Genomic DNA, 72,089 nt, shown 5'->3' with positions numbered 1-72,089 from the left:
TGGTTGCATAGATATTTACAATAGCTATATCCTCTTGTTGGACTGACCCTTTTATCATTATGTAATGTCCTTGTCTCTTGTGACTTTCTTTGTTTTGAAGTCTATTTTGTCTGATACAAGTACTGCAATTCCTGCTTTTTTCTCCCTGTTAGTTGCATGAAATATCTTTCTCCATCCCTTTTCATGCAGTCTGTATATGTCTTTGGGTTTGAAGTGAGTCTCTTGTAGGCAGCATATAGATGGGTCCTGTTTTTTAATCCATTCAGTGACTCTATGTCTTTTGATTGGTGCATTCAGACCATTTACATTTAGGGTGGTTATCGACAGGTATGTACTTATTGCCATTGCAGGCTTTAGATTCTTGGTTACCAAAGGTTCAAGGTAATTCCCTTATGATCTAAGAGTCTAATTTAACTCACTTTATGTGCTATTACAAACACAATCTAAAGGTTCTTCTTTTGTTTTTTTCCCTCCTTTTTCTTCCCCCTCCATTCTTTGTATGTTATTAATCATATTCTGTGCTCTTTGTCTATCCCTTGGGTGACATCTACTTAGCCTTAGGAATACTTCCATCTATAGGAGTTCCTCCAAAATGCACTGTACAGGTGGTTTGTGGGAGATAAATTCTCCCAACTTTTTCTTATCGGAAAATTGTTTAATCCCTCCTTCAAATTTAAATGATAACCTTGCTGGGTATAGTATTCTTGGTTCAAGCCCCTTCTGCTTCATTGTATTAAATATATCATGCCACTCCCTTCTGGCCTGTAAGGTTTCTGTTAAGAAGTCTGATGATAGCCTAATGGGTTTTCCTTTTATGTGATCTTTTTTCTCTCTCTAGCTGCTTTTAAAAGTCTGTCTTTTTCCTTGATCTTTGCCATTTTAATTATTATATGTCATGATGTTGTCTTCCTTGAGTCCCTTGTGTAGGGAGATCTGTGCATCTCCATGGCCTGAGAGACTATCTCCTTCCCCAGATTGGGGGAGTTTTCATCAATTACCTCCTCAATGACACTTTCTATCCCTTTTTCTCTCTCTTCTTCTTCTGGTACTCCTATAATACAAATATTGTTCCATTTGGATTGGTCACACAGTTCTGTCAATATTTTTTCACTCTTAGAAATTCTTTTTTCTCTTTGTGCCTCAGCTTCTTTATATTCCTCTTCTCTAATTTCTATTCCATTTACTGTCTCTTCTACTACATCTAATCTGTATTTAAATCGCTCCATTTTATGTTTCATATCAGATGTGGAATTTCTTAATGATTGAATCTCCAACTTAAATTCATTCCTGAGTTCTTGAACATTTTTCTATACCTCCATAAGCATGTTTATGATTTTATTTTGAACTCTCTTTCAGGCAGATTGGTGAGTTCAGTATCATTAGGCCCTTTTTCTGGGGTCTGTGAGATTTTGGTGTGAACCATGTTCTTTTGATGTTTCATATTTCTGTGTAGTGCCCATTAGTGCCCAGAAGCTCCAGTCTTGGGAGCTGCTCAGCCCCTAGAGTGTTGCTGGGCATCGTAGGGTTGTGGAGCTGGTGCCTGTGGGGAGGAGAGATCTGTTTCCTGATTCCCGTCTGCAATGCCTGTCTCCAGTATCAGAGCCAGTGGGCCAAGCACACAGCTGTAAGCCTCTGTGCTTTGTGTCTATAGCTGTTGTAGGCTGAACCTCCTTCTGACTGGCCTGATGCCAGTGCAGTGATTGCCGGTATGCAAACTGGTGCCAGCAGGCTAGGAGGAAGGTGCAGCAGGCTGTGTGTCACAATGGGGGGCCTTGGAGCTGAGTAGGCAGCCAGGGGATTGGGGCCCCTGAAGCTCCTCCAAGTCCTTACCAGCCGGGCAGAGCACGCCCAAACAATCTTGTCCAGTTCTCCCTTCCCCCGTGCAGCAAGCTCCATGCAAACCCCACTCCTTCAGCAGCCCTCTCGCTGCTAGGAAGCCTCTCAAATGGCCTGCCTTTCCCTTGTCCCAGAGCAGCTGGTGTGGATCCCCTCCTCCACAAATGGCCGGAATCTTAGTCTCTCAAGCACTCCACCTGTCTGAGCCACCCAACGTCCAGAGCACCACACAGTGTAGTTTCTGCTCCCAAAGCCGACCTCCAGGGCTCATTGTTCAGCAGTTCTAGGCTTCCACCCCCTCCCCTGCTCCATTTCTCTTCCTCCCATCTGTGAGCTGGGGTTGGGGAAGGGCCTGGGTCGCGCTGGATTAAGGCTTTCGTACGTTACCCTGTGTTCGTGAGGTCTGCTCTGTTCATGAGGTCTGCATGCAGTCTGGTTCAGCCTTCTTTCTTGTTGCTGTTTTAGGTTTAGTTGTAGCAATTAACTATATTTTCATACTATTTGTGGTCTTGGGAGAAATTCTCCATCTCACCTCTCACACCACCATCTTGAATCTCATCTATAATGTATTCTTGAAATAAAACTATCACCATCTTTATTTTTAGCAATAACAGATGAAAATTCTCCCAAAGATTTAGAATTAGAATGTTCCACCAAGCTTACATTTATGTAAAAAGAAAAAATAAATTAAAATCTAAATAACATATTTTCAGTTCTTTAAAAAGCTGATGGAGAAGACTTCCTATGATAATTAGCCAGATGTAATTATAACACTTTATGTGAAACTCAACAAAAAACAAAAATAAAAACAGCATTTTCAGTTAAATAAGAAAAGCAGCTACAAATTTAAAACACAAGCTAAAAAAAAATATTTCCCAAACACTGAGCATTTTGGAGCAAATGGGGGGAGGATGTAACTTCCACACACACTGGGGAAGAATAGTCAAATAAATGGTGCAGCTCTTAAAGTCCCAGCATCATTTACTTAGACTGGTAAGACTTGTGGGCATGGGCCAGGGACAGGAGGAATAAACAATGGGGATGCAGTTCCACATTTCAGAATAGCAGAGAGCCATTCAGGAAGTCTGTGCACTTGGAAAGAGAAACAAGAAATAAAAACAGAAAGAAGGAAAAGGCAAAATAGTTATTGTTTGCAGTAGATGCGACTTATGTTTAGAAAACACCAGAGAAATGAAAAAAAAACAAACTACGAGAACAATGAAAAAAAGTGAATCAAGAGACTGACTACAAAATCAAAATATAAGAGTAACAGCTTTTATCATATATAAACCAAGTAAGTTTGAAAATTTGATGGGTAAATAGTTCTTATTTTCAGTAGGAATAGCAAAAGAAGATAAAACATTGAGGAAGAAACTTAGCAAGAATTACATAGGGCTTATACAAAGAAAACTTTAAAACCCTACAGAGTCACATTAAAAAGCCTGGAGTAAATGGATATACATAATGTGTCTGGGAAAACCAAAATTGCACACCATTATGATGCCAATTCTCTCTAATCTACTGAATCAATGTGACCTGAAAGAAGTTGAAAGTAAAATTTTAACTTTGATCTGTTAAAATAAACAGGCAGAACTAGTGAAGAAAATTGAGAAAATTGGAGTGTTACAAAATATTAAAATACAATAGAGTTGCATAAATTAGAGTAGCTTGTTATGAGTGAAGTAATACACCCACGGCTCTCAAATCATGCAGAAGAATCACTTAGGATGCATATTAATTCTGAAATTTCCCAATGGGTAAAACACTGAAAATTCTGATTTTCTACGTCAGGACTAGAGCATGGAGAGAGCGTTTTTTATAATAAGATTCCCAGATGATTGTAACACAAGTACAAATATCCTTCCCCTAACTAATCTCCCAGTTTAGGGAATTCACTTTTCACTCTGAAATGTACCTGATGCCCTCTAAATACTGAAAACACAGCCAATGGGCAACACTCTATTACATTCACGAAATCTGTTTCCACGGTTGAGTCAATTATTCTTTCTCAGAACTAAAACTAAAAACTCAGAACTGTTTATGCCTATTTACAGCAAATAATTACCTAATTTAATATTATGTAAGCCCATGAAATGTGTTCTTAAAGAAAAAGGTTGTTGCTATGAAAATTAAGTTAAATGTTTTAGAAAACTACAATAAAGAAATCTTTTGAACTAGTGTGGATAAGAAAAGTCTTAACAGATTAGGACACAAATCGTAAAAAGGATTCTCACTCAGATTGCTTATGTCTTTCAAGATCTTGCCCAAACTGCCCCAATATTGATGATACAAAAATTAACAGAACCATAGTCATAGAAAATGCCTGAGATCTAATTCAAGAGATTGGCAAATTGCATTTGTAAGTTTTATATTAAAACATTTAGACTATTGTGGGGTTTTTTTACGCTTCTCTGGTTTAACCAGTTTTTTTGATTAACAGAAAACACTATTTCCAATCATGTTGGCTAAACAGACATCTTCTCTAAAGAAAAAAAGCACAATTTGAAAAACAGTATAATAGACAAATAGATCAATGAAACAATAGTGTTCACAGATGAACCAGTTAAATAGGAAATTTGGGAAATAATATATTTCTAAATAGATGGGGGAAAGAGAGAAATCAATAAAGGGTGCTGAGAAAATCAACCAGTCACTCTGAAAACTATTATATAGCTGGATCAATTTTTTTGTATTCTTACCAAAAAATACATTTGAAAAGAAAAACAATTAAGGTCAGAACTGTAGGGGAAAAAATCACTAAATATTTTAGTATAATTGTAAGGAGGAAGATGGTTTCAGCATGACATTAAATGTAAGCCATAACGGTTTTAAAAACAAGACAACAGGCCCAAAACGGAGTTGTTTGTTCTAAACCCCGTATCACCTAACGGAAACTTTATTACAGTTTCTCCCAGAAGTGCAATTTTAAACCAGTTAGGAATCACCTGAGCCGTGCTAGTTAAGTGATCTGCCTGCCAGACCCCTGCCGTTCCCTAAAGGAAAGTAACCTTACAATAACCAGCTCCCCCTCACCCCGTTTTCTGCTTATTCTAACTCCTTGTTTCCCTGCCTTCAGCCTCTGAACGTCTCAGGTTGTACAGCTCGTCTAGGCGCCTTGCAGTTGGATTAGACGCGGCCCGACTCAAAACCACTGTCGCTCAAATAAACTCTCAAAAATTTTAACATGCCTCAGTTTATGTTTTCATAGTAACCGTGGGGCAGGGAGACTTCAGAGGTGCCCCGACGACCCGCGGGAGCGACGAGCCTGCGCACGGGGTACCTGGTGGGCGCGGGACTCGCGGTTTCCGCGCTCGCGGACGGCTTCCTCCCTCGCCGCCGGCAGGGCGAGCCCAGGGCCCTCCGGGCTCCTCCGCAGCTTCTGCCGTCGGGATTTCGGTAGGCAGGTCAGGGTTCATTCGGGCATGTCTGTTTCCAGACTGGATGGGAAACGGGCAGAGCCGGCCTGGGTCCGACTTACAGACCCGACCGCGTCCCGGCTGGGCTGGGTTAGAAACCAGACCTGGTCTGGGCTCATTCTGGGTCCGACTTCAGCTGAACCGGGTGCAGTGAGAGGCCTCAGGTGGTTAAAATTCTGTTGCAAGGCGGCAGTAGCAGGTTAACCTTATCAGCGATAATCTTGAATTCGAGTGGCCGTGTTAGGAGGCGGCTAGGCAGACAGAGGCAGGAGAAGGGGGCCAGGCTGTCACCGAGGAAGACGACCCCCTGGCCAGCCGCTAAGCCCTCCACAGGTCCCAGTTCCACGTCAAGGCCACCTGACTTGGCTCGGGGGCTCCCGTGACTACAGGGCACACCCAGGGTCCGAAGACCTAGCATCCCCACCTCATTAAACTAACATTAGCCCTGCGGCTCTGGCCCACCTGTGGGCTTCGCTTGGGTACTTCCAGCTGAGGTGCCTGCGCGCTGAGAAAAAGTTGATACAACCCAGAGCTGTCAATCAACTTGTCGGTCAAAGGACGTTAAGAAGCAGGGCAGGACTTCCTGCCTCTTAAGAAAAAATAAAAACCAATCTAACCCTAATAGCCGGGTTTGTTCAGATTTCCCCACAATCGTCTCTATGGTCTGGAGAGAGTATTTTTCGCCTCACTGCATTTTCTTGCTTTCTGGGCTCTTGACTGAATTACTTCCTTCAAGAAGACAAGAAGTCGAGAAACAACGCATTCCACCGGTAAGAGATACAGTGGAGAACTTTCAACCTGGATAAGCGTATCTATATCCAAGGTGTCCTAGAGAAAAAGGGATCTCAGCCAAGTATCTGCATCTTTTTCTGTCCAAAAAAATCACATTTCACAGAGATTTTGGAAATTATTTAAATGACTTTGGGAAAGGACGTAAGACGCAGGGACTCACTGGGACACTGCACCTGCTCCGGAGCCTACAGCCAGCATCCTGGGAAAACTGGCAGAAGTCGGCACAGGGTAAGAATTCTTACCAAAGTCAGCTCTCCTAGATTTCTATCTGTCGTACCTGGTCCAGAGAGGAAGGTACAATTTCACGTTGCTCTTCCTGTCCAAATTCAGATTGGCAGGCAGAAAACATTTCTTAACAATTAGATGTTTGAATTGTGACTCTTGAATTTGTTTTCTAGTAATCTGCTGTGAATCTTTTATCTCCTGGGGACAGCTATTGCCTGGTATTTGTCTCCTTTTGTGTCCTGAGAACTTTGCTTGGCAACCGTCAGATTGGTGGCCCCAAAAACAGGCTGAACAGAAATGTGTGTTGTACTGCATTTGCAGCCGGGACCCTACAAACATTCCCTCTCCAGGATTCTGTTAATGTGCATACAAGTAGAGGATTCTCTAATGCCTACTTATTCATGAACTCAGAATTGAAGCAAGGCTGCTGCTTCCTTTTTTTGACTTTCCTGTATTCAGTTGTTCGTTGGAGTTAAGTTTTCCATTGGTGTTCTATTTATTAGAATTAGACAACATGTGTTAATATATTTATTGATGTTTATAAAACAGCACTAACACTGACAGACAGGATTGACCTCAAAAAGCTGAGTTTTAGGTTGACCTGCAGAAAATTTAAGGATTATTAGAGGGGTCAAAAGTCAGGAGTCCTTTGGAAAAGATGAGAAGTCAGAAGGATGTCTAAAGATTCTGGGTTGGCCACTGAAAAATCTAATGGCCTAAATGAAAGTATTGCATCCTTGTTAAGTATCAATTCACTAATCAAGACTTCACTGATTGAAAGCTATTCTAAAGAATGTTTTGGAAAAAGCGTAGTATTACATTTTTTATTTTTTATTTTCTTATATTTTCTACTGTTATTTAACTTTTGCAGCAACATGAGAAATAAACTGAAACACTTTTTGGTGATATCTAACTCAGAAATATTAATATTTGACAACTTAGAAGAAATTTAACATATATTAGTATAAAACTATTGAATTTGTAAATGGGAATTATATCTTTTACTTAATATTATCAAGATTAACATGAAAATCTTCATATACACTCCCAGAATGACTTTTAGGAAATTCCAAAATATGGTATATAGTAAGTTGACCAATCAGCTGTTAAGGGAAGCTTGCTTGAATTTTTTTTTTAAACAATTGGCAACTAGCTTTGACATAATATTGGGAATCCCTGGTTGGCGAGGCTCTAGGAATGAAGATAGGCATACTTCATTTGTACTGCCCAAAAAGGCTGAAAGTTCTAGAACTTTCCAACACTCACTGGGCAGGGACTACAGATAATTATCTGGTGGAACCTGACAGGACTATTTAATAAGTTAGGATCCAGGGGTATATCCCAAAGTCATTTAAATAATTTCCAAGATCTCTGTGAAATGTGACTTACTGGACAGAAAAAAAGATGCAAGTACATTGAAAAGTACCAGAAATTTCATTGAGTCTGGGAGTTCTCCTAAGAACAGTTTTTCTGTCTTTCAGGAAATAAATTAGCCCTTTTCTAATGTCTCAATAAACTTCCCTTCTCCTAAAGTCTCAGAGGATGCATGAGGCAACATCACTGAAAGCCTCTTTGGGATTTTCCTAATGATGATTCACTCTGAGCAGAAACTCTGCATTCTTATTACGTAGCATTTCTTATCATGGCATAGGTTTGCATTTGTCCAGTAACCAATGGGAACTGGTTTCTCTCTATGGTATGCCTTAGTGGCAACATATATAAGAATTACCTAGGGAAAAATGTAGTGCTACATCCAGCATGAGGGAATACTTCTTCATACTAAAACAAAATATATATTTCTCTCTGCATTTTTGACAATTTAATAAACATTTACTTGGGGAAAAATACCCAACTATCATCACCAATAATATACACATATATATATATACAAATGCTATTCCTCCCTTACACGCATGCACACACACTTACACACAAACAAGCAAAATACATTTTCAAGGCTTATCATGTGTCCAACATGACACTAGTCTCTGGAGGTACAGAACTGACAGGCGTAGACTACTCCACCGGGAGTCATTCTGAAGTCTGGGCAGGCCACAAAGTTCTAGTGCTGTGAGAAGAGAGGCCATTCTCAATACACGATGATGATTGTCGGTTATATGGAGCTCCTGCCCTCCCCTTCATTTCATGGAGGGAAGAAGTTGAAGCCAAAAGTAGACCCCTAAAAAGGTTTTTTTTTTTTCTAAAAAAAAACAAATCTGTTTAATATTGGAGCCAAACCCTACTAAACTTTACTAAACTGTTGGCTCTAGTACACCAGGGGAAACATAACTTTAGGGGCTTAGAGAAATCTCCTCTCACCTGCCCAGAGTACAGAAGGATGTTCATGCATTATGATCATGTTCCAGAGAAATCCGCTCTGCTAGGGGGAGGGAGTAGGGTTCGTTGTGAGAATACAGTGTGGTGCGCAGTAACAACATCTAAGAGAAGTAATAGTCACGGATAACATGAAAGGGCTGCTGAGCTCAGGAAAGGAAGCAAGCTGTGGATACCAGTAGTAGACTAGGACGTGTCCTTGAGTAAACATGAGAATCCTCCCAGCATGCAGTGAGGGTTAAAAATGGTGATATATAGCTTGGAATCTATAAAATGTGGTCCTATGCTGCAAAGTAAAGCTATATGTATCTATAAGGCATCATAAATAGAGATGTGCATATACATAGATGTACATAAATAGAGATGGTATATCTTAAGAGTGGTTAACACTGGATGGTTAGGTATGTGCAATTTTAATATTCTTTCTATAATTTTGTTTTCCAGCTTCCCTATGATTGAGACATATGCTTTATAATATGCAGTGCTTTATAATATAAAAAGTTAATGTTAAGATGATCTTTATCTTTACTCTCATTTGTTAGAAAAATTGTGAAAAACAATAGGTGCATTATCAAAATTCCCTGGATAGAATCCAGAAATAACTTCAGAAATTCCAAAGTTACTAAATTTTCTTATTTGAATTATCACTTTATTGTGTAAGGTGCATTGTTATGTCCAGCATTGCCTTAAGGGCATAGAATACAAGTCCATAAAAGCTTGTATCTTATTGTTGCTAGAGCACATAATTACCTACAATTCAACTTACTATTTTTGAAAAAAAAACTGGTAATTCTTTCAAGAATAAAATTATTAAAGTTTCATTTTAAATCAGACTATTGTATAAGATTATATATATAACTTCTTCTCTAGTGATTTTTATGTTTTATTTACCATCCAGATGCAACAGAGAAAAAAACTTTTTTAATAAAAATTCTAGGCTACATAAAAATATTGCTAACATAACATTTATTCTCCATTTAAATAGCAATGCAGGCACACTGCAGAGGAAATATTTCTATATGGCACACATAAACACCGTGGTTATTGATCCCTTAAGGGTTTCTGTGCTGTATAATGTTTGAAGACTAGGACAATATTTCTATAGCATTTTCTACATTATTACTTTGTTTCCTATTATGATTTTTTTTTCATTTTCACTTTAAATGATGGGTCTCCACTACTACTTTTTGTTTCATATACTACTCTTAACCACTATCAGAGTTGCTGAATACCTTTGGTTAGTGTGTTCGATCTACCCTTTGAACCTAGAAAACTGATTTTTAATGAGAACCAAAGATAGATATATATGATGTATATGTGTATACACACATATATGTATATGTGTATATATGCTCATGTATATACATGTATACACACACATATATCTATATACACAAACATACATACATACATATAGGCCATTATGGGATTTATGCTTGAAAAATAAAACAAATGATAGCAGACTGAATCCTGGGTATGAAAAGAGGTGACTGAGACAGAAAGGGGTTTGCCCAGAGAGAATCAGTGTCAAATTCAGAAAAAACAAGGTTGTTTTTTGTTCCCTATCTCCCCTCCATTTATATATATATCTCTGTTAATATAATATTTCCTACTGTGGCCCTCAGAAGCTTAATCCCTAGAAATACTAGCAAGGAAAAAAAAAACATTATGGTCAAGAAATGTGGGGGAGCGTGACCTAGTGTACTGCTTTCTACAAGAATCACAGAGTACATTAGAATACTACAGGTTCTGAAGTCCTGTGATGAATGATCCTGTCCAATTTTTCCCAAAACTATATTGCAATAAAAATGTGTTTAAGGTGATATTCAGCAGCACCCATAAAAACACATTCTGCAGGTCCTGTCTTTCATCATCAGACTTACCTTTTAAACATTAAATACAAGAGTATTCTCATTTTCAGGATTGTGTGTTTCTGAGTTTTCTTCCCACTCAGTTTTCAATTCTTTTCATCTTTCCCATATTTCTTATTCCTCCATTTGCTCACACCTTAACCTTTCTTTCATTTAGTCATGTTTGTTTAAAACACCTACACTATTTATTAAGTCTCTTTAACTTTCTCATTCCCCTTCATTCTTCTCTGTTATTAATGGCCTTTTATAGAACTGAGCATTTTCATATATTCTTCCTTCTGTTTCAGTTATTTTTCCTCAACTTCTGGACTTTGCAAATTCCTACTTATCCCCCTCCCAACAAGTACACAGATAAACACAGGATGTGGTATATTCACTGTGTGCTACCTGGTCTGGCCTTGCATTTATCTCATACTCCACGCTCTGAGAGGTAGAAACCATGTCTGTCCTTCTCAATGGAACACCTTCACAATGTACCATAGGCACGGAGTATCTACACATTGTTTAACTGTTGAGTGAATAAATGAATGAATGGCTTATGCCACTAACAGGACTGTATTCTTCAAAGATTCTTGAACATGTTTATACAAAGAGTATATAGGAAATATTTCATTGTTTGAATGCAGTTGCTGTTGTAAAGGCTTTCATAGTTGAGCTGATCAGTATTTTCCATGAAGGAACAGTAATTTGAGACCTCTAATTCCACGGAGACAGGTAACAATACTCTGTAGTTTGGATTTGACAAAACTCTTTATATATATTAATCTGAACCAATTAATTTTTGAGAATTGACTTTGTACTGCTTGGCATACCTACTCAGAACAGTGAAAACATCCAAACCTGTTTCTGTGTAAAAAAGAAATGTTTTACTTGTTTATACAGAATACCAGGCTCCCAAAAATCCAAAACAGAGATAAATTTAAAACCATTTACATATGAATGATAAATGTATGGTTATTAACTGTATTATATGCTTGATTTATTTAAAATAACAAACATGATATAAGGATCAAAATAAGCCTATTTACTAAAAGCAGATTGCATTTCATTGCAATGCAGCATAAAAGAAATTTAAACACACAGAAGAATGATAAAACAAAAAAACCTTCATAAAATGCATTACTTCATTCCAAGAAAATATTAAATATTTATTGTGGCCTGATAGGTTGATTCATTTGGGTAATCAATAATTAATCACTCTGAAAGCTTCAGATCCTTTATAAATATCAAAGACTCTTAATAATTGCTTTACAAACCCTAAGTGGCATAGAATGTACAGACTTCATATATCAAGGGGAATGAATGCAAGTTAGATGAGTACTTTAAAATGAATAAACTAAATCCCAAATGCTCATATTTTGAAATGTTTGCTCTTACAAAAGAGATCAGTATGATGACAGGGAGGTAAAAATAATACCATCTCTAGCCACAGATAAAACATATGTATGAACAAAAATGCCAACAGAGCAAACTCACTGCCAGTTCTTTTGAAATTAAATATGCATCCAACTCACAATTAGTCTGCATAGAGGAAGAAATAACTTACACAAGTGAGATTTACAGGTTAGCACTTCAGCCGTTTGTATTAGCTCTATTCTTCAACTACAAACCATGAGAAATGTTAGAATTAGTCATATTGAATTTCAACTCCTTTATATGCTCGTCCTTCAGTTATAATAACCATAACTTTGAGGATTATGATGATGATTGATAATCAGCTTCACAATTATTGGGTGTGCACAGTAACCTACACCAAGACTGTACCCATGCAATCTCATAATTCTCTTAATGATTTACGGGTGGATGTTATAGCAAAACCTCACCATAGTGAAACGTGATGTATAAAAATTTCAGCTACAATACAAGAAGTAAGGTTATTGCAAGTACAATTAAATGACTAGGTTGACCCTGTACAAGACATGGGTGAGGGGTGAGAGGAAGAGGTGAGATGCAAGTTGCAGCCATCCGAACCCCAACTGTGCTTATATCACCTTGTGACATTTGTCAATGGCTTAGACTCCTAGGTCATAGGCAGTTCCAGGAATCTTTCCATGCCCATTTGGCCAAAGAGATATGGAGCGATAGGGCTGAGAAAATTCTAGGGTCTTGGAGACTCACTCGCCTTCTCCCCTATTCCTGGAATAGGCTAGCCTGTCACCTAGACTTTTGTTCCCATCCACATCTCATCATGGCTACCCTCTATACTATTTACATGTATTACATGGGTTATATATACCCATTATACTATTTACATGATAGTATAATGAATAGAAGCTAGTCAGGGAAGAACCCAATGCTAATTGCATTATCTGAATGTGTATAATCATCAGGTATTACAATTTTATCAAGCCTGCTATAAGGAAATATGAAACTGAAACGTAAAGATGTTAAGGAACTTGACTTAACAATCAATCCTAGGCTTTTCTTTGAAAGTAACAGTAATCAACACCAGTTGACAACACACAAAAAGTTGGAAACTAGCTTATTATAAATATTCAGGTATTGTCTCTTGACACTCAAAGTCAGAATATAATCAGGAATGAGCTGCACACGGTGACGGAGTACCATAGGGGGCACAGCAATGCCTCAGTCCCTGTTTCTTCTACATTCTCTCTGCATTACATCGTTGTTACAAACCAGCTAGCTTTGCTTCCATCCTTGTGGCAGGTAGACATCATCAGCTTCCAAATATTATTTTGTCCATTTAAGATATCAGACCGAATAAAATTAAAATCTTCAAGAAGGAATTTATTAAGTATCTCTTGGATTCCAGTTATTTTTCTGGTGCTAGTGACACAAAAATAAACAAGATATGATTCTTGCTATTGAGGAAGCTATACTTTAGAAGAAAATGAATATGTATAAGCAAATAATATTTACATGATATGAGAAATACTAAAACTAAAGTGCTTTGTGTTTCCTTTCTTCTTTCTTCCCCCTACAATCAATCTACTGCATAGCAGCCTCACAGCTTACCAACCTGATCATGGAATTCCCCAGCTTAAACCATCCATAAATTTCTCAAGCATTTCTAATAAAATTCAAACTCATGACCATAGACTAAACTTCCCACAAGAAATATCCCTGCTTATGTTTCCAATTTAATCTCCTACGAGTCTATCCCTTGCTCCTGCCACAAGCCAAGCCCATCCCTACAACAGAAGGCATATGCCCTTATTAATACCTCTGCAAGGAAGATACCAACCCTAGTCCTTGGTTCATTTCTTCCTATAATTCATTTCCTGTAAAATGTCCCCTCCTCTGATAGGCCTTTCAAAACTAGGATATAAGAAAGCACCCCCTCTTTAGTTACTTTTTATTACCTTGACCTATTTTATTTTCTCCTGGGCATTTATCACTTAAGTTTATATTTGTTTAATGTCCATGACTCCCACAGAGTCAGTTCAGTAAGAGCAGGGATCTTATCTGTTCTTTTCACTACTTCGTGCCCCAGAGTGCAGAACAGCTCCTGGCATATCACAAGCAATCCATGCAATTCTTAGTGAAAAGAGTGAGTGAATGTACAGGGTATGGGGCAGGCACAGAGGAAGGGGCCTTGGACAAACAGATTCGTGAGACTACTTAGGAGGGCAATTGCCTTAAGTCTTCCATAGTCAAATTTTCAGACGTATCCAATACTGTCTCTTGTGATACAGTTTCTAGACCTTACCAGCCTCAAAAGCCAAATGGTTGTCTATTTGACAGATTGCAGTTGCAAGCCTCTCTCTTAAATATGACTCAAAACTTACTGCAAAAATCCTAAAAGAGTCTGTGCAGCACAGAGAATAGTCAGATATGTACCTCTTATGATATGTTCCTTGCATTTCTATTGGTCTAAACTAAGAAGAGGCTAATTCTTTTTTTTTTCAATATTGAAAAATTAACTTTATTTCAATGCACTAGTAATGAAAAATTCAAAAATTCAAATAAAACAATTCCATTTGTGAAAGCATCAAAATGAACAAAATGTTTAGGAATAAATTTAACAAAAGAGGTATAAGACTTGATCACTAAAAAATACAAGACATTATTGAAAGAAATTAAACAAGACCTAAATAAATGGAAAAACCTTCTGTTTTCATGGATTAGAAGGTTTAATAATGTTAATTGGAAATAATCTCAAATTGATCTATATGTTCAATAAAATAGAAGAGGCTAATTCTTAAGTAGCATATGCCAACACAAAATATTATTGTTTCAAATTCAGGTTATAGTAGATTAAAACATGCAGTCCCCTTGCTGAAGCTAAGGCTCATTCTATATGACAGATCATATCTATACCAAAATACCAGTATTTACTTCCCCCTTAAATTGCATTTTTGTTGTCTCAGCTTTGTATTCTAGGACTTTTGTATTCTAAACTATTGAGATCATTTTTCCCTTTTTATTGAGATATAATTGATATATAACTGAATCGGTTTTAGGAACACAACCTAATGATTTACTATATGTATATACTGCAAAATGATTTCCACAATAAGGTTAGTTAACATCCATCACTTCACACAGTTACAAATGTTTTTGTTTTTTTCTTCTGATGGGCACTTTTAAGATCTACTCTCAGCAACTTTCAAATACACAATGCAACTACAATCTTGGTGCTATACATTACATCCCCAGGACGCAGAAGAACTGGAAGTTGCCCTATTTGACCACCTTTACCTATTTCAATTGAGATCATTTTGAATGTTCATTTTAATACCTATCATATCAGTTACCTCAGCTAGCTTTTTGTCAGCAATAAACTCTAATAGCATAGTTTTCTTTCACCATCTAAGTTAATTGAGTAAAATGTGGATGGCTAATCAATATTTCTCTACTCCTAAACCTGCTAAACACGATGCAAATTGATTATTTGATTAGACTACTATGTCTGTTTTCTACAATGATAATGAAAGAGATATTATCATATTCCTCACATATCAGTAGTTTCAATTTTTGAATCAAGTTTTTTTCTCTGCTTTTTTTTAAGGTGAAGGTTTCATAATTGTTAGAAAATACAGAAACCAAGCAAAATTGAGGCAACTGTCTTAACATAAACAATAATAGATTTTAGTTCTTGAAAGTGTCTTTCCTATAATATACATTAAAAAAATAACTCATTTTTACCCAAGCATTTATTTTTAAATGTTAACACTTCAAATTTAGATGCTAATTTTAAATCCTTTACATATTATGCTATGCAAGTGAAAATAAAGATTTTTAAAATTTTAAACAAAATGCAGAAGAAATTATTTAAATCACAAGTGACTATACTACTTGTTATTAGTAAATATGAAAATCTGAAATAAGTTGATAACTTTCTGGCAAAATATCACTTACTGAAACTGACAATAAACGTAGACAGCAGTATAAGGTAATATCCTACTTAAGCTATTGGCCAATGCATAGAGATAAAGGAAGAAAATTAAAGATATTAGAAAATTAAAAATAGGAAAAGATGAAAATATAACTACTTGCAGCTGAAATTATTGTGTACTTGGAAACCAAAAAGAATTCATTATAAAAGTTCAACAGAAATAAGAGAATGTAGTTTAGTACCTGGGTATTCAGAAAGCAATTGCTTCTGTTATATATCAAATAACCATTAGGAAGCAAAGCTTTAAAGGAGGCAAAGATCGCCAGTAGAATAATAGTAAGATGATAAAATACCTAGGAATAAACTTAACAAAACTTACACAAGCCCTATGTGAGAAAAAGTCCACAAAAGTAGATTTAAACAAAAGTAAGTTTTCCCATATTTGTAAATAGAAACACCTGACTTCATAATGACAATTTTTCCTTAAGTTTATAAATGTAATATGATCCCAGTAACAGCAGCAGTACTATGACACTCTACAACTTAAAGTTTATATAGAAAAAAATAGAAGCGAGAATAGAAAGTTTGAAAAGAGGAGAGTAAAAGGTGAGAACAGTCCTACTGGGTATTAAAATATAAAGCCTCAAAACTTAAAATAGCATGGCGATAGAAAGTTCAGAAATAACCCCAAATGTATATAGGGATCATAGGGATTTAAGATACTAATGAATTTTGTCAGGCAACTGAGTAGTCATCCTAAAAGAGATAAACTGGATCTGTATCTCACACTACAGTACAGAATAAACCCTAAATAGATCAAAGATTAAAGAATATAAATAAAACCATGAAATATCTAGAGAAACCTGGGCAAAAGAAAAGACTAAAACTTAACAAAATCTCCCTGTATGGTTTCTGTATGGAGAAATAGTGACTTTCCACTTTGGCCTTAGAATTGTAACAGTTGGGGTACCATTAAGGAAAGAGAACCTAGATAGCTAGACTTAATGCAAAGACTTGGTTCACAACTGTGGGGACCAGGGGCTGCCTAGGCATGACCAGATGGGGGGGGACAGTCCATCAGGAAAGGCAGGCTGGAAGCCCTCAGGCAATGGCTTCACCTAATTAATAGTTTGCAGGTGGAATTTCTTCTTCTGCGGGACTTCATTTCTGCTCTTAAGGTCTTTCAACTGTTTTTTCAAGACCACCCAGATTATTGAGGATAATCTCCTTTAGTTAAAGTCCACTGGTTATAGACTCTTATCACATCTACAAAAATGCCTTCACAGCAACACCTAGATCAATATATAATTGAATAACTGGGACTACAGTCTAACCAAACTTACACAAAAACCTGTACATTATGTAGGAAGAAACAATGTTCTACTAGGAAGGCTGCTATCAGGATATTCATGAGGTATCAGATTTAGGTTATTCTTAAAAATTAAGAAATTCTCTTTTCATACCTTTTAATTTAATGTGTCCTGACTTTTTGGGGGGGAAGTATATAGGATAGAAACCCAAACAACTGAGCAAAACAGATGATAATGAAATGTAAATGGTTTCCAACTCAAGACAACAGACTGAGTACACACATATGCTTCCTTTCCTCCAGACTGAATTAAAATCACAATAAAGGAATATTTAAATAACTCCAAGAATCCATTAGGAACATAAGCATAACTCCAGGTGTTTCAAGCATAAAAGGAATTAATACAGAAAAATAGAAGTTAGGAAGGAATAATAATCAGAAGGGCTCTAACAACAGGAATAAATAGCTCCTAGTTCTCTAGAACACACAGCAGCAAACTGCAATCAGTCAAGAAAGTTCACAAGAGATGCCATTGCGCCCATCCCCCAGGCCAGTGACTAGCAGTGGCACATAAGTCCAGCCGCTGCTGCAGGAGCACACACCTGCTAGAGCGTAATATAACTGCAAGGAGAAGAATGGCTCCTGCTTCTCTTTTTTTGTCCAAATCTTCCATGAGTGCATCTTATCAGAAGAACATCCTTAACTGGCAAGAACAATCTTGAACCAAAGTATTCTAGCAGTGCAGTTCCCAGTTTTAAGCCTTTTGAGATAGAGTAGAAAACAGCAAAGAGTGGAAATGAATAACTTAACCAGCAAAGAAACTGGGAGAAAGGTCACCATCAAGAAATTTCAACACATTTCTAGAAGATGTACATCAGATGGAAGTGTTCTGATAAATGAAAGGGGACAAGGCAGCATTATAAAATATTCAAATAACTGGGCTGCAGTCAATGAGCCCAATAGACTATTCTTGTGGTGTAATTATGGGCAGGCATTAGCCCACAGTGGACAGGTACAGAAGATAAAGAAAAGGTAAAGGTACAGAAAGAGACATTAACTGGAGATCTTCTTATTTAACTACTGGACAAATTCCCTTCCTATCTATACCCTCATGCATAGAATCAATCAGAAATAGTTTAAATTGTACAAAAATTAATTTATTATTTTGAAATCTACAGAACTACATGTGTGAAGGTAAAGTGGGGGAACTCTCGTGAGTGTTAACATCCAGCACAGATCATTCATTAGGTTATTATTTGGGAAGCAACCGATTTTTAGTACATTGAAAAAAATGACTATAATATTTTACAACTCCTCTCATTGAGAAGTAGAGTCTCTTTTCCCATCCCTTGAACCTGGACTGTTCCTTATGCCTTATTTTGGCCAATAGGATGTGGCAAAAGTCACTGTGCAAGTTCTTGGAACTCCCGTCTCCATCCCCTCAGACTGTTTCTGCCGTGAGGTAAAGAAGCCTAGCATGGACGACCCCAGGAAGCAAAGGGTTAGGCTTCCTGACTCCCCAGCCCTGCCAGCTGAGCCTCAAAACCTCAGACCGTCCATCCCAGCTAAACTGCCGACTGAACGAATCCACTTGAATGAGCCCAGGCCATACTTGTAAGAGTTTGAGAAGCACTATGGGGTGGTGATGGTTGTTAGTCAATGAGTCTGGGGTGTTTTGTACACAACAAAGGCCACTTAAAACTCACAGAAGTCTCAGTTTCCTGCACACTCAGAAAAGAAGTTTGTCCATAGGCATGTCCTGTCCACAAACTCACCACTCCTTCCCTTACCCAAATACCCCTTATTCAATGAGGTCATTTTTAACTACCCTGTTTTAAGTAATAAACATAATCAACACCATCTGCTTATACTTCCTCTCCATTCACAGAGACAAGAGATTTGTATTTGTTACATTCACTACTGTGTCTTCAACTGTACCTACCACACAGTAGGACTTCAATTCTTATGTGCTAAGTAAGTGAATAAATGAATTGATGGAGTATAAGTAATGAAATATCAATTCTAAGCACATTCACCTTTGAGTGAAACAGGGATCATTACTTTGGACCAAAGAAGATGGAATCGCAGTCTTAGCATCCCCTGCAGTGTTTTGTATACAACACTGTATTGTAAAAGACAATTATAAAATGTGATGCTATTAACCTCAACAACGTAAAAGAAGCTTTACTAAATACTAGAAAAAGAAGTGGGGAAGAAATAGGGCTGTAATAACCTTATTATGCAAATGGAAAAAGAAAAAAGCAATGTCGAAAGCCAGTGGAATAAGAATTGGGGTATTCAGTATAGCATTCAATTGCAAAAGTGACTTCTCAGAAAAGTGAAAATAATGACTATCAAAACCTGAGAAGATAGCAGAGACCAGGTTGGAATAAAGGAGATAGATATCTGATTAAAGTTCCATTTTTTTCCAGAAAGAAATTAGTAAGCTGCTAGTAAAATAGTATATACATTGATTTGATTTTCATATGTAGCCACCAAAAAAAAAAAAAAAGTAGGTTACACCAAAATAAAAGAGTTACCTCAGATATAGGCCTGGAAAGAGGTGGGGTACCTTTTGTTTTTCTTATAAACTCCATCATAAAATTTAATTTTTTTTTACCATGCGCAATAATTTCCTTATTTTTTAAAAAGTCATCATAAATGAAGAAAAGTTAAGTGTAAAACAAAACAATATAAAATGTTAATCCTGAGAAAGCGAAATTCATTATTTCCTAGACATTCTTTATAGATCATGAATAAATCTTCATAGTTAAAGTAAAATCAAAGAGAAACTTATCTATGAGCTATTAAAATTATGTGATGCACAAGGAGATTCGGGAAAATAAGACAGACAGTGCCACTCAACATTTTGCACATCTTTATTGTGATCACAGATGTCAAAAGACTAAAGAAACGCCATAGTCCTGTATAATAGTTACTGGTGCTGTTGGTGAACTTTTTTACTATGACCTCCCTCTAAACTGTGATCTTATATAGTTATTAAGTTACTTCAGTTTGACTTTCTCCAAACAAGAACTCAATCTCTCTGAAGACTATGAAGTTGTACATTAAGCAGCAATCAGATCAATTTACTTTTAACTTTGAAGTATAAAACAGCTTTCTGGAATTTTACAGGAAAACTAATTTCTTCTACTGGGTCTGATGATGTTCAATTGTTTTGTGAACTTTAGAAGAGTTGATTGTATTCTCCCTTCCTAAGGTTTTCTTTCTAACTTTGCATTTAAACCTTCCTCTTGAGACTCAGGAGAACTGTAAATGTATTGAGTAGGCAGAAGTAAAGAATCTTTTAAAAATAACAGTAATTTTAATGAACTGAATTGGAAACAGGAAATTAATAGAAGGAAGGACAAATAGCAAAGTCATGTTTTCTCTAGTCAAACCATACCATTTAAAATTAAGATAATCACAAAATTGATGTACCATTCTATGTAATATAGTGTCCTGGCTTGAATCCTGGAACAGGAAAAGGACATGAGTGGAAAAAATGGTGAAATCCTAAAAAAATCAGAAGTTTACTTAATAGTGATGTACCAATTGTCACCAACTTAATTTTGACAAATGAAACATGTTCATATAAAATGGTAACATCAGGGGAAACAGGGTGAAGGGTATACAGAATTTGTCTGTACTATAACTGTCAGTACCTGGGTCTGGCAAAATGGGGCAGGAATTAAGTAGTAGTGGGACTATGTAAAAGAAATATTTGACACAAGGGAAAAATGATTAACCTGTCAGATCCAATAGAGGCAAGGAATCCAAACTACCTTGACGTGTCAGGTATTTACAGATGTCCAGGGATATGTCCGTTCTAAGATAGTGTCCAGTTGAATTGCTACAACAGAATACGATAGACTGGGTGACTGACAGACCACAGATACTTACTTCTCACAGACCTTGGGGCTGAGAGGTCCAGAGCAAGGCACCTACAGATTCAGAGTCTGGTGCGAACCCACCTGGTTTACAGGTGGCCGTGTCCTCACACGGCAAAGGGGTGAGGGAGCTCTGTGGGTCTCTTCCACAAGAGCACTGACCCCATTAATGAGGACTCCACCCTCATGACCTAATCACCTCCCAAAGGCCCTGACTCCAAATACCATGACACTGGGGGTTAGGTTTCAATATGTGAATTTGGGGGTGGGGCGGACATTCACTCTATAGCACCCATTTAACATACACAATAAAAACTCGGAAAAACAAGTTTCTGCATAGAGATGTTCATTTATTTTCTCATAGATGATAAGCTTCTGAAAGCTCTAGGTCTTGTTTGCAGCTGTACCCCTGATATTGGGAACGTAACAGACACCAGTTAATATTTGATAAGTAAAAAAATACTTTCTCATTAAATATTGTGGCATATTAAAGCTCTAACATGTCACAATTACTCAGACTGAACTGACTAAATGGAACTAGACTAGTTCTGATTCATACCATGGAGACAGAGCTAGTTGTTGTAAATTATTAGTGAATTCACATCTAGATAGGGTGATATTATTAGGGTTGTTGCTGACCTCAACAGGACTGTTTGCAGAGAAGTATTTTTCTACAGTTCTTCAGTTGCTGTTTCTTCCATGAAAAGAGATTATATAGCTTTAAAAAAAGTTCTCCCCAACATAGTTAAGAAATATGAATACTTTTAAATATGAAAAGATTTAGCTGTGTACTATACTAATGATTTATAACTTTAGTCTGAATATTAACATATCTCTGAAAAGTAACTTTATTATTACCAAAGATAATATATCTATAATTTGATAACCTTTATTAACAAAGCTGACTCTGGATTCAGGAAAATCCTTTCTCTATCAGGGTTAGAAATTCATACATTTAAAACTACAATATTTAATAATCTCCATCTGGGAAAATAGTAGAAAATATCTAACTTTGTAACCATTAAAAGACTTTAATTATTCAGAAGATTTTTAACAGTGGAATTTATTTCACTGACAAGGAGATTATTAAATGTTCTAATGGAATCATTCCTTTGAAACAGACTTTCATCTTACAATTAATTTTCCAGTTATCAAAGTGTTAATTTAAATGGAATGTTCATATATTTTTCATGTAATTAATAATGTAACTGAAATTCACAAAGTTCAATATCTAGTGTATGTGTCATTGTATGGCTTACTTTGTGATTGGACCAAGAATATACAGTTTTATATATATCTCAAGGAATACACTCCTCGAAGGAAAACCTTCTCAACAGAAACCTTACAGGCCAGAAGGGAGTGGCATGATATATTTAATACAATGAAGCAGAAGGGCCTTGAACCAAGAATACTATACCCAGCAAGGTTATCATTTAAATTTGAAGGAGGGATTAAACAATTTTCAGATATGAAAAAGTTAAGAGAATTTACCTCCCACAAACCACCTCTACAGTGTATTTTGGAGGGACTTCTATAGATGGAAGTATTCCTAAGGCTAAATAGATGTCACAAAGAGCACAGAATATGATTCATAACATACAAAGAAAAGAGGAGGAAGAAAAAGGAGGGGAAAAAAAAGAGAGAACCTTTAGGTTGTGTTTGTAATAGCACACGAAGTGAGTTAAATTAGACTGTTAGTAAGGGAATTACCCCTGAACCTTCAGTAACCACGAATCTAAAGCCTGCAATGGCAATAAGTACATACCTGTCGATAACCACCCTAAATGTAAATGGACTGAATGCACCAATCAAAAGACATAGAATCACTAAATGGATTAAAACACAAGACCCATCTATATGCTGCATACAAGAGACTCAGTTCAAACCCAAAGACATACATAAACTGAAAGTAAAGGGATGGAAAAAGATATTTCATGCAACTAACAGGGAGAAAAAAGCAGGAGTTGCTGTACTTGTATCAGACAAAATGGACTTCAAAACAAAGAAAGTCACAAGAGACAAAGAAGGACATTACACAATGATAAAGGCGGCAGTACAACAAGAAGATATAACCATTATAAATACCTATGCACCCAACACAGGAGCACCTATGTATGTGAAACAAATATTAACAGAATTAAAGGGGGAAATAGAATGCAATGCATTCATTTTAGGAGACTTCAACACACCACTCACTCCAAAGGACAGATCAACCAGACAGAAAACAAGTAAATAGACAGAGGCACTGAACAACACATTAGAACAGATGGACCTAATGGACATCTACAGAACTCTACACCCAAAAGCAACAGGATACACATTCTTCTCAAGTGTACATGGAACATTTTCAAGAATATATCATGTACTAGGCCACAAAAAGAGCCTCAGTAAATTCAAAAAGATTGAAATTCTCAGATCACAAAGGTATGAAACTAGAAATAATTTATACAAAGAAAACAAAAAAGCCCACAAACATATGGAAGCGTAATAAAATGCTCCTAAATAATCAATGGATCAATGACCAAATAAAAACAGAGATCAAGCAATATATGGAGACAAATAACAAGAATAATTCAACAACACAAAATCTGTGGGATACAGCAAAGTCTGTGCTAAGAGGGAAGTATATTGCAACAGAGGCATACCTCAGGAAAGAAGAACAATCCTAAATGAACAGTCTAAACTCACAATTAATGAAACTAGAAGAGGAAGAACAAATGAGGCCCAAAGTCAGTAGAAGGAAGGACATAAAGATTAAAGCAGAAATAAATAAAATTCAGAGGAATAAAACAATAGAATCAATGAAAGCAGGAGCCGGTTCTTTGAGAAAATAAGCAAAATAGATAAACCCCAAGCCAGACTAATCAAGAAAAAAAAGTCTGCACACATAAACAGAATCAGAAATGAGAAAGGAAAAATCACCAAGGACACCACAGAAATACAAAGAATTATGAGAGAATACTATGAACAATTATATGGTAAAAAACTGGATAACATAGAAGAAATGGACAACTTTCTAGAAAAATACAACCTTTCAAAGCTGACCCAGTAAGAAACAGAAAATCCAAATAGACCAAATACCAGGAAAGAAATTGAATTACTAATCAAAAAACTAACCAAGAACAAAACCCCCAGGCCAGATGGTTTCAATGCTAAATTTTATCAAACATTTACTGAAGACATAATACCCATCTTCCTTAAAGTTTTCCAAAGAGGAGGGAATACTCCCAAACTCATTCTACGAGGCCAACATCATTCTAGTACCAAAACAAGGCAAAGACACCACAAAAAAAAGAAAATTACAGACCAATATCCCTGATGAACATAGATGCAAAAATACTCAAGAAAATATTAGTTAACTGAATTCAAAAATACTTCAAAAAGATCATCCATCATGATCAAGTGGGATTCATCCCAGGGATGCAAAGATGGTACAACACTCGAAAATCTATCAACATCATCCACTATATCAACAAAAAGAAGGACAAAAACATGATTGTCTCCATAGATGCTGAAAAAGCATTCGACAAAATTAAACATCCATTCATGATAAAAACTCTCAGCAAAATGAGTATAGAGGGCAAGTAGCTCAACATAATAAAGGCCATATATGACAAAACCACAGGCAACATTATACTTAACACCTAGAAGCTGACAGCTTTTCCTTTAAAGATCAGAAAAAAGACAAAGATGCCCACTCTCCCCACTTTTATTCAACAAAGTACTGGAGGTCCTAGCCACGGCAATCAGACAACACAAAGAAATAAAAGGCATCCAGATTGGCAAGGAAGAAGTCAAACTCTCCATGCTTGCAGATGACATGATATTGTACATAAAAAACCATAAAGAATCCACTCCAAAACTACTAGATCTAATATCTGAATTCAGCAAAGTTGCAGGATACAAAATTAATACACAGAAATCTGTTGCATTCCTATACACTAATAATAAACTAGCAGAAAGAGAAATCAGGAAAACAATTCCACTCACAGTTACATCAAAAAATAAATAAAATACCTAGGAATAAACCTAACCAAGGGAGTGAAAGACCTGTACCTTGAAAACAATGGGACACTCTTAAAAGAAATTAAAGAGGACACTAATAAGTGGAAATTCATCCCATGCTCTTGGCTATGAAGAATTAATATTGTCAAAATGGCCATCCTGCCCAAAGCAATCTACAGATTCAATGCAATCCCTATCAAAATACCTACAGCATTCTTCAATGAACTACAGCAAATACTTCTAAAACTCATATGAAACCACCAAAGACCTTGAATAGCCAAAGCAATCCTGAGAGGGAAGAATAAAGCAGGGGATATCTCGCTTCCCAACTTCAAGCTCTACCACAAAGCCACAGTAATCAAGACAATTTGGTACTGGCACAAGAACAGACCCAAAGACAGTGGAACAGACTAGAGAGTCCAGATATAAACTGAAGCATATATGGTCAATTAATATATGATAAAGGAGCCATGGATATACAATGGGGAAATGACAGCCTCAACAGCTGGTGTCAGCAAAACTGGACAGCTACCTGTAAGAGAATGAAACTGGATTATTGTCTCACCCCCTGCACAAAAGTAAACTCAAAATGGATCAAAGACCTGAATGTAAGTCATGAAACCATAGAACTCTTAGAAAAAAATGTAGGCAAAAATCTCTTGGACATAAACATGAGCAACTTCTTCATGAACATATCTCCCTGGGCAAGGGAAATATAAGCAAAAATGAACAAGTGGGACTATATCAAACTAAAAAGCTTCTGTAGAGCAAAGGATACCATCGGTAGAACAAAAGACATCCTACAGTATGGGAGAATATGTTCATAAATGACAGATCCGATAAAGGGTTGACATCCAAAATATATAAAGAGTTTACACACCTCAACAAACAAAAAGCAAATAATCCAATAAAAAAAATGGGCACAGTATCTGAACAGACACTTCTCCAAAGAAGAAATTCAGATGGCCAACAGACACATGAAAAGATGCTCCACATTACTAATCATCAGGGAAATGCAAATTAAAGCCACAGTGAGATATCACCTCACACCAGTTAGAATGGCCAACATCCAAAAGACAAGCAACAACAAATGTTGGAGAGAATATGGAGAAAAGGGAACCATCCTACACTGCTGGTGGGAATGTAAACTAGTTCAACCACTGCCTTGTTCCCCATCTTAGATAAAAAGCTTTCAGTTTCTCACTGTTAAGTGTGATACTGGCTGTGTGTTTGTCATATATGGCCTTATTATGTTGAGGTACTTGCCCTCTATACTCATTTTGTTCAAACTTTTTATCATGAATGGATGTTGAATTTTATCAAATGCTTTTTCAGCATCTATGGAGATGATCATGTGGTTTTTGTCCTCCTTTTTGTTGATGTGGTGCATGTCATTGATGGATTTTCAAATGTTGTACTTTCATTGCATCCCTCAGATTAATCCCACTTGATCATGGGGTATGATCCTCTTGATGTATTTCTGAATTTGGTTTGCTAATATTTTGTTGAGTATTTTTGCATCTATCTTCATCAGGGATATTGGTCTGTAATTTTCTTTTTTTGTGGATCTTTGCCCAGTTTTCATATTAGAGTGATGCTGGCTTCATAGAATGAGTTTGAAAGTATTCCCTCCTCTTCTATTCTTTTCGAAAACTTTAAGGAGAATGGGTAGTATGTCTTCTCTAAATGTCTGATAAAATTCAGTGGTGAATCCATCTGGTCTGGGAATTTTGTTCTTGGGTAATTTTTTGATTACTGATTAAATTTCATTGCTGGTAATTGGTCTGTTTAGATTTTCTGTTTCTTCCTTGGTCTGTCTTGGAAGGTTTTATTTTTCTAGAAAGTAATCCATTTCTTCTAGGTTATCCAGTTTGTTAGCATATAGATTTTTATAGTATTCTCTTATAATTCTTTGTATTTTTATGGTGTCCCTCATGATTTTTCCTTTTGTCATTTCTGATTGTTTATGTGTGTAGATTCTCTTTTTCTCTTAATAAGTCTGGCTAGACATTTATCTATTTTATTTTCTCAGAGAACCAGCTCTTGATTTCATTGATTTTTTTTCTATTGTTTTATTCTTTTCAATTCTATTTATTTCTTCTCTCATCTTTATTATGTCCCTCCTTCTGCTGACTTTGGACCTCATTTGTTCTTCTTCCAGTTTCAGTAATTGTGACTTTAGACTATTCATTTCAGATTGTTCTTCTTTTTTTTAAATAGGTCTGGATTGCTATATACTTTCCTTGTAGAACAGCCTTCACTGCATCCCACAGAAGTTGGGGCATTGGGCTGTTGTTTTCATTTGTCTCCATATATTGCTTGACCTCTGTTTTAATTTGTTCATTGATCCATTGATTATTTAGGAGCATGTTGTTAAGCCTCCATGTGTTTGTGAGCCTTTTTTTTCTTTTTACAATCTGTTTCTAGTTTTATACTTTTGTGATCAGAGAAGTTGTTTGGTACAATTCCAATCTTTTTTAATTTACTGAGGCTCTTTTTATGGCCTAGTATGTGGTCTATTCTGGAAAATGTTCCTTATGCAATTGAGAAGAATGTGTATCCTGCTGCTTTTCATGTAGAGTCCTGTAGATGTCTGTTAGGTCCATCTGTTTTAGTGTGTTGTTCAGTGCCTCTGTGTCCTTACTTATTTTCTGTCTGGTGAATCTGTCCTTTGGAGTGAGTGGTGTATTGAAGTATCCTAAAATGAATGTATTGCATTCTATTTCCTCCTTTTATTCTGTTAGCATTTGTTTCACATATGTAGGTGCTCCTGTGTTGGGTGCATATATATTTATAATGGTTATATCCTCTTGTTGGAATGACCCCTTTATCATTATGTAATGTCCTTCTTTGTCTCTTGTTACTTTCTGTGTTTTGAAGTCTATTTTGTCTGATACAAGTACTGCAACACCTGCTTTTTTCTCCCTATGGTTTGCATGAAATATCTTTTTCCATCCCTTCACTTTTAGTCTGTGTATGTCTTTGGGTTTGAGATGAGTGTCTTGTAAGCAGCGTATAGATGGATCTTGCTTTTTCATCCATTCTCTTACTCTGTGTCTTTTGATTTGTGCATTCAGAAAACTTACATTTATGGTGATTATCGATAAATATGTACTTATTGCCACTGCAGGTTTTGGATTCATGGTCACCAGTTTCAAGGGTATCTTCTTTACCATCTGTCTAATTTTAACTCACTTATTATGCTATTATAAACACAGCCTGATGATGCTTTATTTCTCTCCCTTCTTATTCCTCCTCCTCCACTCTTTATATGTTAGGTGTTTTATTCTGTACTCTTTTGTGTTTCCCTTGACTGTTTTTGTGGATAGCTGATTTTATTTTTTGCCTTTAGTTAGTATTTGGTAGGTCTGCTTTCTTTGCTGTGATTTTATTTTCTCTGGTTACATCTATTTTTCCTTAGGAGTACTTCCATTTGAGCAGTCCCTTTAAAATATACCCTGTAAAGGTGATTTATCAGGAGTAAATTCCCTCAGCTTTTGCTTATCTGGAAATAATTTTCAAATTTAAATGATAATCTTGCTAGATACAGTATTCTTTGTTCAACGTCCTTCTGTTTCATTACATTAAATATATCATGCCATGCCCTTCTGGCCTATAAGGTTTCTCTTGAGAAGTCTGATGATGGCCTGATGGGTTTTCCTTTGTAGGTGGTCTTTTTTCTCTCTCTGGCTGCCTTTAATACTCTGTCCTTTTCTTTGATCTTTGCCATTTTAATTATTATGTCTTGGTGTTGTCCTCCTTGGGTCCCTTGTGTTGGGAGATCTGTGGGCTTCCATAGTCTGAGAGAGTATTTCCTTCCCCAGCTTAGGGAAGTTTTCAGCAATTATTTCTTCAAACCCACTTTCTATACCTTTTTCTCTCTTTTTCTTCTTCTGGTATTCTTATTTTGTGAATATTGTTCCATTTGGATTGGTCATACAGTTCTCTTAATATTCTTTCATTCCTAGAGATCCTTTTATCTCTCTGCCTCAGCTTCTCCTTATTCTTGTTCTCTGATTTCTAACCATTAACAGTCCCTTGCACCTCACCCAGTCTGCTCTTAACTCCTTCCATTGCTTGTTTCATTTCTTTTTTTTCCCTCCAGACTTCATCCTGTAGCTCTTCCATATTTCTCTGCAGCTCCATCAGCATGGTTATGACTTCTATTTTGAATTCTTTTTCAGCAAAATTGGTTATATCTGTCTCAGCAGGCCCTCTCTCTGGCATTTGAGTGATGTTGGACTGGACCAGGTTATTCTGCCTTTTCATAGTGATAGAAGTGATTGCTGGTGAGTGGCGGGTATGTCAGATGGGAGAACAAAGTCCCTTCCTGCTTGCTGGTCGCCTTGCCCTTTTCTGCTGTCTGTGCTGGTTAACCACACACAGGGAGCAGTCCCTGGGTTAATCCCTTGATCTGCCATGGGCGGGGCAGCCCTCGGGATAGCCTAGGGCACTGGCAGGGGTCGCAGACGAGAGGCGTGTGTTCTCCTGCAAGAATGGCGCCCCTTCATGCCTTCCAGACTTTGCGCCAGCTTCCTCTGACTGTACTGGGCAGCTGCACATAGATGGCAGTCTCTGGGTCTGACCCAGTTAGCTGCACACTGAGAGATGACTCTTTGTGGTTGCTGTGGGCGGGGCTGCTCCCCGGCTGGTCCGCAGCAATGGCAGGTCAGCCAGTTTGCTTGCAGTGCTGGCAGAGGGTAATGAACAGCAGGCAGCTTATCACCATGGGGGGCTTCAGACCTGCGTTGCCACCCAGGGGTTAGAGCACCTGAAGTTTCTTAAAATTCCCAGTCTGCTGGGCTCAGTGTTCCAGGATGATTTTGTCCACCTGTTAAGCCCTTGGCCCTTTAAGACTTTTAAAGTGCCTGCTTTTATTTTGTCCCAGGGGAGCCGGCTATGGGTACCCACTCACAGTCTCAGTCTTGGATTTTGCTTTTCTGTCTCTCTAATATCCAGTACACCATGCGATGTGTCTTCTGTGCTCCCAGGGCAGATTACTAGGGCTGGTTACTTAGCAGTCCTGTGCTTCCACTCCCTCCCCACTCTGATTCTTTTCCTCCCACCGGTGAGCTGGGGTTGGGGAAGTGTTCAGGTCCCACCGGGTCACGGCTTTGTATCTTACCCTTTCCATGAGATGCTGAGTTCTTGCAGATATAGATGTAACCTGGATGTTGTATTATATTTTCTGGTCTCTCTTTTAGGAATAGTTGTATTTGCTGTATTTTCAAAATGTATATGGTTTTGGGAGGAGATTTCCACCACCCTACTCATGCTGTCATCTTGAGAATCCCCCTCTAAAATTCTTATATAAGAGCCATGGACTGTGCCTTCAAATATAATTCTGTTATTAAAAATGACTTAGAAATGAAACTGTTTATTGAGGACATTTTTATGTCATATTTGAATGAGAGGGTTTTTTAGTAGTGTTTCTAAATGTGAACTCCTTTTATATGGCCTAGTTTCCCTCATTCAAATCCCTAACCCATTTACTGAAGATGTAATTTGTGCAAAGCATTATGCCAGGTGTTAAATGACACTGCTTCCCTAATGTGTATCATTAACTTGGTGAAAGCTAAGTGCATCAGAATAATCTTGGAAGCTTTTATAAACACAAATTCCTAGGTCCCTATGCAGATATCCTGACTCAGAGGTAGATGGGGAACATCTGAATTTTTTTAATCTCCCAAAGTGATTTTACTGCAGAAACAGTTTTAAGAATGATGCTGTAAATAAGTCAAAAATGTAGATGATATTGGCTCTCTCTTTTAAGGGGCCCACACTCTAGTTATGAAACTGTACCACATACTGCTATCATTATATCATGGGAAAATTGTGGTACATGCTGTTAAGAGAATTACAATTGAACCTCCGTGATAGGACTTTTTCTTGATAACCTAAAAGAATGCTCTACGACAGGGGTTCTCACTTTTAGGTCCATGAAGTACCAAGAGGTCCATGGATAGTAGGAGGTTGTTAGTCTTTATTTCCACTAAATTCTAACTGAAATTTGTAATTTTCTGCAATTATTAATGTAGGCAAAAATTAGCAATGTCTCAGATCACAATAGAGATCTTAAACTATTGTTTACTCTTACCACTACTTCAAAGGTTTCAGTAGTTACTGTTACATAATGTGCTACCAAAAAGCACAAATATATGTTATGCATGTACAACTATACACAACTCTTTGGTTTCTTACTAATTACATGTGGCCTTTTTCTTAATTATTCTGAGGTGTCGTAACTGGTTAAGAATGTCTGATCTGATAGAATAGTGGACACAGAGAGGATTTTACCAATCATTTAATCCATCTTCTTCATTTTAAAATTGAAAAATGAAGTGTAGTGAACACTGTGGTTGACTTACCTCTCCCCTAATTAGTTTTTATAATTGACTTCAAATCAAGGGCAGAATTGGATTGTTTAAAGAAAATACCATCCCTCCTATCAGTGATTCTCCTGGAATGGGCTGCTGCAGGGGTGGAATGCCAAACTTTTCTGAGAAAATTCTATTTTTTTCCTTAAATAAGAGAGATAGGATACCATTCTTTGTCCTCCACTTAAGTGAGTATGAAGAAAAGTCCTCTTTTTTTGCTGATAGCCATCTTTCAACTGTGGTTGGAGCCATCCTTGTAACAAAAGGGATAAATCTAAGAGAAAAAAGGAAATAAAGGAAGGTGATTTCTGATCGAACTGACTGATGCTGACCCAACTCCACCTTTGCATTCCCAGTTACAAGTTAATGATATGCTCTCAATTGTTATTCTGTATTTTGAAGCCATTGTGAGCTGATTTAAAATTGTTCACAAAGTTGATTTAACATCAGTCCACCTATATTTTTAATTCAATATTAACACTACTGTGTGCCAGATACTTCCCTAAGCAATTTATTTATATTGAAACCTACATTCTTCACAAAACCCTATTATTGTCCCCATTTCTACAGATGAGGGAATCAAAGTGCAGAGCAGTTAAGTCACTTGCCCACAGCAGTCCAGTCAGTAGTGAATGGAACTGGGATCTGGAACCACCGGAAGACTGGAGATCCATGTTGGGTGTGTAGCTCCCTGCCGCCCACCCATTTTCTATCTCCCCAAAATCTTACTGCTAGGTTCTATAAAACCATGGGAACTATTTAGCTGTCTCTTGATTTTACTTATGCATGTAAGCCCCCTGAGAAAAGATGATAATTGAAAGTAAAAAAGAAAAACTCTTGCATTTGCTTAAAATGTGATAAGTGTTTTTACATAGTTACAATATCAACATTCTTACAGGAATTGCTCTTTTGTGACCGAGGCACACCTGAGTATGAAGTAAATTAGAAAACTGCATTCTGGGAAGTAAGGGGCTTCATTGGGTTAAGGTTTAATTTTGGGGTAATTTAGTAGCAAATAAGAGGGGAGGAAAAAATGTGTCAATATCAAGCAATGGCCACCTCCAAAATGGTGATGTGGTGGGTCCTAGAGGGAGTCAACATGGGTGAGTATACAAAAGGGTTCTGGGAACTGAGCTGTGGGAAAACAGAAAAGCAACTGGTGAGCCAGAGACAAGTCATTGGGGCTCAGTTCTGGACAATTCTAGTCACGGTAGGCAATTCATGTGGCTTGATTTCAGTGGCTTTACATGCAAACTAAAAACCACAGGTAGGACTCAGGTGTGCAATAGTCAATACTATGTAATCATTTAAAACCTGTGTTCTAAACTTGTTAAATCAAAACAGTTGCAAAGAGTATTGGCTAAAATAATAGATTTGTAGTTCTTCCCCTATACAGCTTCACACAATGGGTATCAAAGAGGAAGAAACATTTGCATTTTAAAGAAATATCCATGATGGGTCTTCAAATCTGGCAAATTTCAAAATTACTGATTTTAGATTAATCAAATAAAAAAAAGAGAGAGACAATGGTTATGACTATAAAATGGGGGATGCAATACAAATCAGTTCAGTGGAGATTCGAACAACATTCTTTTTAGGTTGGAAACATGTACAACCTTCATTCGTGAGATATTTACTGACTACACACTATATGCTAGCCATTAGTGCTGTATGTAAGTGGCAATTTGTGATAAACATATTGTGATTTTTCTCCCCAGAAGTGTTTAGTCAACAGGAGAGATACATCAGTCAATAGGCAATTTTAATACACTTTGATAAATTCAATATCAGAGTTAGGTAGTTTTTTTATAATTTTACAGTAGCACACAGAAGCTTATGACCTAATGTTAGGAAGCCATGCCTAAAGTGAGAATTGAAAGGCAAAGGAGGAATATGTGCAGGATATGCGAAGACTGAAGTTTTCCATGGAGTAAAACCTTATGTGAGGTGGTGGCAAAGCAGGCACAAGGCGGGAGAGTGACAGAGAAAACAGACGATGAAGGGTCTTCAGAAAATACAGAGACACTGGAGAGATTCAAGCAAGGCATAATCAGGTCTGTGTTTCAGAGAGTGACTTCAGAGTAGCGAATGAATTCCAGTAAGACCAACTTTATAGTCAAAGAGGTTAATTAAGAAACTGGAGAAGTAAATCAGGCTTTGATTATCGTCACCTTGTATTAAATTTTTTTGGTAGGTAATATGATCACAAACTTAGTGGCTTAAAACAACACATACCTGTTTCTGTGGATTAAACGTGGCTTCCCTGCCTTACAGTTTTTTATGGTTGCAAAGTATCAGCCAGGGCTGTGTTCCCACGTGGAGACTATGGAAGGGTCGGCCTTCAGTTCCTTATGGTTGAACTAAGAGCTTCGGTGTTTGCTGACGCTCGGCCAGATGCTAACCCTCAGCTTCTAAAAGTTACCAGCAGTTCCTTGCCATGTGACATTGCTCAACATGGCTGGGCTGGTAGAGGCATCCTAAGATCTGTCCGTCATACCTGAATTTAAAAAAGGCCATTAAGGATGAAAAGAAATGTGTAAGTTCAAGCTGTTGTCAGAGCGTCTTGAGTGAGCTTACATTTTTACATCAGTTACCATTACAATTGAGCAGTTCATGAACCTGCAGAATATTTCTTAAACATAAAAACAAAAACATCTGACCCTTCACTTTTTGAGTGATTATTTTCTGTATTAGGTGCAAGTGCTGGGACTATAGAATAATTGTCTTCTATACCGTGTAATGATTATAAACTAGATGTTTTTTCCGAGTAGAAGGCCTTGGAAGGACTTAAAAAGACTTGAAAAAGACTTGGAAGGAAAATTCCCCTCCATGGACAGTGAGTTTAAAGACATTCTTTAATTACTAAGAAAAGATGCCCCAAGAGTGCCACCCTTTCCCAGAAACACTAACAGCAGGCATTAGTCACAGTCTTGGCCCAGGAGCAGATGCTGGAGTCCTGGAACTTCACTTCCACGTGGTTAAAACCAAGCATTTCATTTCAACATGTCACAGCTATTTGATATTTCAGGAAAGAGATTACCAATTAGTTTAAGTAATTTAGCCAAAACCTTAGGAAATTTTTCTAAATTACTTCCACCTTGTAGCACTGCCATATGTGTCTCCAAATTCTACTTGTCCTATATATGTCCCGAGTGTGTTATTATTCAGAGAAATCAAAAGCCTGTTCAAATCATTTGCAGAAATCCCATAAGCTCTAGCAGTATCCTGGGCAGTTAATAGGACTAAACTAGGAATCTTTCACTTAACTGCAGTGTTGAATGTTCGCACTCTTGAATATTGATCTAATGAAAGATTACAAAGTGTTCCTCAGTAGGCTTACAGATCAAGTATTATTTTTAACTGATTCCCCATGTAATTGTTGGTATATAGGAAGGCAAGTGGTTGTTTCATTGGTATTGGTGCTGCTAGGTGATGCCAGTTGGATCTGAAATGCCTTCCTGATCACCAAAGTGTTACATCAGACATGCAAACTCAATCTGCCCCTAGTGAGCCACCACCCCAGTGGGTAAGTCCGAACTGGATACAGAATGTTGCCCACTGACGTGTCGGCGTCATACGGAACAGCTGTCGAATAGCCTTGTGCTCACTTCCCTTAATGGAGTTTTATTTTCTCCAACTTGCTGCTCCTTCAGGCAAGACACATGGGCAAGGATACCAAGTGACGCTTTGGAGTCTACAAGTGTAAGTTAGACTTTAGAAAAACAATACATGTAGTTAACAAAATAACTATGACAATGCTTATATGGCTAATTGTAATACTAATAATGATAAACATAATTATGTAATAATGCTGCTAGTAGTAACAATAGCTAATATTTTGGTAGTTCATAGGGGCAAGTCAGAGTGTTGAAGTAGTTAATCACCCTAAGCTAATTTTAATTCCAGTTTAGAAAAGAAACTAAACTTTGGGTCTATTTATATGTTTTATCCAAAATACCTCACTCAAAAGTGCCAGAGGAAGATTCACACTTAGCTGTATCTTCCTCAAAGTTCTTTGAAGTTCTTAAAGATATATAATATGGCCAATTTCATTGCAAGGATGTGAAAAATAAAACAATCTGAACAAACTGCTGGTTGAAATAAAAGGGAAAATTTTTAACTAAAGTATATTTAGGAATCAGTTTTTACCATCCATATTTCAAAGCATATAATGCTGTCAAAAAATATGGCATTATTTTTTCTGGAAATCATAATTAAAGGAGTTTAATTAAACGTAATTAAAACAACCCATTCCTAATGCTGATAAACAGATCTGGTGTTCTATAACTATAACTTGGTTATTTATTCCTTCTATTTTTCGGAAGTGCATTATTTTCCTTTAAATATTTGAAATGATGTATTTCACAGGGTTTAAAAGTAAGTCTGGTCCATTGGGTTGGTTCCACCTTCTCTTCCTCAGGTTCACCCCTCAGACAGCACACAAGCACTCTTTGTTATTACCTGTAGCAAAAAATGCTTGCCTGTGAAATCATTACCTTCGGTTCTCAATAAAGTCTAAGGCTGTAGCACTCAGCTCATGATTTTTTCCCCCCCTATCTTCTTAGCTTGAATGCTGGACACACAGTCTTGCCATTATAAATACTGCCTGTGGGAAATAAGTAGAGCCGCTTGTGTGCTTCACCAACTGACGTGCCAGATGACAGCCAACTGCATAGCATGCAGCCTGTAAAGCAAACAGAAACCACACTGAGGCTTCCATGCATGGAGAATTGTAAGCATAGGCTCACCGTTGCTTTTATTTCAAAGTGCCCAGTTTATTCTATGTATTTTATGTATCATGTTCTACCCAGGGCACTCCAGAGGATGTGAGGAACAGGATAAACAGTATAGAGAAACTGTATGATGTGTGGGAGGTGGGGACAGGCTCGCTGTGAAATGATTGCCTCTTTTTCTACTCACTTTTTTTTCATTGTCTCCCATTCCCACATACTGAGAACATGTTTCCCAACCAATGATAGTGTCTCAAGTTGGAAGTGAAGTCATGCCTAGCGCATTATCTACAGCCGTGTCCTCAAAACCTTTCTTTTTCTTTCCCTTTCTCTTCTTCATTCCTGGATAGTCTAATGGTCCAAGCACAGTTGAGAAACCTGTGCACTTCTCAACACCCATCATCATTTCAATACAGTCAGGGAAAGCAGAACAGAGCCTTGTGGGGAAAATAATTACAGTGTTTGTTAAGTAACTGTCTCTCAGCTCCAAACCTACTTTCTCCTCCTCTTTGCGATGGGGCTCCACGAACCACTTTTGTTGTATACAAACGGTTGCCCATCAAGCTTCGACAACGAGGGGAGCCAGAGGAGCCTGCTAAGTTGGAGGAGGAGGAAGAGGCTTGCTCTTTCCTGTTCTCTGCTGGTTTCTGTTGGGCTTCCAACTGCTGTGGTTCCTGCAGGCATCACGTCAGCAGGGCTTCACACTGGAGTGGCAATTCCTCCCCACAGGGTGGCAGACGAAGACTGGGAAGTGGAGACAGAAAAGGGGACATGCTCCTTTCCGTGTGTTCCCTGTATGCTTCCCCTGGGATTCCTCCCTGCCTTAGTGTCCTGGGAGCATCAGCTCAGCAACACATCCTCCCCCTGCAGAGGCAGTTCCTTCCCATAGCAGCAAGTGAACCCCACTTTCGGTTCTGCCAGCACTCACAGCGCCAGCCACACTGATGTCGGCAGCGTAGACTGGCATCGGAAGTCTGGCTCCCAGCCCTACAGGACCCCTCTTCCGAGCTCAGAGGTGCAGCACCCGCGCCGGAGAGCTGTGGCATGCCAGATCCAGTCTTGCCAAAGGCCAGGAGAAATATAGCTGAATGACAAATTATCAGGCTCTCTCTGTGAACTCTATAAAGAACTTCAAGCTTTTGTAGAGTGTTTTCAGAGAGCAAGTGGAAGATTAAGGTCATGGCTTTAAAGCTGAAGATTTAATTTTTCAGATGATGCTCTTGGTTGGGCATTTTTGGACTCTCTTTTAGAGGCTGTTAATATCACTCTGTTCACTAATTTTAACTACTCTATTTTCCCTAAGAGCTTACACATCTTCGATATTGTAAGCTTGTAGAGGGTAGGAACCTTCTGTTATGTATTCTCAGTACATGGGCAGTGCTCAGTATGTCCGAATGCTTACAACAAAGGAATTGTTTGGCTTCGGCTGTAGTTCCTGATTTGCGGACAGCAGGTTGCCAGAAAGGCTCTCCCTGCAGTGTTTGGAGACAGGGTTGTCCCAGAGAAATAGAATGGTAGCTTAATAGCGGCCTTAATTCAAAGTATCAGCAGGGAAGAAAATGTGAGTAGCAGCAAGAAATGGCAAATTGCAGCTTCTACAGGGCAAAGGTAAAAGAGAGCCAAACAAAACAAAAAGCCCAAGAGACTCAAAAGAGTTATATTAAGATTATATCAGTAAAGATTTCTTAAAACAGCAGTCTCTGGGCCTGACTATCGGCATCATTAATATCGCAGACTAAGAATAGAAGCTGTGAAACCCTAGGAAGCTACCAAAAAGTGGAGAAACACTGAAGGGGTGAATCAAACAACTAAAGCAAAGAAAAGCTGGCCCTTGAGGCTTTTTATTCTGCAGCAGTTTCACCCAGAGCAAGCTGCTCGCTTTTCAAATGCCTTAAATCAAGCAGCAGGTGTCCACAGCCTCAAGGTGAGAAATATTAAGCAGACTTGAGGCATTGCAGAGGTGGAGCTGGAAGATTTGTCAGGGTGGTTTCCTGCCAATTTTGTTTCTTTTTACCTTCATATCCTAAAAACGGGCAGAAATAAAATTCTGGTTCCATATCCCTGTGTTGTGGATTTCACTGTCATCCTCCGCATACAAAGAGGGACGCCCGTTGCTCCTATGAGGCACGGACCAAGTTCCAGTCCAAATTCATTTAACTGTTTTAGAAATGTTTATATTCAAACATTTACATATCTTTTCCTGTTTCTTTTTTAAAAAATAGAAGTATAAAGTGGAGATTCACGATCAAGACAAAAAGGCTACAGTCCACTTACTTTCGATTTACGTGTAATAAATCTTGAGATTAGCATTAGTTCTAGACATGCTTCCAGAAGAAAATGTCCTGGACTCGAGAATCATATGGTCAAAATCTCAGTATTGGGAGGGAACCTAAATGTTATCTAGGCAAAGAAACAGCGACTTTTTCCTGTGAAAGACCAGATACTGAATATCTCAGGCTTTGTGGACCATACAGTTTCTGTCATATTGCTCAACTCTGCCATTATACCATGAAAGCAGTATCTGAAATATATAAATGAATGAGCATGGTTGTTTTCAATAAAATTTTATTTATACATACAGGCAGTAGGCTGGATTTAGCCCTTGGATCAAAGTTTGTGTCCCTTGATATAGGCTATCAAGCCGTTTGGTGGAAGAAACTCCTCTAAGATGGAAGCAAAGTGGTCCTGAATATTTGGCCTCCATTTGATTATTCATCTTTTTATATGTTGGGTATAATACTCCAACAGTTAAGGGAATAAACCTTAACTGTACAGCTTGATATATTTTTGCATATGCATATACCCCTGTGGACACCACCCAGATCATGATACATTTTCAACAGCCTGCCAAGAAGGCTCTCCTGTCTCCCTGCTGAATCAGTCACCCACAGAAGTGACCCCATTCTTACTTCATCAATATAAACTAACGCTGCCTATTCCTGAGTGCCACACAGATTGAATCGAGCAGGTTATGGTATGTTATGGGAGCTTTCTGGTTGTTCAACATTATGAGGAATTATTTATCATTTAAAAAATTCTTGTTCCTCTGTTGGCAGATGACATGATATTGTACATAAAAAAAACCCTAAAGAATCCACTCCAAAACTACTAGATCTAATATCTGAATTCAGCAAAGTTGTGGGATACAAAATTAATACACAGAAATCTACACACTAACGATGAACTAGCAGAAAAAGAAATAAGGAAAATAATTGCATCCATTTACAATTGCATCAAAAACAATAAAATACCTAGGAATAAACCTAACCAAGGAAGTGAAAGACCTATACTCTGAAAACTACAAGACACTCATGAGAGAAATTAAAGAAGATACCAATAAATGAAAACACATCCCATGCTCATGGATAGGAAGAATTAATACTGTCAAAATAGCCATTCTGCCTAAAGCAATTTACAGATTCAATGCAATCCCTATCAAAATACTAACAGCGTTCTTCTATGAACTAGAGCAAATAGTTCCAAAATTCATATGGAACCACAAAAGACCCCGAATAGCCAAAGCAATCCTGAAAAGGAAGAATAAAGCTGGGGGGATTATGCTCCCCAACTTCAAGCTCTACTACAAAGCCACAGTAATCAAGACAATTTGGTACTGGCACAAGAGCAGAACAATAGACCAATGGAACAGTCTAGAGAGCCCAGATATTAACCCAACCATATGTGATCAATTAATATATGATAAAGGAGCCATGGACATACAATGGGGAAATGACAGCCTCTTCAACAGCCGGTGTTGGCAAAACTGGACAGCTACATGTAAGACAATGAAACTGGATTATTGTCTAACCCCCTACACAAAAGTAAACTCAAATGGATCAAAGACCTGAATGTAAGTCATGAAACCATAAAACTCTTAGAAGAAATCATAGGCAAAAATCTCTTGAATATAAACATGAGCAACTTTTTCCTGAATGCATCTCCTCGGGCAAGGGAAACAAAATAAAAAATGAACAAATGAGACTATAGCATGCTAAAAAGCTCTGTACAGCAAAGGATACCATCAGCAAAACAAAAAGGCATCCTACAGTATGGGAGAATATATTTGTAAATGACATATCCAACAAGGGGTCAGCATCCAAAATATATAAAGAACTCACACACCCCAACACCCAAAAAGCAAATAACCCTATTAAAAAATGGCCAGAGGATATGAACAGACAGTTCTCCAAGAAGAAATTCAGATGGCCAACGGACACACGAAAAGATGCTCCACATCACTAAGTATCAGGGAAATGCAAATTAAAATCACAATGAGTAGCTCACACCAGTTAGAATGGCCAACATAGAAAAGAATAGAAACCACAAATGCTGGTGAGGATGCGAAAAAAGGGGACCCTTCCTACACTGCTGGTGGGAATATAAACTAGTTCAACTATTGTGGAAAGCAATATGGAGTTTCCTCAAAAAACTCAAAATAGAAATACCATTTGACCGAGGAATTCCACTCCTGGAAATTTACCCTAAGAATGAAGGAGCCCAGTTTGAAAAAGACATATGCACCCCTATGTTTATCACAGCACTATTTACAACTGCCAAGAAATGGAAGCAACTTAAGTGTCCATCAGATGAATGGATAAAGAAGATGTGGTACATATACACAATGGAATATTACTCAGCCATAAGAAAACAAATCCTACCATTTGCAACAACATGGATGGAGCTAGAGGGTATTATGCTCAGTGAAATAAGCCAGGCGGAGAAAGACAAGTACCAGATGATTTCACTCATCTGTGGAGTATAAGAACAAAGCAAAAATGAAAGGAACAAAACAGCAGCAGACTCACAGAACCCAAGAAGGGACTAACAGTTGCCAAAGGGAAAGGGACTGGGGAGGATGGGTGGGAAGGGAGGGAGAAGGGGAATAAGGGGCATTAGGGTCAGCATACATGATGTAGGGGGGTGGGCAAGGGGAGGGCAGTATAGCACACAGAGAAGTCAAGTAGTGACTCTATAGCATCTTACTATGCTGATGGACAGTGACTGTAATGGGGTATGTGGGGTGACTTGATAATGGGGGGAATCTAGTAACCACCATGTTGTTCATGTAATTGTATATTAATGATACCAAAAGAAAAAAAAAGCTTGCTCTAAAGTGTGAAATTGCAAACATATCTATTACTTCATTTATGTCAAAAAACTATTGAATGATATGGCAGTGGTTATGTAAGTGTAGTAGATCTTTTTATCCCCACCACTGTATTTACTTAAAACTGAAATTATATTAGAATTGACTTGAGCCCCATTAAACATATTGACAAATGGTTTATTATCATACACTTGAGACTCCTTCTCTTCCCATCATATCAAGCCCCTTACCCATCATCCCAGAACCATAACAACTTATGCAGCACAATAGAGGGGTGGACCAGCCTTCCTCTCCCAGGCTGGTAAGAGACCCAGTGTCTACCAGTCTGCAGCTGCCATCACTGCAGTTTGTCCTCCCAGCCTGACAGGTGTGCTGAGCAGAATGCTCTACCCCAGCCTTGCTGGCCCATGGCGCCATGACAGCTCTCCACAGTTCTGTCCAAGTCTCTCGTGCTGAGCTCCCTGGCCATAATCCTTTGAGGAAAAGCCACTCTGCCAGCAGCTCTACTTCCCCCATTTTGAACTAGACCATAGATGACCCTCATTTAAGGCCCCAAAGCTTTGTAGAGTTAAGGCCTAAAGCTTTGTAGTGCCAAGTTCATGAGGCATCCCCACAGCTATTTACTCTTCCTCAGAAGGCTATCCTAAAAGAGAATCAGGACTCTGAGATGCAGTTGGAGTTAGCAGTTAAGAATGAATTCTGGATTCAGACAGCTCAGATCCAATCCCAGCTCTTTTACTTACTAGCTGTGTGAACTTTAGGAAGATACTTAACTAATCTGTGCCCTTTTCTGCCTGTACAAAACAGTGGTGAAAACAATTCCTACCTTATAGGGTTAATGTAAGGATTAAGTTAATTAATGCATTTAAGTGCTTGGAATAATACCTGACACATAGTAAACTACGCGGTGTAGCAATAACAAATAACTGAAATGCAAGGCCTTCCTGCTCATCTCTTTTGTGTAATAATTGAGGTATTAAAGCTTAATTGCCAGGGTCAGTTTAGTCAAAGGATCCAAACTGGGCAGATACAGAAACAGAAAGGCTAAGTTTGAAACTGAATATATTGTATGAACTTTAATGGCAAAAAGATATACATAAGCATAGAAAATCTACAGAGGGAAACGTCAAAACGTTAGCAGTTACACACGCACAGCTTGAAACTGTCAGCTTATGGCTAAATTTAATTCTCATTTGTATATTTTTGTAATCTCCAACACAATAAACTTACAACTTTTAATTTTACTGTTAAATTGTTTTCATATGTAATGTATTGAAAATAATGTAAAAACTTGTATTGGAGCTAGAACTCCATACAGTAGAGGCATAACCATTAGGCTAGTCAACTGGCATATAGATAAGGTTTAAAAAGGGTGTAAGATAATATTTCCAGAAACACAAGGAGTTCATTTATGCTCAGGCTGTTAAGGGAAAAGTGAACAAACTTTCAGCTAAGAAAGTGATCTTGAAGCCTGTTAAACCACTGTGCCTTCCCTTCCTTTGTGAATGGTCACAGGAGCCTGCTGGCTGGCTTGTACCTGCTCATGTGAGAGAAAACCCACACGGACACACCAAGAGGGGTAAGAAAATTCCAGCAGTACAAAAACTGCTTGGAAGTCTGATACGAGCCAGGCATTGTGCTAGTTATTAGGGAAATCCACATGAGTAAAACATTATCTTAAAAATTTCAGGGTGGAAAATTTGGAAATAATTCCATTCATTTTTATTCTACCTTAATCTAGGACTACATATATTTTTAATCCTTGTGGAATCTATCTTGATTATTGTAGTTCCTGTTGCATTTCACAAGTTTTAAATATTGACTTAGACACACACACACCTATTGTTTTTGATTGTTAAAGTTGGCAGCTCAGGAAACACTCTGTTCCTTTCATTCATTGTTCAGTTTTCTGCTCTGATGGACACCAGTTCGTTTAATAAGATGGTAAGTCTGGGAAGCAGTTCTTAAGAGTGATTTGAATAAAATAAATTGCTTACTTCTACTGTGATTTTTTTAAACTCTTCAAAGAATTCTGTCTTTGGTCTTCCCGTTATTCCCCCACCAATGCCAATTATTAGGACTGCCACACTGAAATGGAAGACTGACAATTTGAGGAAAGATGAAAGTAACTTTTCTGTGTTTGTTTTACTAGTCATTATACCATGTTTTGTCACAAACACACTATCAGCAGAAGCAGATGGATGTCAGAGAAGTGTAATCAAAGTATGGGCAAAGAACCTCCACTCACTGGGGAGGTACCCTGAGTTGGAGAAACTGATTTTGGACACAGAGTCACAACACCTAGGTCCTAGTCCAGGGGTCCCACCTGGACCCTCACTAGCTGTGTAAATCACTAGGCTCTACACTATCTCCAAGCCTCAGTTTCTTTAGCACAAAATGCACAGCTTAATAAACACAAAGCTGCTAAAAAGCCCAAATGAGCCTCTCTTCCTTTCGGCCTTAGCCAAGCAGTCTTTGGCAATATACAGAATGTATAATTGATCTGTTTCTCTTCTAGTAGTTACAAAATTATAAGAAAGCAGCTAAAAGAGTGTACTGGGGTCCATTCACCTGAGGAAATACCACTAGCAGAAATAGAGAGAAGCAGGTGACCCTATACATTTAAATTCCTTACTGGGTGGACCTGTGGGTTAGTAGGCTGTTACCATATACTAGGAAGAAGAGACTTTATTTCTGAAATGCCCTGACATTTCATAAATTTCCCTGATATCTTTAGCTAAGGATTACCTGTAGCGAAGAAAACCCAGGATCTAGGAGGCACAGCTCTCTGAGCAATGTCATGTAAGCTCTACAGTTCTCTGGGGATAAAATGAAGGTGTTTCATAATCATTTCACTCCCGATAGTATGAAAAGCTAGCAAACCACACTTAGGGACCTCATCTGTTCTGGGCAGAAGGGCACATCCAACATGGAAAGGACCTTGTGTCCATGCTCTCTGCTTCATCTGAGCCTTTTCATGTCCTTTGTCCTCATTATCAGGGGATTAGATCTCTGACTGCTGTGAATCTTGTATGGCCATCCAGGCCTATGTGTTAGCACAGAAATATTTCAGAACTATTCTATCAGTAGCAATGGTAACAACTTGATCATCCCTTCCTCTGAGAGAACTCTCTGGCCTTGCAAACATTTTGATACCATTCTATAATCATGGATGAGTCTCTTCTTTTTAACAGGCCCTATGTTAGCACAATTATACTATAGCAACAAACCCCCAAAATTCAATAGTTTGAGGATCAAGAAATATATTTCTTTCTCTTTAAGAGTACAAGGTAGATATTTCCTGCTGGGGTGGGGTAGGAGAACTGCTCTGTAAAACTGTTCAAGAACCCAGCCTTTTGGAGGCTCTGCCATCTCCAATGGATATAATTTCCAGTTTCAGCGTGAGGCTTGTGATCCCCGACAGCCATAAAGGAAAGAAAGCCCAGAGGCGCAACTTAGGGTAGTTCATGCGCCAGGCCTGGAAACACATCCGTCACTTCCGTGGCCTGAAGCTCTGTCACATGGCCTTACCTAGCTGCAAAAGGAACTATTAACCACAGAAAAGCTTTATGCTGGGAAAGACAGAGAGAGAAAGGGAGAATGAATTTGGACAGCTAAGTCTCAGCCACAAGCCCTAAAAGATGGACCGATCCTTTCTGAGTTTTAAAACAAATAGATCACTAAAAGAGGTCAGGCAAAAGGTTTTTGACAAGTCTTTTTATGTTCCGTCCAAGATACCATTAAGTAATTATCAGATATTTTCTTCACTAATGTCTTAGCTCTCTGCTGATAAAGTTTATACATGGGTTTAAACAGCTGAGTATAAACTCCCCTCCACCCCCACATCTTAGACAAAAAGAGAAATACAGCAACAGTCATATTCCACAGATGTTACTCAGCAGCTGCATTCAAAGAGAGGATGTGTTTCCCATCCACCATTGCCCAGCTACACACACTGTGCTGGCACTGTGGGCAACGCCAGAGCCTCTGCCTGCACACAGCCTCCTCTCCCAGAGGGAAGATGAGCAGGCAGGCCCTACTCCGGGGTGGTGAGAAATGCCAAGAGGAAGAGGACAGCGAGTGGAGGCAAGAGACTGAGGGGGAGCAGGGCCATTTTGCATGGGGTGCTCTGGGAAGGCCTGAGGAGGACATGTGAGCAGAGGCCTGACCAACCAAGAAGGAGAGAGCTGTCCTGCTGTGAAGGGGAAAATGCTCCACATAACATGTGCAAAGGCCCTGAGAGAGGAGCAAGCGAGGTCACAGGAGGAAAGCCAAGGGAAATGAGGAGGCCTGCAGGCAACCCCGAGGGCAAAATCCAGCAGGCGGATTTGCCCAGAGTTGGGGAGGTGGAGGAGCTGGGCTGTAAGTGTCAGATGTAGCCCTGCCCTCTGGAAGCTCTGCATCTTGAGGACTTAATAATTCCAGCACCTCCCAGCTAAGTGCTTCACATACATTGTCTCACTGGAGCCACACAACTCTATGGGAAGCTATCTTCCAGTCCCTTTCACAGGCTTGCAGTCAGGCTCCAAGAGATTAAATGGAAAGACAGAGCTGGAATTTGAATCCAAGTCTGTCTAATTCCAAACACTGCATTCAATCCTAGGAAACAATGATAATGGCTACCACTTACATGCATATAGAACTACTATTTTATCAATGCCTCAGTGACATGAATCCATACTACAGATGAACAAACCTGGAGAGAGTTGTTAAGTAAGCCATACAACTGCACACTTTAAAGGTCAGGCCAGCATCAATAACGCAGCCTCTAGCTCCAAGGTGATGCCGCTGTAAAGACACATAGCACCGACAGGAGGCAGGAGGGCCAGGGAGAACACCCATGTCAGATGTGTGCCACGTCCAGAACCAAGGGGCTGGAGCCCACTGAACACGGGTCCGGGTAACAAGGCCGCATAGAACTGCAGGGGCTCAGTTCCCAGCACGTGTGGGAAGACCAGCCAAACATGTGATCTTTTCAACTCTTCTCAATGTTTGGAAGTTTTCATAACAAGAAAACTTTTTCTTTAAAAAGGCAGAAAAATGCATTTCCAGAAAAGAGACTAATAAAGCTGAGCACAAGCAGGGGGAAGTCAGGACCAAGAAGAGGGAAAGGAGGGTCAGGCCCTCACAGAGGGCATAAAGAGACAAACGGGCATGCAAAACAGATAAAGCCACAGTGCACTGCCTACCCGGGCCACGCTTTGTCTGCAGTTACTATGGCCCAAAGCTCAGGCATTCATTCCTCAGTAAACATCTACTGGGCACCTACTGGGCACAAGGTACCTTCCCAGGCAGACAGCCAAGCTCCCGACCTACCTAAGGAAGCAATGTCTTTAATGGAGAATTTCTTAATGGGGGACAACACACATTCACATCTGCCTACGGCAAAACAGAGTCTGCCTGACTACATTCTGAACTTGACCAGGGAACTAGGGACCCGGGAACCAAGGCCTCAGAACAGCATTTCAAGGTCTGTGAGCCTGTCTTTGGTGCACAAGGGGCAAACAGCACCCGGTTTCCCACTCTCTGGGGCACTGTCATCAGAAAGGAGACCAGATGGGACAGCGCTATGTCAAGGCACTGCTTCTTATGGACTGCAGCCGGATGCATTAAAGATTTAGAAGAATTCATCATGATGCTCCAGTTAAATTTATTTTTAACTGAAAACATTGATAAGGCTGTTAAAAAACAAAACCCAAAAAAAGCCAGTAATTGATTCCCATGATACCATTGCCACAAAAAAGAAGAAAAAAAGTCAAGGTTTCATCTATTATTGAAGACAGGATAATATCTCTTTGTTCTTATCTTCAAGAAACCCAGGTCAGGTGGTGAGGCTACAGGCTGGGAAATATGGACACAAACTTGGGAAACTGTGCCTTTACTCCAAGGCCCGTTTGAATTCTGAATTTCCTTACAAGGCTTTCTTCCCCACGAAGTTCTCAACTGGCCAGAACTTCTTATGGGGAAAAGGGATGTTCATAATTGCAATATGAGGCCCTAAGAGAGGCAATCTTTTTTACTTAATTAAAGACTATTTTTCAGAGCAGTTTTAGGTGCACAGCAAAATCAGAAGGTACAAAGACTTTCCATATACTCCCTGCCCCCAACCACAGGCACAGCATCCCCATTACCAGCATCCTGCAGAAGGGACATTTGTTACAACTGATGAACCCGTGCTGACCCAACCCAACCCCCCAAGTTAACATCAGGGTTCACTCTCTGTGTTACTCATCATGTAAGTTTGGAAAATTGTATAATGACATGAATCCACCATTACTGTATCGTAGAATAGTTTTGCTGCCCTGAAAATCCTCTGTGCTCTGCCTAGTCCCTCCTCCCTGCCCCCAACCCCTGGTGAAATCTCCTCTTAATCAAAGAAATTACCCCATCTGGCCAGCCTTCTGCTCAGTGATGGCACATCACGCGCATGTCTCATGTACACTAACGAGCTGCTGCACCAGATCTAGCAGGAGGAGAGCTCAGCAGAGGCCCGTGCACAGCACAGACACCCTCCACCACTGGAGTGTCGGCACAGGGTGCCCCGGGATGCTCAGGACAGGAGCGCCATGCTCAGGCGCCTTCAGTCCCTTGGCTCTGAGCCTCTCCTGGAGGGAGCAGTTCACCACCCTGAACATACTCCTTCGGCTGAGATGTTTATTTCATGCACCCTCCTGCTCTTACCAACCCCTCTCCTGGGCTCAACTACAGAGACAGCAGTCGGCCTGGTCCAGCAGCCTCTGACCCAAAGATTTCCTGCAGGGTGTCCTGAGAGATTTTAACTGTGTTATTTTGGCCTACCCACAATTGCTGCATGTATTTCCTGCCCAGAACCCATCTTTTCTCATGTTCACCACCCCACTACCAATCTGATTAAACCAAAGTCATCTATTCAGACCCAGATGAAAAGGCACCTCACCTAGAAGCCCTCCCTGATTTCCCTACCCCTCAGCAAGCTGCAGAGTGTGCAATAATGTACTGCCGATCTCCTGCAGTTAACTCACAACTCCGTAAAGGTGCACAGGGAATCGTCTTGGGTCCCCAGAGCTGCGGCACACTGGGTGCTCGGTCAAGGCTCAGTCATGCAAAATGAAAGATGCAGAAAGACTATTCCTGCCTAACTACAATACTACCAAACTAGCAACAAACATAAAGCCACTGCATAGTGAACACTTTCTATGTGCAACCTGTCAGCACAAGACAAGCCTTGTTCAGTTCTCACAACCACCTGATGAGGGCGCTCAATAATACAGAGCAAGAAACCACACTGGGACAAGGCCTGAAGGGACCCAAGTCACTGTCCAGACCCTCTCTTAGGCTGAGAAGTGTGGAATAGTCCTGGGCAGGACCAAGAGCTAGAAAGAAATAAAGTGCTTTTTAGTGGGGAGCTGTGAGGGGCAAGAAGGTGGTCAGGTGGGGTTCTGGTAGCTTCCATTCCAGTGACAGGAGCGGGATCCATAGAAAGCTGCTGTCAATAGTCTCCTTGGCTCATCAGAGCCCTAACCCCAGCTAAGCCACTTACTAACCTCAAGCATGGTTCCACCTTTGCAAAATACAAAATGGGGATACTGCCACATTCCCTGCAGGAAGGTTGAAAGGATCAAGTTCCCAGCCTGGTGTACGCACGGCAACAAAGGCAGGGAAGTCACTCAGGGTCCTGGATTTTAGAGCACAATCTCTGGAGTCAGGACCTGGGTTCAGATCCTGACTCAGCAGCTGGGTAGCTCTGAGGCAGATACCCACCCTCTCTGAGCACCAACTCCCTTATCTTAACAGTCGCTACCTCATACAAGTGTTGTAAGGATTCAATTCAGTAAAATGTAAATGAGGTGCTTAGAACAATGCCCAGCACAGAGAAAGCATTCAACACAGGTTACTGATCACAATAATGAGAACCTTTCCCTTCAGCGGTGGGGGACAGACAGGGACAAGGTAACAGTGACTACTTAAGTACAGGTTGGTTCAACTGAGCACATTTTCAGGAGTTATGAGGTGAGCTCCTGTGTGCCTCAACCATGGGAAATAAAAAGGAATTTTGAAAAGTGGTCTATGTCCTAGAGCGTCAGACTAGATTACAGAATTTTCTGAAGTGTCAAACAAGATCACCACGGGCAACGTGAGAAGTGAGTCCCAGAGGGCAAGGAGTCACTTGGAGGAGCCTGAGCAAGTGTCTGGGTTCTGAGCTTTTAGGCATGGCATGTGGGGATCCCAAACCTGCCACTCAAGAGTTTGCAGCTGAAAATTGTAGGTTTCAGAGGAAGAAGAAAACTTAAAAGAAGAAGTGTTTCCCAGAAAGTTCCAGAAAACATATGAATGCCCTTCTGACAAAAACAGCCATGGTAGCCTGACCTGAAGGGGCCCGAATCACACTGCACAGACGTTCCCCAGGAGCAACAGTGGGATGGCCAATGCAGACCTGACCCACACCCTTGATCTAGCCTTCCCTGCCACCTGGCCCTGATGTGGAGCACCTCCACCCTCATGGACTGTGCCCCTATAATTGCATCCACATCAAAGCAACCGAGGACGCAAACACAGGTAGAGTACCGACACTAGGAATCCTAAAAAAGCCATCACAGAAAGAAGGCTGTCAGACTATCCACGCCCCCAGCCCCATGCTGCCATCACAGAATGGTCGTGGTAATGGTCAAAAAAGAAATGGCCCAAGAGTTAGTACCCCACACACAAAAAATAAATAAATATAAAAATCACTCTTTCAGCAGGCTTTAAATTTATACACATTCACTTTGCTGACTTTCCTTGGGCAGAAGAGTCAGGAGGTAATGTCGGGGTTGATTTCCATCTATCACATAAATACTGCCTTTCTCCAAGTGCCAGTGACACGCACGGGCAGAGGTGCTCCCTAACCTGCAATTTTGTCTTGTCTCCCCAGCACCGCACATCCCATTGTTTGTTCAGTCTCCATCATTGTGGTTTCCTTATTCTTTATTACCTGCCACAGCACACATTTCAAGTGACAGCAGAGCAGCATTTCTGCACTGCAGCCCTCAGAGTTTGACTGGGTCTCCCTCTCCTGAGGCTCAAAAAGGCATAGGACCATCCAACTGGAAATCCTGGCCTGGCTTCAGATAACCGAACAGCACATCCATCAGGTACACAGGAGAATGTTAACTCTAACTGTAAGAAATTGATCTGTGATAAAGAGCAGCATTTGGCATCACTGTGAAAAGGATGGATTCGTCCTTAAGTGTTGCTAGGAAGGAACCATTTTGGGAGTAAGAAACAAAACTTATATCTCTGTTTCTGCTATGTATCAAAATTAATTTCAAATGGAGTTATATAAATAGGCAATATAGAAATAAAAACTATATAAATATGTAAACAAACCTTTATGCTACCTTGCAGAACAAGTCCATTTAAGAAATAATAATTTCATTTTTTGGTTTTTTTTAATTTCTGCATATCGAGGGCCAGTCTAACAAAAAATTGGCCCATTATGGAAACTTTAAGGTCTTTTGGGCAGTAAACAACCAGTGTGGAAGGAACACAGGTTTTCTAATTGAATCCCAGACCCCCCTTGTCTCAGCTCTGGGACCTGGGCAAACGACAATGTCTTTGCCTCTCAGATACCTCAGCTGGAAAAATGAGACTAATATTGCCAAAATCATAGGACAGGGGTTGGCAAAGGTTTTACTGGAACACAGCCACATTCATCCATTTTTGTACTGTATATGGCTGCTCTCACTACAGCGGCAGAGCTGAGCTGTTCCGACAGAGACCAAGGGGACTGCAAGGCCTACCACAGTTACCATCCAGCCCTTTACAGAAAAGGTGTGCTGAGCCCTATCTTAGGACATGGAGCAACTCTCCCAGCTACCTCTGACTGACAGCCTTCACCACTCCACGGCTGGAGGTGGCTCTGTGGTTAGGTGCATGGCCTGCCAGACACTCATGCCCTTCTGCGGGGCCTGCTGGTAGCCCCCAGTAAGAGACTGCACACTGCCTTTAACATATGGGAAAGGGCATTCAAGCGGCTGCGGCTTCCACACTGTAGATCCCTCCCCACAGCTCCAAAGGACTCCTCAGCTTTGCTCCTGCTCCTCCTGCTGTCCCCACTCAGCCTCCTGCTCTGGGCCTTCTTCCTCCACCCTCACCGGTTCCCCAGAGGCGGCCGCACTTCCACCCAGGGCTCACCTCCACCGCTCCCCAGCAGATGCCCAAAGGCCGCATGCACCACAGCACTGGACTGGCCCCTCCGCACCTCTCTGCTTCGTCTCCCACCACATCAAACTCACTCTCCTGCTCTTTAGCCTCTGTGCCTTGTCACAGGTGCTCGGAGGGCCTGGAAGTCCTGGGTGCTTCCCTGACTCTGGGCCTCCTCCAAGTTCCAGCTCACAAATCACCTCTTCTGTGACTCCCTTGCCCACTGGCTGTGGTGGATGTGCAAGCCAGGAAGCCTGCCTGTCTTATCCATGCCCCTCTCCACAGACGCTGCCTCCACAGGCCTCTGGTTCCCCCTACACCCCGTGGCAGCTGGTGAGATATAGGGCGGCTAGTTGACTCGAAGTGAGAATCATACAGTCTTCCAGAAGCAGGGATGGGCCACAGGCTGAGTGGGGATGAGGAGGATGGAGCTGGCACATCCAGCCTGAGAGCAGACGGTTCTAAGTTGCTCCAGAATCTATCTGCTGGAAGCCAAGCTGAGGACAGTTTGCAGCTTCTGGCCACCAGGTGCAGAGGCCTGGCCAAGGGCAAATGAGATGCAGGCACAGAGCGGCAGTCCACCAAAGAGAAGAGTGAGGAAAACCCCTCCAAGCCCACGTGGTGCAGAGAAAGTGCTGAGATCTGCAAAGTGGCTGGCATCTGAAAAGTCAAGCACAAGCCGCCACAGGGCCCTGCAGCCTGACACTGGGGCAAAGCCACAGAGGAACCCCACTCGGAAAAGAATCCTATTGGTTCAGTGAACTTGCCATTGGCTGACTGGGTCTCCTGCTGTGCAAAGGTAGCCAAGATGGTTCACTGAGGGCGACTTGCTGAGAGAGTGCAGCCACAGGAACAAGGCGGGCACGTAGGAATGGCCACCCCAGCTCTTGCCGAGCTCCACGTGGCACCCAGGCCCCTGTGAGCCCCTATAATACTCTGTCCTTGAGTCCTCCACCTGAGCAGGTCCTGAGTCACCCCAGCAAACACGCCCAGGAGAGCTCATCGGGCCCCCTTTCCCAAGCCCCCGCCACACAGGTATGCACCTCCACACCAGCACTCTGTCCTTTGCGGTGGACTGTTCATCTCAGGTGCAGCTATAGAGGCGCCCCCACCAAGCCACCGGGGCTCCAGGGCCCAGCACAGCCCCTGGCCAGGGCAAGCCTGAGAGACATGTAGAATGAGTCAAGGGCCAGATGAATAAGCAAATTAATAAACAAGTGAATAACCAACTGATGCCCACCGCTAAGATCTGCCCCTCATCTCCAGCAACTGAGCATGGGATGGGCCAGGCAGAAATGTCAAGGTGTTTAATAACAAGTTCAAGGCCTCACCAGAGAAGCTAACCACCAAATGCACAGGGATTCAGATGCAAGCTGAGCTTTTTCCAATTCTCTCCGGGATGGATACACATGGAAAAGAGGGGAGAAATTCCTACTTCTCATTACCATGACCTAAAACCTGACCAGTCCACAAAACCACGCCTCCCTCCTCAGTGCAGGAATCCAGGTTTCAAATACATCAGCAGGGCAGGGACCAAGCCCGTCACCCAGGAACTCAAACAGAAACACAGACACCACTACAGCTAACACTCCACTCACACAGTGATTATGGGTGGACGAGGTTACGATATAAAGTCCTGAAGCAGTGCCTGGAGGGTGGGGGAGAGACCTCCCATGTCAGCCATCAAAGGCCACAGGGGGAAACTATCTTGAGATCAATTGATCTTCAACTCCCTTTTCAAAATAAAAAAGGGAAAACCATGGTAACTAGACAGCTACATCTGGATGGCTCGCACATGCAGAAGCGCACACACACACACACTCACACACTCACTCACACACATATGCATAGAGCTGTGTAGTAATTCTTTAGCTTTATATATATCTTTTCCCAAAGACCTCAAAGAGCCTTACAAACACTCCCCTGGGGCCCGTCCTCAGTTATATTTAAAGAGAGCACTTATGCGGGCACACGCCCAGAAATGAAAAATGCCCTTCTGTGGACATATACTTAACCTACACCATCATTTTTCAAACTTAACATACTGCTTTTTATATCTTTTTCTGCCTACCCACTCCCTTTTCTTTTATCTCCAAGAGAAAGGATAAACTATTGAGCTCTAAAATGTAACTTTTAAAAATCAATCTTCGGCCCTTTCCAGCTTTTGGTGCTGCTCTCCTGCCTCTCCCCTTCCCCTGCCCGCCCGGGGGTCCTACTCTGAAAAATGGAGGGAAAAAATGCCCAAGATATGTTCCCAGTGCTCAGATGGTCAGTAGCTACCATGCACTGTTTTCTGTCTGCCCAGCAAGGTGAGGGTGAGAAGCACTTTAAATACGCCACCTCCTTAACTGCCACATCCTTGAGAAGCAAGGTTTACTACACATCATACGGATGAGAAAGCAAAGGCCCAGAGACGGGTGGTGACATGCCCCAGGACACACAGCAAGGCAAGGACCCACCCTCGGTCTGGCTCCCCTGGAAGCCTGCCCTGACCTGTGCTCCCCCTGACCCAGGGTGCCCACTCCCTCAGGACTCACACCAACTCCCAGTGTACGGCCTGTCCTGACCTTTCTCTGTCCTCCTCCTCTGGAAAATCAGGTGTCGCGTGCCCTGTCCTCGCCGGCAAGAACAGCACGCAACAACAGCAGGATTCTTCTGCAGAAAGCTTTATTCTTCAGCTCTTTGTGAAACAAATGAGTTGGGCAGGACCCAGAGGGGAAGGAGAGGCTTGCTTATATAGTTCTCATGCTCTGACCTGGTTGGTGCGGCTCCATATGCCTTATTAGCATAACCATTTGGTGGGTCTCATTGGTCCTTATGCCAAGGCGCAATTAGCATGTAGTTTAGTGGTGTGGGATGATTTGTCATTAGGAAGTTCGGGGCCTTCCGGCTGCCCTGCATTGGGCGCTATTTTCTGAGCGCGGCTGCCAACAATCAGGAATCTGATTAAATCCTGCCCTCCCATCATCCCACCAAGCTTTGAAACTACTATTTCTACATAACCTGGAAAAGAAAAGGCTTGAGGAACCCATGGCAACAGAGTGAGAAATATAAGAAAATCACAAGGGACAGAAGAAAAATACTTGGCAATATCTCAGTAAAGTTCTAGATCTTTCAGTCTTCCAAACATGCAGTTTTTAGGTTCTTTGCTCATTCTTGTGTGTGCACACACACACATGTGCTTGTGCTCCCTCTCTGTCTCTCGCTCTCTCTCTCTCACACAGAAACACACACACACACACAGTGTTTGTTTATAGTGACTTATAGTGCAAACCTTAAGGCAGGTGTCCCGAAAGCAAATGCAGGCAGAGCCTCACAAGTAATGACAGTGAACACAAGGAGTTCCCATAGGGACCTGGGGACAGCTGGAAGTGGGGAGGACATGCCCTGCCGAGGCAGCAGACCCTGCGTCCAGTCCACTGTCCCATGCAGGGGTGCATGCGGGCTGCCATCAACGTGTCCGATGCGTCAAGAGAAGCCAGCGCCCACCTTTCTTATACAAATCTGACTTCACAAAGTTTCTGACCAAGCAGACCCAGTGGATCACAGGACGGGCCAGCACTGTGAGACCCCCTGCCCTTAAGTCCGAGCTCCTGACCACAGGTTAGTTTGGAAATGTCAGGACAAGCACAGCCTCTTTTTTAAAAAATCAGCTCTCTGTTTCAGATCAGAGAATGACAGAAGTGTCGAGATGGAAGGGGCTGCAGGGCAGAGACCTCAGGAGGTGGAGACCAGCAGCAGCTAGGCCCCCAGGGCAGCTCCCAGGAACCTCCAAGTGACAGACTCAGGGACCAGAGAAGGCCGGAGCATCCCTGCCTTGTCCCACGCAGAAAAGCCTCTGAGACAGCACCTGCGTACACAGGAAACTGTCACATTAGGAGTATGGAGGGGTGGGGGAGCCTATTTTTTTCTCTCATTTATCAGAATATAGTTGATATACAGTACTTTATTGGTTTCAGATGTACAGCACAGTGACTCAATAATTACATATATTTATTAAATGGTCTCTTTCAATTTCATGCTTTTCCACATATATTTTTTTCTTATCAAGGAGTCAAGAAGCAGTCTCTCCATTTATCTCTAGAAAGACAATGAGGTCCCAACACATCATTTAGATTTAAGGATGTAGCCACAAGGACCAAACACAGAAACAGTTTTAAAGGTTGCTTCAAAGAGAAATAGAAACAAGTGACTTATCTGGCCAGTAGAAGAGAGAAGGGGTTGGAGGGAGTGGCATAGTTGTTTTCTTTTTAATCAACATCTTGAGGAATTCACATAATATAAAATTACCCACCTTAAAGCCAGTTCAGTGGCATTTAGTACATTCAGTGCTGTGCGGCCAGCACCTCTGCCCTGTTCCGGGCTCTCCGCCAGCCCGGTGCAAACCGCACACCTGTGAGGCAGGGTCTCCCCCAGCTCCCCTCCCCAGCAGCCACTAATCTGGTTCTGTCTCCGTGGCATTTCCTATTCCAGATATGCCACATAAACTGAATCCTATAGTATGTGACCCTTTGGGTCTGGCTTCTTGCATCTAGCATAGTGTTTTCAAGGTTCTTCCAAAGCATAGCTTGTCTCAGCTCTTTAATTTCCTTTCCGTGGCTGATGCTATTCCACGTGTGGCTAGACCACGTGTGTTCATCCATCCATCCACTCACTGGTGGACGCTGGGGCTGTCTCCACCTTCTGTGAATACTGCTGCCATGAACATTTGCATTCATGTGCTTGTTGGAGTCCCTATTCTCAGTTCTTCTGGGTAAACACCTAGGAGTGGAATTGTGGGATCATGTGATACTATTTCACTCTTCACAGAACTGCCAAGTTGTTTTCCACAGTGAAGAGACACAGTTGTTTAAAATCCCTGCATCTCATGAAAGAGTGAAATGTGTTTGGTAGAATCTATGTCTTCACCCCCTCCAAGCACAGTCAATTCTTCCTTTTGCCATAGTCACCTCAAATATTTTAACAACAAATTACATAGTTGAAAAACAAATTTTGGGGAATGGGGCAGGAGGTTGAGAGGAAGGGTACAAGACAGCTGCTCACCCCAGATGCTGTCACAGGGCACAGACTGGCTTGCTTAGCCATCATATGCGAAGCTGGCCTCTTCTCTAGCAGTGTGCACGGAAGAGCTAGTTATATGCTGAACTGTTTTACAAAGAAAGGCCCAGGGGACAAATTCCTAATTATCATTATGATGACCTAAAACCTGACCAGTCTACAAAACCACGCCTCCCTCCTCAGCACAGGAATCCCAGTGAAGGGTCTGGGTTAAGGGACAAGTGGAATACAAGTGTTACCTGGATAGTGGCAGATAAATGTGAAGACCCAGAAAGCAGGGCCTACCTGCTCTTCATTGCAAAACAGCTAACTTAGCAGACACTCATAAAGAGATAGTACATTCCACAGCAGTATTCACCCAGGCATTAGTGAGTAACCTGGGCCACCCCCCTGCTGCTGTTACAGCACGAGTCCATTTGGTGACTCAGAACCACCCCCCTAATGCACACACACAGCCTGTGCTGTGCAGCAGAGACCAGCAAAAACTCCCCTGAGCCTCTTTGGACACAGCATGTCCTATTCTGCTGCCCCCACCCCTGTCTGTGGATCTACTGGCCTGGCTCCTGAAGCCACACAGATCCATGACCCTGTAAACTGAAGAACCACCTTCCTCCTTGGGGCGGTGAAGGAGAACCCCATCCCTCTGCAGGACAGGATTCCCAGCAAGAGGAAACAACACTGGTGGCACTGCTCCTCCCCCACAAGGTCAAAGACCCCAGTGCCAGAATTATCTGACCCCCCAGTTTCACAGATTGGTAGAAATAAACCAGAAGTGGCTCCACCCTGCTAGAGCCGAAGTGGTGAGGGAGCTTAGGGAGCCACACAGTGGGGGAAGGTGGCCTCAGCCATGCGGGGACAGGGCAGATGACAGCAGACAGTAGGGTAATGTCTCACCCAGGCAGTGCTACACATTAGCACCACATAGGCAGCTATTAAAAAAAAACTAACAACCAAAAAAACAAAGCTCAGACTGCACCACAGCCTAGCTAACCCAGAATCTCTGGGGGACCCGAGTATCCATGTTTTTGTGGGAAGCACATCAGCTGATGTGGAAAGGCCCCGGCAGGGCTGCGGGAGACCCCAGGCTGAAGATGCAGCACAGCAGCCCTGGGCACAGCGAACATCAGAGGCTCCTACTGCAGGCGGGCACTGCCCAGGGCACCTCACAGACTTCACCGCAACAGCCCCCAAGGTACATGCTGTCGCCATTCCTGTTTATCAGATGAGCAATCTAGGACTCAGAGAAGTTAAATAATCTGCTCTGGGTCACACAGCAAGGCAACTAGGGTCCTGCTGTGCCTGGAGCCCGTGTTCCCCCAGTGAGGCTGCAGAGCGAGACGGCAGAGGCCTCTGTCCCAAGGATCACCGCGGTTTCTCTGGGGAAGTTTTTGGGTGTTTCCTCCTCCTGGGAAAGGTGACTGATCACGTACCCCAACATGCAGACAAGCCCTGTTAACCGCTCCAGCCTAGTCTCAGATGTATTCCTGTGAAGCAGAGTCCACAGCAGGGCTGAGAGCATTAAAGGGGACACAGCATCCCCAGAGAAGGCATGGGGTTCAGTGTGACAGCGAGCAGGCCTAAAGGGGAAGGCCGACGAGAGGGCCTCAGGTTCTAGCTGTCCCCTGCACATGGCTATTTTCCATCCACTGCCAACCTTGAGGGCTAAGTGTGGGCTTGGCTGTATTAAAGGAACCAATGAGTCATTTCACAGAACTGGTGATGTCATCCCTGATTTTACAGGTGGACAAAAACAAGAAGTTAAATGACTTAGCTAATAACAGCTGGTAGCGGGTGAAACTGCATCAATTGTCTCCAATCACACGAAGCAGGTGCTACACTCAAACCCAATTTGTAAATAAAGAAACACCGAGACACAGATCAGAACGCAGGCCATTTGACACCAGGACCCACAACCCTAACTACCAGGTGATCTGGCTCCCCAGCCCCACAGTGGGCCCTCAGGGCTGTGTGCTGGCTTAGCATTTTACCCCCAAAATCAACATTCTCTAGATTCTCACTGGAGAGACAAAGTCTCAGCAGGTGCTGCCCAGCTTGGCCAGAAGTCACGGGCTTCACCCAGCTTCACCCTGTTCTTCCTCCCCTAGCAGAGCCCTGAGGAGGGCTGACCTCCCTGAGGAGGGAGACCTGGAGACAGCTGATCCTGGGGACCCAGGACCGCCTAAATGCAATGGGGCCCTGGACACTGGGGCTGTGAGAGCACGACATTCCTTACTTTACTGAAGCTGGCTCCGGCTGGCTTCTGTCCCTGAGAACAAATGGGTCACTTCATATGCTGCAACTTGGGACCTGCATTGAGTTGGCCCTGGAGACAACGTCACCAGCAGGCTGGGAGATGCAGAATGAGGAAACAATAAAAGCAAAGTCGTGTGATGTGAGGACAAGTCACAGACGAGGATGCGTGTCCACAGCTGGTTCAGCCACTAACTGGCAAGGGGCTGTAGGCATTTCACATCCAGTTTGGGTCTATGAGATGAGGAGGTTAGACAGCTGATCCTCTGGAATCCTTCTAGCTCTGGGATGCTGCATTTCATCAGGAATAGCAGATGAACCACTCCGGTTCCTGGCTCCACAGGCAGCGGAACACCAGGCAGGCCCATCACCTGCTCCTGTCGGCTGGCTACTACTATTTGGCATTAACCAATGCAACCAGCAGACACATGACCCTGACCTGTCCAAAGCCCTGGGCTGCCAAGGCTCTGACGGCCACAGCACCAGCACAGTGCTGGGGTTAAGCAATGGCAAGGAAGATTAACTGCATGTGAAGTGCCCGTATATAATTCGGACATCAGATGTGCAACTTCCTCCCACCCTCGGGCTGTGATCTCGTATGTATGAGTGATTCCCAGACAGAACCACACACAAAACCTGCAATTAATTAGAAGCACTGAGAGGGCAGAGGCAGCTCTCACACCAGCTCTAGGCGGCCCTGCTCCACAGCTCAATCCTGATGCCTGTCACACACAACACCAGCTCCACAACACCAAGAAAGACTCCTGGTCCCAGTCCCAGCCAGGCTGTTTACCCCCTGTGCAGCCGTGAGTCCTGAGCTTCCCCACCTCTGAAATGAGTATGCTGGCACCTGCCACCCACCTCTGAAATCACAGATGCAATTCAACAGAGAGAGGCCATGAGTTGCTCTATAAATGGAATATGTGATGCTAATGTCTGCTAAGCAATCACGCCTCAAGCCACCTCCTCAGTCAGACAGCTGGAAGGGAAGCGGAATGATGCCCCCAAGTCATGTAACACAAGCAAGCGAGGCCTAGAGGGGAGGACTGACAAATCAAGAGACGCCCAGACCCAGGCAGCCAAAAAACTATGGAAGTCATTTGGCTCTCCTGACACCGAGCCCACTGCGCTGACCCTAACGAGCACTGTGTTTCCCATCACTGCTGCCAACGGCCATGAGGCCTCCTCCCAGGGCCCTGATGACTCAGGAGGTGACCTCCAACACCAGGCAGCACACATGGGCCTCCCCCACGGCGGGCAGGGAGGAGGCAGGAGTTAAATGTCAAGCTGCCCTGTGCAGGTAACAGAGAGTCCTAAGCTAACAACAGGGGGATATTCGGGACCAGCCGTCTTAGAGGAAGAATGTAATCACAAACTGAACAATTAGCGGCCTTTAACTGTCACAGATTTAACACTCTTTCACTTTAGAGCCCAGCTTAGACATCCTCTCCCACGGGCCTTCTGGATTCTACAAGACGAAGCCTGGTCTCCTCCTGGGGCGGGAGGCCTGAGGACCTTCAGCTTTTACAACCCCCCTAAGCGGTGAGTCCTGGGTGAGTGGGAGTGAGCCTGCCACCTCTGGATTTCCCTCCGGTGTCTGGCCCAGCCCAGGGCCTGAAAGTCTTCCTCGCAGCTGGAGGGGACTGGGTGACTCCGTCTGGACCACCGGGTCGTAAGGGAAGTCTGCTAGGTGGGCCTCTGGGGAGGCTCTTTTCCTGATAAAGGGAAGCAACGGCCGCTGCTGCCCCTTCTCCCTTGCTTCCTGCGTGAAGATGGGTATAGCACCCGGAACAGTAGCAACCATCCTGCAAACATCAGGTGACAGGCGTTAGGATGGAAGTTAGCAGGAATGGGGGCAAAGCTGCGGAACCGTGCCACAACCGCCTCCAGACTGCCGGCTACTGCCTGGTACAGGGAGAACGCGATGTCTGGTCAAGCTGCCGGGCTTCAGTTACATGCAGCTGAAAGCATCCCTGAGCCCCTCCACCCAGCACCCTCTGGCCCACCCGGATCAGAACAGTGACCTGGGCCCTCTTTGTCTCTGAAGCCCTCCCAGGGATCACCCCACACCGGGCCCAAATCCCACTCAGAAGTGGGTCCCCAGACCCCTTTGAGCCACTGTCTGTTACACTGGGGATCACACTACCTGCACCCCAGGTTGGCCTGGGGACCAAGTGAGATGAAGACTCCAGTCGGGAGGTGACCGCCAGGACGGGAGCAGGGGTGAGCCTGTCATTTCTGACTCTCACACGCAGTAGGTCCGCAGTAGTCACTGATTTCTCTGTTGTGCACCGCGCAGCCAGAAGAACTCCAGCTGGGGTCGGAGGGGCTTCACTGTGAAACCCGCGGCTCTGTGAGTTACCTCAGGCAAGCGACTTGACCCCGCTGGACATTTTCCTCACCTGTAGAATGGGGAGAGCCATATTCACCTCCTACAGCTGTTCTGGGACTGAGATGAAGGGGAAGCACCAACCTCAGCAGGGCTGGAAGGCCCACCCCTCCCTCCTCCTGTTCCTGCCCCGCCCTGGGGCAGAATCACCCCAGGTCCCGCCTTCCAAAGGAAGCTTAAGGAGACCGCAGTTCCCCTTGGGGCCACTAAGTCCCTTTCAGCTACGCCCCTTCGCCTCCCTGAGGAGCAGAGGTGAGGGAGGAAAACCTCCTTCCTGGCAGAGATGGCCACCGCCTGACTCAGAGGGATTGTGCACCTAACACACAGCCCAAGAGAACCCCTCCCTTCTTTCATGCTGAACCCCTGTTCCCCAAACATAAAAAGCCGCAGAGGAAGGCCATCCTGCTCTCAGATGGTTGGGGCCTGGGGCCTTGACCCTGGAGGCCAGCAGGGAGAGAGCGTGAGGACTGAGGCCCTCCGGCACCTGATTCCTCTGGCTCAAAAGACCCCCCAGCCAGGCAGGAAGCCTCCCTTTGCACGCGAACCTGCAATCTGGGTGTTTTTGTGTTGAGAATTACAAATGCTGGGCCTCATCGATTACTTCCTGGAAGGAAGACTCCAAACTGTCCAAGAAACTCGAAGGAAAAAGGAAAGCGTGAGATGGAGACTGACTGGAGGCTGACTGGGCACTCACGCCGGGAGGACCAGGTGTTGTGAGTGACCAGCAGATGCGAGGTAAGCGCTGACTATTCGCAGCTGCGCTGCACCTTAAGGGGGAGGTGGTGCTGCCCAACAACAGGCCCCGGGGCAGGCCCGAGGTCCCACAGTGGGCGCCCACAGGCAGCCTAAATCCGGGCTCCTTCCTCATGGAGGTCCACAGACCTTTCTGCCCCAGGCTGTTCCTAAAATCAAGGAAGGGAGCATGGGAGAGACCTGTGTGCATGCTCACGGTCATGAGCACGCTGGTGTCTGGGTCCCACCCCTCCACTAACAAGCTCACACCCACCTGCTCCAAGAAAGGTGGCTCCTTGTGGCCTGGGCGGCTCCAAGTCCTCCCGCTGCACCTGCCCTGGGCAGTGCCAGTGCCTCCCAGGGACATTCGATCACCAACTATTCCCAAGCACCTGCTAAGAGCCACACATGGCCTGAGCCAGTGGGGACCTAGGGGTCCCTCTCACAGAGCCTCAGGCCAGTTGGGGAGACAGATACTAAACAAGAGCAGGAAAATCGTCTCAAACTGGGAGGGATGCTGGGAAGGGAAAGAAAGGGTGGGCAGAATTCTGTGAGGAAGGAGTGGCCAGACAGGAAAGTTAAGGTAAAAACTGAAAGGTGATTCAGGGAGGCAGGGAGGGAAGGGATTCCAAGCAGAAGGAAGAGCCTGATTCAGGTCCTGAGGGCAAGAAAGAACGTGGCAAGTCTGAGGACCTGCCCGAAGGCCACTGTAGCTGGGAAGTGACAGGCACTGGAGCAGGGAAGAAAGAAAAAGGGGGCTCATCAGTCAGGATCTGTAGGCCAGGCAGGAATTTGGATTTTGCTCCAAGTGCAGAAAAGGGCTCCTGCAGGGTCTGGAGGAGGGAGGTGAGCTAGGGAGGGAGCACACGGCTGTACACATGTCCCACCTGCCCCATGCCACGGTCCCATGGATGAGAACAAGGGTGCAGTTTCTCTCTAGGAGGCCATGTGCATGTTCCACTTATTAAAACCTTGGGGCCCCTATGGAAAATACAAGCCACCAGCCTGTCCTCAGGGGACCAGAGCTGCAGGCCCTTCACAGGGCTGGCGGATGGAAGTGACTGTGGATAAAATGAGAGTTCCTGTGACCAGGATTCTCACCCGGCCCTGGTTGACTAGCTCACTGCACACCTGTGGGCACTACATGGCTGTTGACTCTAAAAAGAGCTCTGCCCAGTGCTCTGGGTGCAACACAGTGGCAGGGCTGCAGGAGAGAAGAGCAGAGGCTGGAGTGGTGGTAGCGCCGAGGACAGAAGCCCAGAGGATGGCTGTGCAGGACAGCTGTGCAGGACGGCTGTGCAGGCAGAGAGGCCCAGAGGACGGCTGTGTGGACAGAGGGGCCCAGAGGCAGAGACCGGCTTGCTGCATGCAGACTCTCTCTGAGTGAACGGAATTTTAGTGACTGACCTGCCACCTGGAAATAAAGTTGGATATAACCCTTTCACCCCAAGAACGTTTTGCTGTCGTTTCCTTTGGTCACACTGAATCCATAGCGAACTTGCCTGGGGCTGAAATCCATTGGCAAGACAGTGACCCACAGTAGAGAGGGTGGCTTCGGGTACCAGGGCCTCATTTCCAGTAGTAGCCATCAGCCTGGGGCCGCACACTGGTTGGGGAGTCCCGCTGCTCAGTCCTCTGGAGACCAGGGGCATTAAGCAGCCCAGCTCCTCACACCTGCTCCCTCGAGGCACTCTCCTGTCCTCACACCTGGGCTCAGCGGGCCGGCGGGGGAACCACGTTGAAGGCTTGCTTCTACGTAGTCTGTGGTCTGAGGCATCTGTATAAAACCCACACACAGGGACAGAAGACAATCTGAGCCGGGCTCCACCTTGAGAGCTAGAAAATTAGTCTTTAATCAGGCTAATACACAGGCACCATGCCGCGCTGCAGGAGATATTAAACAGGGAGGACCCAAGCCTGAGCCCACCAGTGAGGGCTGGGAATGGCTGAGCAGAAGTACAATGAAGCTTCCACCTCTGTCCTGCCTCAGGAAACTGGGGTGGGGGGGGTGGGAGGGGAGTCCCTAAGCAAGGACGCAAGCCTTGTTGCAGTCTGAGAAACTTCCCACCCCGCTCAGCACCAGTGCCCACCCCAGCTTGCTTGCTGAAGGGCAGCCCCCACATTGTTTTCAAAGCATGGGCAAAGTCCACATTCACTTTGCCCTGTGGGGAAAGAGGGCAGGTGAGGTCGCTCCTGTTTTGAAGAGGAGCTAAACAGGTTAACTTTTGGCCCTGCAAGAATGTTCATGCCTTACTCACAGGAACTATCTAGAGTCGGTGGTACTGGGCTTTTCCACTGGAGAACTGGCAGCCTCCCATCGGTCATTCCGTCCCCGGGCTCCCCATGCCCTCCCTGGGCTCCAGGTGGTAGCAGCAATGAGTGCGTGCCCAGGCGGCTGCACCTAGGCCATGAGGACCCATGCAGCGGTGGGACCACCGTAGGGGAGAGGCAGCCTGGCACAGTGGATGGAGCCAAGGCTTTGGGTTGAGCCTGGGCAAATCCTCACACCAGGGATCACCAGCTGTGTACCTCGGATGATGTGAACCTCCCTGGCCCCCAGCTGTGCTGGGCACAGCGATATGATCGACCAACTCACAGGCTTGCCAAGGGAATTCAGTGAATTACAGGCTATAAACTCAGTGCTCATGTGAACACTGTGACACAGCAGACAAGCCTGGACACCTCTTATCCCTTTCCTAAAAGAAGGGACAACACAATACTTCCAAGACCCAAGGGTTAAGGGGCAGAGCCACAATTAGGGTCCAGATGCTTCTGGGGTACCTGCCCGCCTTGCCTGTGTCGTCAAGTCCAGCCCAGTCGTCCTTTCTCATGGAAGTCACTGACCAAGTCTCCCGTGACTGGGCCTGGCACTTCCCTTTAGAGGGCAGCAGGACTGGCCCTCCAAAGGGACATCTGGGTCCCAGCTCCAAGAGCCAGGTGACATTCTCCCCCAGCCTCACCCCGACCCCTTCCTCATTCCCATCAGTGCTTCTCTGAGTGTCAGGTGAGAGTCAACTTTCCCTGTCACCAAGAGCATGTCTCATGCTCTCAGGATTATCCTAGAAGACCCTGGCCTTCCAATGCCAAACCCGTCCCCCATCTCAGCTGGAGTGGCGTAATTATCCTCTTTGGAATGGCAAACAGAGATCGATACGTCAACAAGAAAATCTCTGTGGTTCAACATTGACCTTTCCCTTTTTTCCTGTATTTTTCTAGCAATTCCTAATACATTGCTATTATCTCATTCCAGGGCTGTCAATCAATCCCTGGCCTTAAAAACTGTCTGAGACAGAATTCATTTCACAGCCTCATCAGTACCTAATTCTACCACTGTAAAAAAACTCTTTAATCAATCTGGGCCACCATTTCTTCATTCTTAAGATGGTCAAAAGAACAGCTTCCTGCAGAGTCATGGGAAGATGGGCAAGGATGAGGTGCAGAGCCAAGCAGAGCCCAGCCCACAGTGGGCAATCTGCACGCCAACACCAGCTCCTCACCTTGACGCCTCTGCGTTCACTCTAGCAACAATGACTCATCACTCCAAGGTGCCGGGCCCTAGGCCAGATGCTGAGAGGACTTGCTCACAGATGAGGACAGAGAGGAGTCACCACCCCTGATCCCAGCCCCCTGCCCACAAAGAGGGCAGACAACATGGGGCATGACAAGCAAGCAGCAGGAGCAGGGGGCGGTGTGATGGAGATCAGCAGAGAGAGTAGATGCCACCAAAAGTCGGGGCAGGAAGTGACAAGAAATGCTTCCTTAGAGGAAAAATGCTTGCCCAAAGGCTTGACAGGTGAGTAGCTGACCTCCCAAAATTAGGTAAGGTCCCCCAGCACAGAGCAAACTACTTATTTTAGGAACTATGCCAGTTTCCATAAAAACTGGTGAAACCCAGATCAGCTCTGTGGCAGTGTTGTTCCCTGGTTTTGTGCTCTGTTCTAGAAGGTGTTATTACTGGGGAGAGCTGGAAGAAGGGTACATGGAAATTCTGTTTCTTACAACCTCTTGTGGGGCTTAAGTTCTTTCCAAAAATAGTTCTTTAAAAAAGTGCCCACAAAAAAGTGCAATGGTCAGACTGACGGCGTTGTCTTCCACCTGTCGTAGGTGCCATCTGCACCACAGGCCCATTTTCCTCTTCTTTGTGTAGCTGGTCCCATGACCACAGCCAGATGACTAACTCCAGCTGCCCTGAGGTGAGGGGGAAGCCATGGAGGGAGTCTGGGTCATGCCTTTCAGGGGAGGGATCAGGCCTCCTCCTGGGCAGAAAATGCACTTGATGGCCAGGAACAAGGGCAGTATCAGGGGCCGGGTCCCAGTTCCATCCCATGTGAACCGCCATTACCCCAGGTCTCTGTTACAGCCCTCAGAGCGACTTCCTGCCTGATCCTCGGCCATATTCATGTTTTAACAAGGCAACCAGCACATTAGCAAGGTGGATTTTCAGCCCAAGCCTCAGCCCACACAAGCCGGGGATGAGCAAATGAAATTTACAGAAGCCAAACTGCTTGGGACCCTGGGGACAGCTACTCGGGTGAAGCTGTGACAGTCTGTCTTCTGCCTCTCCCTTGTCCCCAGTGTAATTTAGATGGAGATGCAGACCCACCCGTCCAGAGGAGCCAGCTTAGTGATGAGGGAGGGGCTCCTCCAAGAGCAATCACCCTTCATCGCCTCCCACGCTAGACCAAACAGCACACCCACAGCTGGAATCTCTATTAAATATGGTTGGGGTCCCTGGGTCCTGGCTTCTCAATCACCCTGAACTTAGTATCTGTGTGAAGAGAACTCTGCACAACTCCTCTCTCCAGAAAGACTTCTCCATTTGAGGGAGGGTGGCTTATCCATGTGAGAGCACCATACTGCTGGATCTGGAGGCTTTTGGGAAGAGAGGGCTGCACTGTCCCCATTTTCTCAGGTTTCCACGCCAGCATATTACTGAAAATAAGACATCTGCTGCTCTAAGTCATCAGTGCTACTCAGAAGGGAAAAAATTCTAATTTAGAATAAAGGGTTGAGCATCATTAAAGATATGTGATATTTTTTCTAAAATGATCTTCTCAAATCAGATTCTTAGTATAGTCCAGCTTCATATTTAAGTTAACTGTGGCTGGATCTATGAAGAAATCTGCTTTTTGTGTCATCTCACACTCAGAGAGTTGAGGCTGGCTTCCCAGAAACTCCCAAAGTCAGTCTCCATCTCCTTCCTGCACTGATGAGCCGGGCACTGGCAAAAAGAAGCAGTGATCAAATCCGAGTAAGTCCAAGCTCAGTACCAACTTGACACAATGTGGAGAGTCAGATCAAGCTGATATTCCCAGCAGACACCCAGATACAACAGCAGAAGGCAAGTCTTTGGCATTCTTTCCAGTTCATTTCCCCAATCGGTCTGTTGGACCTATCTCTAGAAGGCAAAGAATGCCCTAAGTACAATAGAGAGCAATAAAGACAGGGGTCACCAAATATTTTTAAACAGATTTGCCTAGAAAAATATAGACTTCCAGTCTTCAGGGGTTGGTGTACCAACTATTTTGTGTGCCGCCCCAGTGCATGAAAATGATGGTGCCAACCCAAAGCTCATCCTGGAGCAATTCTGGTTGAAGCCAGGCCACCAGACCATGGATGGCAAGGATATTTTAAAAGGCACTGGCCTCAGAGAACTCCAGTGGGGGTGATCTCTGTGTCTGGTTTCCCTTCAAAGGAATGTCCTTGCATGTAAGTGTGCACAAGCATCAAACTACATCTTGATTTTCAAACAAGGCATTTCACTGCCAGATGGTCTAGGACAAGGAGTAGCCCCAGTTTCAAGAAAATAAACTTGGGTTTTCTACTGCCTCATAGGGAATGAAAGCCTTAGATGTAGGTTTCTAACTCCAGGAAACTGAAGTGAGAAGAGGCCATTTGTTTCCAGTATAGTTCATCTTTTTATTAGTGAATTTTAGAAGGGCCCTAATCACACAGGCCTCTAGGAATGAATGAATAAATTAATGATTATAAGAACACAATGGAGATAATAAAGGGAAACAAGGACACATTAAGAAGACACTTACCTTTCTCATTATTGCAAAGGGATAGCTGTCACTATCTAAAGTTGCCCATATAAAATGATTTAAATTAATTAGGGGTCAATAAACTGTGATTATTAGCGGGAAGAACACCATCAGAAGGAAACTGCAGATTCTGAAAAAGCAAAAGGTGGCAAACAGCTATCTTAGGACATCTGGATTTAAATGAGAATGAATAGCAGACAGCCTTGAGGAAGAACAAAATAGGGTTCCTTCAGCCTAACACAGTGCTCCAGTCAGGAAACACAGGCCCTGCCCATTCTGGCAGGAAGCTAATTGATAATTATTAAAAAGTGTGATCCTAAGGGGTTAATATTCAAAATATATAAAGAGCTCACACACCTCAACACCCAAAAAGCAAATAACCCAATTAGAAAATGGGCGGAGGATCTGAACAGACAGTTCTCCAAAGAAGAAATTCAGGTAGACAAAAAGCACATGAAAAGATGCTCCATATTGCTAATCATCAGGGAAATGCAAATTAAAACCACTATGAGATAGTACATCACACCAGTCAGGATGACCAACATCCAAAAGGCAAGCAACAACACATGCTGGCGAGGACACAGAGAAAGGGGAACCCTCCTACCTGCTGGTGGGAATGCAAACTAGTTCAACCATTGTGGAAAGCAGTATGGGGGTTCCTCAAAAACTAAAAATAGAAATACCATTTGACCCAGGAATTCCACTTCTAGGAATTTACCCTAAGAATGCAGCACTCCAGTTTGAAAAAAACATATGCACCCCTATGTTTATTGCAGCACTATTTACAACAGCCAAGACATGGAAGCAACCTAAGTGTCCATCAGTAGATGAATGGATAAAGATGTGGTACATATACACAATGGAATATTATTCAACCATAAGAAAGAAAACAAATCCTACCACTTGCAACAACGTGCTAGAGGGTATTATGCTCAGTGAAATAAGCCAGGCAGAGAAAGACAAGTACCAAATGATTTCACTCATGTGTGGAGTATAAGAACAAAGCAAAAACTGAAGGAACAAAACAGCAGCAGACTCACAGAACCCAAGAATGGACTAACAGTTACCAAAGGGAAAACGGTCGGGGAGTGGGGAGAAGGGGATTAAGGGGCATTACGATTAGCAGACATAATGTAGGAGGGGCCCGGGGCAGGCAGTGTAGCACAAAGAAGACAAGCAGTGATCTGTAGGATCTTACTATGCTGATGGACAGTGACTGTAATGGGGTATGTAGGGGGGACTTGATAATAGGGGGGAATGTAGCAACCATAACATTGCTCATGTGAAACCTTCATAAGATTGTATATCAATGATATCTTAATTAAAAAAAGTGCTGATTCAAGAAATGGTGGTTTAAGAAGAACACAGAGCTGCAGAAGTAGCAGCTTAAAGATTCAGAAGTCTGCTCTCAGTCCTGGGAGGAACAGTGCTGGCCATGCGAAGAGGTGGGCTGGGACCAGGTCTGTTTACCTTGGCACGTCCTGCACTCATCGTTTAATTTCAAAAAAGCCCAGGTCAACCCCTTAAGCAGCAACCCAGCGCCTCCACCAAGTGGCTGCATCTGCTTCCTGGACTGGGACAGGCATCTACCAGCTGCTCTCCTTGTCCGCCAGTCATCTCCCCACCTGGAAGCCAGAGTGGCCCTTCTAAGACTTGGAAGATCAGACTGTGTCACTCGTCTGCCCAAAGTCTCTGCTTCTTTCCCTTCTCACTGGGAGTAAAAGCTAAAGCCACTCCCACCTGCCCCACCCCTGACCTCTCCTGCTTAAGCCACACCCAGCACCCTCCAACGCCAAGGCCTTGTCCCCTCTGCTGAGAACACTCCTCTCCTAACACACTCATGGCTCCCTTGCACACTGCTTCAGGCTTCCACCCAAAGTCCCCTCGTCAGATGGGCCTCTGCAGACAGCAGGTGCAGCAGCCCCTCTGCCACTGTCCATCTGTGCTCTCATTCCACGTCATTCTACTTCAGAGGACAGAGCTCTGTGTTTCCTGCTACATCCACAGAGCAGTGGTGTTCACCTAAAGGAGATTTTGCCCCCCACGGAACACATGGCAATGGCTGGAGATGTTTCTGGTTGTCAAAACTGGGGTGGAGGGGGCTTCCAGCATCTAGTGGGCGGAGGCCAGGGGTGCTGCTAAACGTCCTATAGTACACAGGACAGCCCCCAACAGAGAATAAGCCAGCCCAAAGGTTGTGGTGCTGAGGCTGAGACACCCTGCCCAGAGCCCACCACAGTGCCTGGCACTGTAGGTCCTCAGTATTTGGTGAATGAATGCCTGAATGAATAATGAACAGCCAGCATCAATAGAGCACCAGGCTTAGGAACCCTAGGTGTCACCTCTTCCAGACAGAGACGCAGATGAAAACAGTAGTGTTGTTACTCATAATGCTGACTGGAAAACAGAGCTTTAAACCCCTGGGCCAGCAGGCTTACAACAATGACATCTCTGAGTTCGGTAGTCAGGGGGACCCCACAGGGCCAGTTCCTGCTTGTCCAGCCCCCTATTCAGTCTGGAAGCTGTGCTATTCCAGAGGGTGAATGCCAAAGGGTGAAGTCCTGTGGGGGAGAAGCTAGTGGCTAAGATGAGAGAGAAAGGGAAAATCTTCACCTCAGCTTCTACTCAGGAAGACAGGTAATCACAGGTCCGCCTCATGGAGCTGTCGTGGAGATCAGATGAGGGGAAGAACCATGACGGGCTCAGCACATGCTTGCCATGCACAGCACATGGCATTTGCATTTCCATTCACTCCGAGGAGATTGACTGTTCACACTGGTGGTCACTGGGCATCATGCACCCCAGAGAGATCATGTGTGTCCAGGGTCCTCAGCTCAAAGCCTGGATCAGACAAGCCAGGCATGAGGGTATCTGTTCACAAGGAGCAAACGCAGGGCCTAGGCATGCCAGCACCCTGGAGACACAGGCTCACGTGGCACACTGCTTCCTCCCCCAGGAAAGCCCAGCTGGCTGGAGAGCGCTCTGGGTCACAGGTGCGCAGCAGGGTAGTGTGAGCCTGGAAGCAGGACACAGTGGCACCATCAGAACAGGCTTCCTTCTCAAGGGTGGCGGACTCACCCTGCGCTGGGAGCCCAGGCCAGCAGGATGCTGCAGAAGGAACCCAGAGGCAAGGGAAAGCGGCCACAGACAGGCCGCATCCGCTCCTGTTCCCGGGGGGGGCCTCCTCCTGTCCACAAAGTTCTGAATTCTCAGCTAAGTAATCCAGAAAACTCAGCGGGACAGGGTGCAAGCATGGGGAGGGGAAGATGTCAGAAGATGCCGAGGCCACCGCATGCTCAACCCCCTACTCAGCCTATGCCTCCCACGATCCCACACGGGAGGCACTAACCCGCTGGCCGTTCCTTAACTGAGCCCAACGAGCCCATCAGATACACATACCATTCAACACCATGCCTCCGGATTCCAGGCTTCAGGGAGAAAAGGAGGAGATATGGTTTTAAGAAAGATCAGGGAGAAGGGTGGCATTAAAACATGGAACCCAGCTGGCAATGGGAAGGGTCACGGATTAACCCTGCTGGGCACCAGGGTCAAGGGCCATTCTTCACACGCTTTGTTACATCAATTGTCCCCAGCAAATCTGTGATGAAGGGATTATTAATCCATCTTACAGAAGAGAAAACAGAGCCTCAAAGTCACCTACCTGTGGTCACATATGTAAAAACAGCCTGAAATTTAAATGTCCTTTTCCAAGTGAGGTGGTCTATGCTGGAGGGAAACCACCAAGGCCCCAACTTCCCATTTCCACGTGGAATAGGCTGCACCCGCCCCGATTCCTCACCCCACACCCTCTGCCCCTCACTCGCTGCTCCCAGGAGGGAGGGGTGACCGCCCCACCCGGGAGACCAGTGGGAACTGAGCAGGCTCGTACTGCTCCCCAAGGGTTCTCTCTCAAGGCCCACCCACCTACCCATGACTACGCTCAGGAACTGGCCCTGTGGGGTCCCCCTGACTACCGAACTCAGAGATGTCATTGTTGTAAGCCTGCTGGCCCAGGGGTTTAAAGCTCTGTTTTCCAGTCAGCATTATGAGTAACAACACTACTGTTTTCATCTGCGTCTCTGTCTGGAAAGGGTGACACCTAGGGTGATTAAGTGCTACCCAGGCAAGTGGGGGAGAGGGAAGGACATTCCAGGCAGAAGGGCTAGCAGGGACAGCACGGTGAAACCGGTGTGTACAGAGACCAGGAGTGACTTAGCGTGGCTGAAATGCAACCTGACGACCTGTCAGAGGGTGTGGGCACGGC

At 42.9% G+C, this 72,089-nt stretch overlaps 1 long non-coding RNA gene across 1 annotated transcript; it reads right to left on the bottom strand.

Moving 5' to 3' along the window:
• Window positions 1-29,317: 29,317 nt before the first annotated feature.
• LOC140843978 (uncharacterized) lies at window positions 29,318-63,217 on the bottom strand. Its single transcript, XR_012121979.1, has 5 exons — window positions 61,595-63,217; window positions 60,807-61,062; window positions 35,851-36,038; window positions 33,590-33,851; window positions 29,318-31,628 (listed from the first exon to the last, which is right to left on the bottom strand). It is a non-coding gene; the product is annotated as an uncharacterized lncRNA (long non-coding RNA).
• Between the last annotated feature and the right edge of the window lie 8,872 nt (window positions 63,218-72,089).

Source organism: Manis javanica, chromosome 10 (genome assembly GCF_040802235.1).
Source record: "Manis javanica isolate MJ-LG chromosome 10, MJ_LKY, whole genome shotgun sequence".
Lineage (NCBI taxonomy): Eukaryota > Metazoa > Chordata > Mammalia > Pholidota > Manidae > Manis > Manis javanica.
This window is presented reverse-complemented; position numbering and strand designations above follow the sequence as displayed.